Genomic DNA, 51457 nt, shown 5'->3' on the forward strand with positions numbered 1-51457 from the left:
TGTGCAGAGCTGAATGGATAAACAAATTGTGCTTTATTCATATAATAAGATACTACTCAGCAATAGCAATAACGAATGACTGATATACATGAGAACATAGGGGAATCTAAAAAACATGATGAATGAAAGAAACCAGGCACAAAAGAGTAACTACTGTATGATTCCATTGATTTGAAGTCTACAATGGGTAAAGTAAATCTAAGGTGATAGAAATAAGAACATCTATTGCCTCCAGAAGGTGAGTTGACTAGAAAGGCACACATAAAACTTTCTGGGGTAACAGAAATATTCTGTCTACAGATCGTTTTGCAATTATCCTTGTCTTCTCCCTCCATCTGAAGGAAATAGAAAATCAAAAAATAATGATGTATTAAGAGAGTTACATGCAAGAAAAATGACTTAGAATTACAATCTCCAGACATATCCTCATAGGTGAATTAAGGTGAATTAATGCCTATTTGTGTGGTATGCTAAACCTTTTAAAATTGATTTCAATTTGCACCAATTGTATAGTAATATTCTGTGTATAATGTGCACAAAAATTTTGATAGTAAAACTAATTTTATTAATATACTAATAATATTTCCAAATTCTTAATAAAATTATCGTAAAATTTTCTCATAATTATATAACAACAATGTAAATAAAACAATAAGTAAGTAAAACAATAAATCAATAGAGAAATAAAACAAGAAAACTACTTTGATATCTCAGGCAGGAGTGGGCAGGGAGATGGAGGATGCTCTCCGGTTGCTTGAAGTCCTTGGTGCATGTCTAAGTCTAGTCCAATCAGGAAAGAGAAACCATATAATTTCAACAGAAAAAATTTAAGGATTAATAAACAGAGTGTTAGAGTAACAAGAGAATGAATAGTATGAAGAAAAGAAAACTCCTACAGGAGTAGGAATAGCAGACATAAGGTGTAGCCTCTACTCCTAGGGCAGGGTAGGATAACCAGGGAAGTGGCCTGTAGCCCCACCCTCAGGGCTGAGACCCAGATCTTATTGAAAAGACACAGCTGTGGCTCACTGGATGAAAGGGGAGTCGCTGTGGTGCTGTACCAGCAGAACTTGCTAGAAATCCACCCTCTAGAACATGGCAGAAAATCATCCTCTAGGACACTGGGGAAAGCTGTTCACAGGGAGGTGTCTCACTGCAGGATCTCTTCCACAGAATCACCCCAAAATGTGGGGAGTTCTGGAGGAAACTGCTGGGCACTGTGCACTGCAGGTGCCTCCCATGGTGCAGGATCCTGATGAGTGAGCACACGGAAAGCAGAAAGCGAAACCTTTTCTTCCTGACCCTCTACTACCAAGCTTAACATTGTGTCAACTGGCAAAGAAAAATGGTCAAAGGTTCCAGATTCACCTTCAAAGAAGAGGCAAGGGGTGAATTTGGAGCTGAGAGTCAATAAATCGATTCTTTCAACTACTTCAAGCTTCCCTATGCAACACACAAATTCTTCTACACACATTTGAAACATGTACAACAACAAAATAATTCTATACTTCTATCTCCTTCGAAATACAGAACTCCATCTTGCAACTGAAGGACTTTTCATTCTTTCTCCAAAATAAGGAGAAATGCACAATCCCAAAAGTCATTGACTTTATCACTGATTATATTCAATAATTCTTCAAATTCAGTGACAGTCCTTCCTAAGTTTTTTTTAAAAGCAGGATCTTGCTCTGTCATCCAGGCTAGAGGGCAGTGTCATGATCACAGCTCAGTGTAACTTTGAACTGCTGGGCCCACGCAATCCTCTTGAGTAGCTAGGACTACAGGTGGGCACCACCATGCCTGGCTAATTTTTTTAATTGTAGAGATGTGGTCTTGCTATGTTGCCCAGGCCGGTCTTGAAATCCTTGCCTCAAGTGATCCTCCTGCCTAAGCCTCCCACAGTGCTGAAATTACAGGTGTGAGCCACCTCACCCATCCTGAAAATTCTGTTACCTTTACACTAAATTATAAAGTTTATTTCCAACAGCTTGTATGTCAGATAAAAATACGATGTAGGGAGAGAAGAAAATGTTTAGTATATATGCTGTTGTCTCCCAATCAGGGCTCTAGCTTGGTCTTCAGTAAAATGTTCCGCCTTTCAATTAGGGCACCTGCTTCTGGGTGATGGAATATGTAGTAAGATCAGTTAGTTACATGAAACATCAGAATTCTTTCTGAAAAGTCAGAATGATTAATATCATTGATAAAATAACTCAGAATCTCCACTTTCTTAATATAATTCCTTATTTGGGAAAGTTTCTCCTACAAATCACGTACTCATATAAAAGCAACAAATTATTAATAGAAGGAAGGAAGATTACTTTGATTTTTCAGGCAGAGGTGAGGTAGGGGAGATGGGGAATGCTCTCCCAGCTGCTTAGGGTCCTTGGTATGGAATTTGTTTTTCTTTAATATTCAGTTTGAGATCAGAATCAAAAGAAATGGGCAGTTCTTTCTCAAATCGATCTGCATAAAGTGCTCATGATACTATGATGAGTACCTTTGGGCAGTGTGGCTGAGCTGATGACAATGAGTCACTTGAAATTATTTGTCTTATCAGTGGTAGATGAGAGTGTGGTCCAAAAACAGAAAAGAGGGAACAGACTGAGGCAGGAACATTAAATGAGCATACATTTCTTTTTCATAATTTTATATACCTGACACTCCATTCACCTTCCTCACAGCATTCCAGAAATCACTTTAACATATTTATAACATGTAATCATAACATTACATCCTAAAAAATACTGTTGACATCTTGGTTCACTATTTGGCTAAGGAGTGCCATTGGCCACAATTTACGTATTCTATCTATATTTTCAGGGTCCCTATGCACCTACCCTCTTAGACATTATAGTGTGAGCTAAATGGCCGCTAAAGAGCTCTCTCCTTCTCCTTCTCCCTTTCCTCCGAAGCACTGGTTATCCTCCAAGGCAGCAAGCAGACAAGGAGTATAAAACTTCTTATACAGTTCTTTCCATTCTAGACATAAGAAAGTCACATATTTATACTTTCCAGCAGCCTCCTGGAATCCAGTACCATTGTAACTCTTATCAGTATTTCTAGCAGAGCTTGGCATTGCAAAACTTACCACATGACAGATTATCAAAATGTTACTATATAAGAATCAACCTTAGGCCAGGTACAGTGGCTCATGCTTGTAATCCTAGTACTTTGGGGGGCTGAGGTTGCAGGATTGCTTGAGCTCAGGAGTTTGAAACCAGCCTGGGCAACATAGTGAGATCTTGTCTCCACTAAAAATAAAAATTAAAAAAAAAATTAGCCAGGCATGGTGGTGCATGCCTGTAGTCTCAGCTACTCAGGAAGCTGACTGAGGTGGGAGAATTGCTTGAGCCTGGGGGTATGGGTCAAGGCTGCAGTGAGCTATGATCATGCCACTGCACTCCAGCGTAGGTGAAAGAGTAAAACTCTATCTCAAAAAAGAGAATCAATCTTTTATATTTCAATAGTGAAACCATATAACAACAGAGTGAAAGCAACAAGTAAAAGTGCCAGTAGCTAGAAAACATGAATGGAATTACATAGACAAACTTACAATGTAGATTTGCATAATTAATATACCAATAGAATAGAAGCTATTTTTATAACTGAAAAAGTCTTTGGAGAAACACTGATGAATTCTAAATCTTCATTCTCCTTGTGTGCTATTCCTAGTTGCCAGAACTCACATCACTGTGACAATTTTCTAAGTCCCTCATGATTCTAATGAAACTTTCAGTGTTAACTAATAATTTCTCATAATTCTTCCTAAATAGAAGTATGAGACAAAATATCCTGACACCTGAATTGCGCAGTTAGAGCCAGAAAACTAAATTCTAAGAAAATATCCTATGAATGACCAGCTCAAGAATGCAAACTTGCAAGGTAAGAACACGAGAAACTTATGTTTTGTTTTCTGGGTTAGTTGAGAGATTAAATGATAAGTGAAAACCAAGTTTCTCCTAGACCATATCAAAATTCCCATAGTCAACCACTTAATGCAGTCACGGTCAAGGAAAGGTCCTTGAGAACCTGATTGTTAGGTGATAAGAAGTATGTCTCCTCCATCATTCTAGAATACTATTTCCTATTACGCAGTTTCTTCAATTAACAGAAAGCTTCTAAAACAAAGTTTATCTGACATGGGACATAGCAGGAATTGCAGAATTATATAGAAATGGCTGGATGTGCTCAGCTCTCTTTGCCTCACTCACCAGCATAAAAATAAGAGATCTTTGAAAATGCCTCAGGAAGATACATTGAGTCTCTCTGAAAACTTCTCTAGCATAGGCAGTTTGTGTTCAGCTCCCCTGCAGACCCAGGCACTGTGGCACCCACAGCACAGAAGTACTCAGCAGCATCACTCCAATGCACAGAGGGTTTCCTCAGGTTGAAGAAGATTGACTCCTCTTAAATTCAGCCTCAAAGCCTTTAATGCCTTGAACCAGAGTGTCTCTTGAAAAGTACTTCAGGAGCAGCTGGAGGCCTCGGCCAGGGGACTGGACATACCAGAAGAGATAAGGTGTTGCCCTATTGGGGAGCCTGCCCCGATAGTCACGTAGGTTCTTTTCTATTTTCCCTAAGCGTCGGCCGGCTTGAGAAATAAAGGGACAGAGTACAAAAGAGAGAAATTTTAAAGCTGGGCGCCCAGGGGAGACATCACATGTCAGTAGGTTCCGTGATGCCCCACAAGCTGCAAAACCAGCAAGCTTTTATTAGGGACTTTCAAAAGGGGAGGGAGTGTACGAATAGGTGTGGGTCACAGAGATCACGTACTTCACAAGGTAATAGAATATCACAAGGCAAATGGAGGCAGGGCGAGATCACAGGACCACAGGACCGGGGCAAAATTAAAATTGCTAATGAAGTTTCAGGCACCATTGTCATTGATAACATCTTATCAGGAGACAGGGTTTTGAGAGCAACTGGTCTGACCAAAATTTATTAGGTGGGAATTTCCTCTTCCTAATAAGCCCGGGAGCGCTATGGGAGACTGGGATTTATTTCACCCCTACAGTGTCAACCATAGAAGATGGTCACACCCAAGGGGGCCGTCTATAGACCCACCCCCAGGCACGTATTCTCTTCCCCAGGGATGTTCCTTGCTGAGAAAAAGAATTCAGTGATATTTCTCTCATTTGCTTTTGAAAGAAGAGAAATATGGCTCTGTTCTGCCTGGCTCACTGGCAGTCAGAGTTTAAGGTTATCTCTCTTATTCCCTGAACATTGCTGTTATCCTGTTCTTTTTTCAAGGTGCCCAGATTTCATATTGTTTAAACACACATGCTCTACAATTTGTGCAGTTAATGCAATTATCACAGGGTCCTGAGGTGACATACATCCTCCTCAGCTGACAGGATTAAGAGATTAAAGTAAAGATAGGCATAGGAAATCACAAGGGTATTGATTGGGGAAGTGATAAGTGTCCATGAAATCTTTACAATTTATGTTTAGAGATTGCAGTAAAAACAGGCATAAGAAATTATAAAAGTATTAATTTGGGGAACTAATAAATGTCCATGAAATCTTCACAATCCATGTTCTTCTGCCATGGCTTCAGCCAGTCCCTCCATTTGGGGTCCCTGACTTCCTGCAACATCGCCCCATAGGAATAGTTACATCTCAACTCCAGTGAGGCTCCTTCAGAGACAGTGATGTGGATGTCAGGCTGGGTCACTGACTGGGCTCTGGCAGTTCCTGGAAAAAACAATGTATTATCAGTGACAGCAGTGCAGACTCAGTATAAAAAGCAAGCATTTCTAGTCAGAACCTGTGGAACTAGAGACCATAAAGAAATTTTACTCACTCAGGACAAAATGTATCCCCAGCAGTGGGATGAGCACCAGGAGCATGGCTGAGCAAGGGAAACACTGCAGGCTTTCTGCAAGATCTCCAGAGAACAGGAAGGAAAGTGGCTGAAGAGACCAAAAACAAGAAGTATGGGGAAGGTTTGCTGGACAAGCTCTTTGCTTGTATAAAACTACAAAAGCTGCAGAGATGAATCTGGTTGCTTTTAAAACTCTGATTCTTGTCACTTGTCTTTGTCTGGAAAGAACTCAACCAGCTGCAGGAAGAAGAAACTGAGCAGTGGATTGACCTTCAACAGAAACAAAAGCTCCAGTTTGTGCAGCATCGCCCTCTGGAGGCCAAGTGCAGAACCAGAGTTTAGCACAGACTGCTCGTTGGAACAGTGTTCTTCCTGTTTTCTGAGATGTATCAAAACTTCCACAAGACGTGTTTCTTCCTGATCAAATCTATGATGGTGTTTTAGTCCTAGAGTCCATTGGCAATAAGATTTCACGTAAAGATGGAGTAATACGTCAAGAGGAATCGTTATTGAAAAGTATATCAGAATTTAGATATGAGTCCGTGAGAGTTTGGGTTCAGACCAATTGCCCTGGACTGAATTTTAGATGGTTCAGTGTTGCCACAGTGGTGATGGAGGATGGTAGAGATATTTCCCTCGGATGATGCTTGTGCAGCCATAGAGGAAAAGATTTCACATAAGGAGAGTAGTGCCTCCGTGCAACTAATGACATGGCGTAACTCATGATGGGAAGGCTTTGCCTCCAGGGGTAAAGAAAATAAAACTACAGAAACCTCTGGGGCTGAAGGAAATACAACCACACCAAGCGAGAAATAAAAGTTGAAATTTAAAAATAAAAACAAATAATAATAAATGTAGATGGTGCATGGGGAAAAAAATAAAACTCTGAAAACACGAGAATGGAGAAAGTCACTGCTTTCTCTGTGGCTAATGGGACCCTTGACAAAGTCAGAATACTTCTTTCCTTTGATTTGAAAGCATAAGCCAAGTTCTCTCCTTGGGTTCTTGATTCACTTGTTCCTGTTGGAAAAGATTGTCTTGAATGAAGAAAATTGAGTAATGCTGTCATTTTGTAAAAGTGTAGCCTTTGAGTGTGAACTTCTAATCCTAATGCTATATGCTCATTTCTCTTCTCTTGAATATTTCTTCCTAAATTAAAGAATAGAAATAAAATGGAAATAGACTAAAATTCACAAGAGTAAAAAAAAAAATGAAGGTCATCTGGTGAGGAAAGAGTGACATATTTCTAGGAGACAGAAAGTAGGTGGGATCATATTGAAGATTAAAGTCAGAGCAGAAAAAAAATATTCAAAAATAAGCTATAAGGAGCAACTTCTTCTGAATTTCAGAATGGTGGTCATTTTAACTTTTCTCAAAGTTGCTGAGCATTTGCAAAGCCCAGTGTGCTCAAAGTCAAAGGCCATAGAATTGTGTGATGTCTTGGAACATTGCCTTTGCTCTTCACTGGAAGAATGTAAAGGAATTCTTCAATCCTCTATAGCAGTGGAAGCAACACCTCTTAGTTAAATAAGAATAAGATCATAAATAGAATATTCTCACTTAAGAGTGTTGGCAGCATTCTAAGAAATACATGATTTCCTGGAAGATTTAAGGGTCTCCAAACACAGCCCCAAATACCAAAATACATGGTTCATTTAAAAGAAGCAAAAAATCAGAAATGAAAAAAATAGTGATAGAGAAAATTAAAAACTAATCAGCTCTGTTTTACGTACTAAAAAAAATAGTGTTTGAATAGTCCCAGTATGCCTTAACATACTCTTAAATCCAGATATAATTCAGAATACAAAAATTTTTAGACTTTAGGAAAAAATATAGTACTTGAATTATTTACAAAAACAAATATGCATTCTCAATTCTTTTGCACCAAAGAAGGACCTTCATAAATTTGGAAAATAGGAAATGAAATATCAAAAAAATTTAAGACCTTAATTAAATGGTCTTATAATCTTGATGAGAAAAACTTGTAAATATAAAAAATGAATTAGATTAACTAAAAAGGGTAATACAACTAAAGAGAGGGGAAAAAGCACACATCAAATAGCCATTCTTGATGAATATTATGGAGAACCACAAATTAATGCAGGACCACAGTAGAAGAGGAGATAACTTTAAGATACCTACAGCCAATCTCTGCCATGGATTGTAAGTAAAAACTGAACAAAATACAAAAAAAAAAAAAAAAAGAAACTACCTCTGGACTCTAAAATTACCCAAAAGCTAGCAGATTGTGTAGGGAAGTCAAAAATTGGAGAAGCAACCTGCACAAGGGTGAATTTCATATTTTTTCTGTTTCTTTCTCTTGACTTTGCCCTGAGGGAGGCCCCAATGCACAGAGCAATATGATAATGGTGTAGGAAGTCAAAACTCTGCAAGAAACACAATTTTCTGCCTCTGTGGGTCAGGCTAGAAAAGGGAGACCCTAGGGAAGAGATGGAAAATAGTTTGTCTCAGGCTAATCCCAAGGCTCTACATACACGAAGCGGACTCAAACCAGAACAACAAAATTTAGGTTACTTAACTGATATCTGAACCACCATTCCAGTCTCAGACTACCCCCAAGCGGCACCCATGCAGGACAAACTAAAACCAATGTAGCAGAGAGTTCAGGAACTGACCTGAGATTTCAGCCATGCAAACTGGTTTCACTAATCCCTGAGCTACACATGACAGGTATAAACCCAAACCAACATTGCAAATGATTTGAGAACTGAACTGTGATTTTGAGCTACCAAATTCCACAAAAGGGGAGACACAACTAATAGTGTGAACCAAACTAGGTTGATTTTCTGCTCAAATAAAAACATTAACATTCTTTAGATGATTGTTTTTTAAAGAAGAAGAAGGAAGAGAAGGAGAAAACAGAGTGTACACACCTAATATTTGAAATGTTTAAGATGCACTTCAAAATTATTTGACAAAGGGCCAGAAAAATGAACTAATATTTAAGTAGTCCAGGTGCAGTGGCTCACACCTGTAATCCCAGCACTTTGGGAGGCTGAGGTGGGCGGATCACGAGGTCAGGAGATCGAGACCATCCTGGCTAACACGGTGAAACCCCGTCTCTACTAAAAATACAAAAAAACTAGCAGGGTGTAGTGGCGGGCACCTGTAGCCCCAGCTACTCGGGAGGCTGAGGCAGGAGAATGGCGTGAACCTGGGAGGCAGAGCTTGCAATGAGCCGAGATCGCACCACTGCACTCCAGCCTGGGTGACAGAGCCAGACTCCGTCTCAAAAAAAAAAAAAAAAAAAAAAATTTAAGTAAAAGATCAACAAATTCAAATATCAAGATGACTAAGATACTAAAACTCATAGAAAAAGATGTCAAAGTAGCTCTTTTGATTATGTTCCACAAAGTAAAGAAAAAAATAGAAATTGAACGGAAAAATACAATATCAAAAATAAAAATCTTACAGTACAGGCTCAATAGCAAAATGATAGAGAAAAGCATATGCAAAATTGAAAATAGATCAATATAGATTATTTAATCCAACTAATTTTGACTTTGTCTTCCCCCAGGAGACATTTGGCAAATCTGGACACAATTTTGGCTGTCACAACTTGGGATCTGTAGTGCTATAGGCATCTAGTGTGGAGAAGCCAGTGGTGTTGTTAAAAATTCTACAACACACAGGGCAGCCCCACACCCCAATAAAAAATTATAAGGACCAAAATGTCAGTAGTGCCAAGGTCAGGAAACACTGACAAACCTTAAAATCAATTTGAAAATTGAAATAAAAAAAGGCAGAGCCCTGGAGACCTGTGGGAAAATATTCTAAAGTCTAAATTATATCTAACTGGAATCCTAGAGGGAGAGAAGAAAGATATTGGGTCAGAAAACATATTTGAAGAAACAATGGTCAAAAGCTTGCCAAATTCAGTGAAAGACATGCATTTATCAATTCAAGCCCCAAACAAGGTAAAATCAAAGAGAACCACACTTAAACACATTATAATTAAACCACTGACAACAAAAGATTGTATAATTTTTCGTGTGTTTGTGTTTGTGTGTGTGTGTGTGTGTGTGTGTGTGTATACACAGCTTATATATGAAGCAGCTCGAGAAAAACAATATATTACATCATTGGAGGACAATTACTTGAATGGCCATGGATTTCTATTAGAAAGCATGGAGGCCAAAAGACAATGAAATGGCATCTTTAAAGTGGGGGGGGAAGTGTTGACACAGAATTACAGACCCAGTAAAAACTATCTTCCAGAAATAAAAGGCAAGTTAAAATACATTTTCAGATAATGAACAAATGAAAAATATGTTTCCCAGCAAATCTGCTCTAGAAGAAATGCTAAAGGGAGTTTTTAAGTTTGAAGGGAATTTCAGTTATATCCCCTGGTATCAGAGAAAATCCAAATCTTCAGGAACAAAGGAAGGATACCAGAAATGATAAATAGCTGTTAAGTATAAAATAGTTCTTATTCTTCCCCTTAAGTTTTATAAAGTGCATATAATTGTTGAAAGCAAAAATTATAACATTGTATGGTGAAGTTTTCTATATATTGTGATTTTTTTTAAAAAAAATTTTGAGACAAGGATCTCTCTCTATTGCTTAAGCTGGAATACAGTGGCATGATCGTAGCTAACTGCGGCCTCAAACTCCTGGGCTCAAGCTATCATACTGCTTCAACCTGCCGAGTAGTTGAGGCTACAGGTGAGTGCCACCATACCCGGCTAATTTTTTTTATATTTCATAGAGATGGGGTCTCACTTTGTTGCCCAGGCTGGTCTGAAACCCCTGATTTCAAGCAATCCTCCCACCTCTGCCTCCCAAAGTGTTGGGATTACAAACATGAGCCACTGCGCCAGGCCTGGTGAAGTTTTCAATGTATGTGACTAATATATATGAACAACAATAACATAGGTAGATAAAGAGACGTTGTGTAAGATTTCGACATTTCACATAAGGAGGTACAGTATTTGCTCACATAAGACCCTGGATATTTAGGCATGTACGTTGCCATCTCCAGAGCAACTACTCAGAAAGTATAGAGTTATAGCCAAAAAGTTCATAGATAAATTAAAATGTAAATTTAAAAGTATTTAAATAATCCAAAAGGAGTCAGAAAAAAAGAACAAAAAGGGAACATGGGTGAAACACAATAATGAAATATACTTAAATCCAACCTGATTGATATTTATATTCCATTTTAATTATCTAAATATCTAAACTTCACAATGCAAAAACAGAGATTAACAAAGTAGATAAAAAGAAAAGATGCTCTGTTATGCTACCTACAGGAAACACACTTTAAAGTCACAGACAGTTTAAAAATAAATAGATGAAAAAGATACAGCATACATCAATAAGCATCAGAAACTTCGAATGGCTATTTAATATTACAAGACAGACTTCAAGGCTGAGTTCTTGAGTCACAGAAAGTCTCAGCATCTCAGGTTTGTGTTCAGCTCTCCTGCAGTCTCAAGCACTGTGTCACTCACAGCACAGAAGTACTCAGCCGCGTCGCTCACATGGGCTGAGGGTTTTGTCAGGTGGAAGGAGGTCTCACTCTTCTTAAATTCAGCCTCAAAACCGTTGATGCCTTTAACCAGGGTGGTCCCTGATATGTACTTCAGGAGAAGCTGGAGTCCTTGGTTGGGGTATTGCACGTACCAGAAGAGATTTGGTGAAACAGACGATGAGTAGTTACACCTCAGCAGCACCAGGGTTCCTTCAGAGACAGAGACGTGGCTGTCAAGCTGGGTCACCGACTGGGCTCTAGTTCCTCCTGCAACACCAATGCTGTGTAAGTAAAGGCAGCACAGACTTTGCTATGAAGAAAAGATGTCTCTATTCCGAGAAAATTACAACACAGTCACATTTACAAAAGCAAGAAAGGTAATGGAATGTGACTCACCCAGGGTAAAAATCACCTGGAACGCTGGGACGAGCAGCAGGAGCATGGCTGAGCAGAGGCCACGCTGGAGGGCCCTGAGCAGGGAGGACAGAAGCCAAGGGCGCTGAGCCTCAGGAGCTAGGAGCAGTGGGGAGGTCAGGCTGGACAAGTCTCTGCCTTTGAAGCGTTTCAAACACGGTTAAAGAAAGGCTTTCTCTTAAGGAGCCTGGATGTGTTCTGGCCTCTTGTTCTCATCACAGCTCCCTATCTACACAGACATCAGTGAGCTACATCAGCCAGCTGCAGGGAGGAGGCTCAGTGGATGACGATGGTCTGCAATGAACACAGATGCCTCCTTAGTGCAACGTCGCCCCCTGAAGGCCGCAGGTGAAACCACAGATCCAAGGAAGTGAACTGTTTGCTTCTCATTTGAGAAATGTGATATCAAAACCAACAGAAAGTGTTTCTTTCTTCCCAAATCTGTGATGATGTCACTTTCTGTAGAGTACATGGTTTTAATCCTAAATACATGAGAAACGAGAGTAATGTAAAAATAGAAGACTAATTTACTTTACTGAGCAATTAGTCACAGAAGACAACATTCTAGACTTTGGAATACCATTGAGACACTATATTATTTTGTAAAACCATTCATCAAGGAGAGGGGAGGTGATCAGTTGCCTCAATCTGGGCTGAGCTTCATATGGCGCTGAACGTGAGTGTTTCTGAATGTGAGCATTACAGTGGGTGAAAGAGAATATTCCTTATTTGATTCTTTAAAAAATAAGCAAATTAGACCAGAGTCTCATACTTAAAATCAGCATGGATCACGTCATTAATTAATTAATCAAAGAAAACAAATAAAGCAAAATTTTTTTGTTAAACAAAAATGTTAACGAGACCTCTTGGTTTCAGGTCAACAACTTTGATATTTGTAACTCTAGGAAAAAACAACTTAGGTACTTCATGTTTAAAAAGAATCCTGTTCCAATTGTCAAAGCTCCTATAGACTGATATATTATGCCAAATTATATCTCACACTAAAAAGAACATTAACAGAGGCCCATCTATGGAAAAACTTGAGTGGAATGATGAGTGTAAGAAAATATAACAAATAAATAATCCTGGGAAGAGTTAGGAAAAGAAAAGTAAAATAAACCTGTGTTAACTCAGAAAATTGGGAGGAATGCAACCAGCAGACAAGAAATGAGAGGACCTTGTGGGAGGTATAGAAAATTTGGGAGAGATTGAAAGTGACACTCAACAGAGCTAGGCAAGCAGTAGTCCTCTGTGAGTGGGAGACAGGCTGTATTGAACTGGAGTGGTTGACTCTGGCCTAAAAAGATGAAACTCTTGAATAAGAAGCCATCTTCCTCCAACTTATTTTAGCATAGAGATCATTGGACCCTAAAAATTAAAAAACCAAATGAGGAGAGAAATCTCAGGTGAAATGAGAATCTGGCCAACAAGGATTCTTTTCACAAGGTCAGAACAAAGTCCCTCCTTTCTGTGTACTCTGTTCACTCATGCCAGCCTGAAATCAGTTCTCCCTTGCACTTCTGATCTATTCCTTGATTCTGCCTATAGATTTTTTATGTGTAAGACAAAATCATATAGCCAGTTTGAACATTTAAATGTTACTAGGATGTGCTTATGATTCAAAATTCCTAACAAAGCATATGTATTCTCCTCTTATCTTTCCAATATTCCCACTGAAATAAAATTTAGACGTGTAAAAAGAATGACTTGAATCCATAATGGTAAAAGTAATAATGAAAAGATGAAAGCTATCACAATTCCCATGAAATGAAAAGCAGATGTGAGCACACTGATGGATAAAACAGAAAAGTGGGAGAAGTCGAGCCCAGAATGAACTATGAGAAGATTGCAGTGGAAATGCAGGTGAAGGGAACCTACTGGGTGAGACCCTGGAGAGGTTCCGGGTTGAGAAAGAGAGTAGGTGATGGAGAGTGGGAAGAACAGAACACAAGAGAACATAGCGAAGGTCCACACGTGGAATAGCTGCACTAGCCTCCCTCCGTTCTCGCCATCCTGCTTCTGTACTTGTGTGTGATAGGCATAGTAAGCCAACTTTTACTTGGGTACTTAATTTTTCACAAGAGTTTAAATGAACCACTGAGATTACTGCAGTTTTATTATGAGGGGTTGACAGAATTAGGCCATCTTCAACAATATTAGGTGCAAGGAACAAAGAGGAGCAACTTAATTACCACTTCCCTGTTCATTCATCCTAAAAAGAAGCCTGCCAAATCACATGATATGCCCACATACCCACACTGCTGGCCAGGCACCCCATTCAAGAAGAAACCTTATGGGGAACATGGGCACAGTGACATGAGGAGTCCATCCTGCTACCCAGTCCTCCATTCTTAAATACAAATTAATAACAAAATAGCATTAATCATGTATAAGTATAGATGGGATCTCTTTCTGTTGTTCTCTCTATACATGGAAGCCCAGAGTCATGAACTCTGAACCATCAGAGTCATTTCTGCCTCAATACAAAGTGATGAACAGAATGTCATGTAATCATTCCCAAAAGGAAGTAAGATAATATAGTGGTTCCTTAGTCATTATTCTTAAAATATCTTGAGTTTTAGCTTTGAACGATATTTCCTTACCTTTATTTAGATGCTTTCTGTTAAGAAGTGCTTTAACCTGAGGGAATCTAGAGGACCAGTCAATAGGTGCAGGAAACCGCCATGGCACATGTATACCTATGTAACAAACTGCATGTTCTGCACGTGTATCCTGTTGGGTTTTTTTAGAAGAAATAAAGAAAAAAATAAATATATATAAAAAATAAAATCACTACATGTGATTAGTGCAAAAAAAAAAAAACAGAAGAAGAAGTGCTTTAACCTAACATTATTTCAACTCTTCAAGATCGGGAAAGCCAGCTAGATAAACTCCTTCAAATGGAGAATGAAATTAAAATTCAGAATATAATTACAAAGTCTATTATTTCTTGATTGCTGCCCACATGCCAGATGAGTTCCATGTTAATAGTGAACACTGCTTGTGCCCAGCCAAGATCCCCTTTCCCAGGACAGTGTCGCCATCCCCAGCTACTGTCGTGGCTTTTTTCTTCCTGTAGTTCAGAGAGTGGGACGAAATGGCATCCAGAGGCTTTTCCACTCCCGTAGTTCAGAGAGTGGGAGAGGGTGTTACAGCTCTTTTCATTCCCACAGTTCGTTGGGTTCCATATTCTTGTCCCACTGGCCAAGAGGAATGAGGTATGCAGACACCAGAGAGTGAGCAAGGCAGAGGAGAATTTTGCTGAGTGACAGGAAACCTCTGGTAAGCAAGACGGGACCCAAAGTGTGTAGCCCTCTGTGAAGCTAAGGCAGAGTGGTTTTTTTGGGCTTAGAATGGGGGAGTGCATGCTGATTGGTCCATAGGTGGTCTTGGAAAAAGCACCATTTGTTTGGTTAAAAGGCATCATCCAGAAGGAACCAATCAAGTGAGAGTGGGCGAGTGGGGATTCAAGTTCTCACTCTGGCTATGTACTCCTATCCGGAACTGGCAGCTCGGTTTCAAGGCTTTGAACTGTCCTTGGCTTGAAGGCCGGGTTTCACCAGGGATCTGTCCATGTCTGCCTAGGAATTTGTCTGTCTCCTGTAGCTGTTACTGTTGGGAATGTTTGCTACTGTCAGCTCACATTTGCCCCTTTCCCTAGAAAATCGACCTCTGCCAATGAGAGTCATCATTGTCCAGTAGAGTATACCTCTACCCCAAGAAACACCACAGCCAATGACGACTTTATTCTTACATACACTAGGTCAGCATTCTGGCCCCCTTGCCTCATTGTGGAAAGGATCAATCCTGTGATGCAATTCTTGCTCCAGAGCTCCCATGAGGTCAGGCTGGATAAAGACTCCATTAGCTGGCAGGTTTATGCTTAGCCTTTTCCCATCTCAACCTGGTTTTCTCAATCAATTATGTATAAAGAATTTCCAATTCAGGCTCTGCCTTAATGAACTTATCCCAAGACAATATTTCATCTCATTTAATCCTGAATTCAAACCTGAAATATATATAATAGTACAGCTTAATATAAACTGCCTGTTAGCAACATAATTGATATTCAAATGAGCATGGCAGCCCAGGTTCTTTCCAGAGTGCCAGGGTGTCTGAAGGCATATGATAAAAGTGGCACTAAAATTTAAGTATTTTGATTTCAGTACAACTTTCTGATCATCCTCACTGCCTTACAAATCTTACATGACTTGGAAAAATTTCTTAAGTCTTCAGTTCTGTAAATTAACAGTTTGAAGCAAATGTTGATTGGCTTGCATCTTCCATCAGTAACCACATGAACTAACTGAACAGAAATCTTGATTCTTCATTTCCAAAATTTTTCCACCTCCTGTACTACCTAAACAATGTCATGACTAACAGTCCACAAATTCGGTTTTACAATAAATGTCACTTTTCAAGCTTTTTCCTATAACTCGATGTGCTAAATATTAAAAGGCATTATTTTCTTTAGGAAGTAAATATTTTTCCTGGACTTGGCATACATTGCAGGACAAATCTATAATGCCAGGTAGTCAGCAGAGGGAGGCATTTATATGCTGTTCTGCATTTCCAACTCTCCTGACAAAAATTTGCTGAAACATTCTCAATACCATATAGTCTTTGGTAATTGATTCACACAGGTCTTTGCTCATCATACTAAAACCCCTTAGTGTCTGGACCTCTTTTAAATACTTACTCAGAGATCCTTCTCAATAAATTTTAGATTGTTCCATGCTCCCATGCCCTGCCTGGAGATATGGCATGTTATGGCTAGGGCTAATGCTCCCTATCATCTCCAAGCCACACTGAAGTACATAGGTATTAATATATTCTTTTACAAGGCTCAAGCCAGGAGTTTTGAGTTCAGTTCAGACTTTACCCCAAGATGGCAACATGGACCCTTTCTAATATTTAGTCACTGCAACTATCTAGACTTCTAGTTTTAACCAGGTCTTACCCTCTGACTCTAGTTCCTCCATCTATCCATTAAATATACCCTTATATAAATCAGGAGTGGTGCTGTGGCTGAGGCTGGAGATGAGGTGAGGGTTCTATAACTAAAAGAATTGTTGGCCAGGTGTGGTGGCTCACACCTGTAATCACAGCACTTTGGGAGGCTGAGGCGGGCAGATCACGAGGTCAAGAGATCGAGACCATCCTGGCTAACATGGTGAAACCACGTTTCTACTAAAAAAAATACAAAACGTTAGCTGGGCATGATAGCGGCCACGGTGGTGGGTGCCTGTAGTCCCAGCTACTCGGGAGGCTGGGGCAGGAGAATGGCGTGAACCTGGAAAGCGGAGCTTACAGTGAGCCCAGATCGCGCCACTGCGCTCCAACCTGGGCAACAGAGCCAGACTCCGTCTCAAAGAAAAAAAGAATTTTTGACATGTAGAATTTTTGAAGTCATTTGTTTATAACTTTTTCTCTGCTTTGCATTTCTGTTTTGCTGTTGCATTCCCAAATTAATGACTGTCAAACTCTTTGAGTAACTAAAGAAGGAAAGAGGAAGGTGTCCTGGGAACTATTGAGAGAATATCTGTCATTGTGTGAAAATATTTTCTTGTTATATAATTTAAAAACCATAAAACCAATCTCATAGAGGTGGCATAAAACTAGACTGAGCATCGGGATGTATACACTAAATATGTGTGCCTTTCTGTATAGCAATCATACCTCAATTTTTTAAAAAAAGGAGGGAGGAAGTAAACTTTTAGAACTTATGGATATGTTATGGCATAGTTTGTGCTGTATGTATAAAGTAAATATGCATACCTTTTTGTTTATCAGTCAGACCTCGATTAAAAAAATATTTAAAACTATAGTGGAAAAACAGGACTAAAAAATATTTCAACCAGACTAAGATTTTTGTTTTTATTTTTTTCAGGGTTTCAATTATTTTCAGAATTATGAAAATACTTCCCTAATTAAGTAATCCTCCATACTAATTCTTATAATTTCCACTTGAACCTAGAGAGCAAAGGGAACTTCACTACCCTGCAGTCTAAGCTCTACATCAGGCATTCTTGGGGCACAGCAGGTTTGGGTATAGACTGCTGGTATCTGGGGAGCACTGTGTGTTCACGGCACAGAGGTAGGTGGCTGAATCACTGAGCTGGGAGTCTCTGATGAGCAGAGAAACATACTGGCTGGCTTTATTGAGCTGTGCTGTAAACCTTCCATCTTCTTTGTCACCATTGGAGTATATGGACGTTATCAACTCAGGGCTTTTCCCAGAATATTGTCTGTACCAGAAGAAGAACTGGGAATTTCGGTCACTGTAAGTGCAGTTGAGAGAAGCAGTGGCTCCCTCTGGAACACTGAGGGGTCCAGAATTCTGCTCCACCTCCTTCTGTTGGCTCCAAACCCCTGTGAAAAAGACAGTGGTCAGACAGAGAAGACCAGCTGGGTAATAGATGCTTACTCCTCAGAATTTAAATCCTCTTTTCTCTGGTGCCCCTACTCTCCCTTAGTTAGAAAAAAAAAAATTCATGCTTCTACCTATAGACCTAGAATAGACAATAACTTCAGATACTGTACATTATTTTCCTATATAGAGATGCCCCAAACTCACAGCTCAACTGAAGCCACAGGATCATTAGTAAAACTCTCAAGGATTTCATCATTCTTCTCTGCCCTGGTTCACTGAGGATTCAAATTTTAAACCCTTAAAAAAATGTGCCTAGAATGGATATTTCTACTTTAAAAGTCATGAAAAGAATCTGTTTTACCAGTTCGAAAAAATGATACTCTTTTTAACACCCCAATTCACCACTAAGCCCCTCCCCTCATCCTTCCTCCTCCTCTTCCTCCTCCTCCTCCCTCTCTCTTTCTCTTGGACGTGTGTGCGCGCGCGCACACACACACACACACACACACACGAGCACTTGAGAGCTGTCCTCAAGGTCCCTAAGAACACACTGCCATCTTGTGGAATCATGATAGTGATCAAACATGTACTCAAAATGTAGAGCCTTATTATGTAAACAAGTCACTTTAAAAATCTGACACATCAGTTAAAAATTTGAGAAGCAAATGCTCCAAGTTAACGTCTGTGGGGATGTTTATGTGTGTATGTGTATGATATCAAATGGCAATTGTTGTATGAGTAAGAGCAGTTGTTTCTAATAGCCACTTTCTTACACTGAAATAACAGTCATCAAGTATTCTATTATAAAAATTTAGGTGAGATTCTTGCAATTCAAGGAGCATTTCACATTGCATAGCTCTTCTCCATGTCAGGCCACACATTCCTACACCATTCTGTTATCTCCAATTTTTAAATAAGTTTCTTGTAACTCAAAATAATTCTTTCAAAACAGAATGACCTAAAATCGAGCTTAACAAACATGGTTCTATCTCACAGCCTTAGCAACGTTTTTTAACAAGACCAGGGAATAGAGGGGCTTGGAAATAGCCATTGCATCTTGCACCAATGACACATGCATGTCAAAACAGTACTTACATGGGTTGGTATAATAGAGATAAACCTGCCTTCAGTACATAGCCTTTCTCTTTTTTTTTTTTCTTTTCAGAGCAAGGGTGGAAGTTTATTTTTAAAGGCTTTAGAATAGGAAAGAAAGGAAGGTACACTTGAAAGAGAGCCAAGCCGGCACTGAGGTAAAGTGCAGTGTTTAACCTTGACCCTAGGACTTTATAGCCTTTGCCCTTTCCCATGATCCTTCCCTTAGGGTGGGCTGCCTGCATGTGCAGTACCCATCTTACCCTTGGGAAGTGAGCACTCGAAGTATGTTTAGGAAGTAGTACATAGACTTTCAATGGCATCTTGTGTGACTGTTTATTTTTCTAGTTTCTCTCATTGCCTTTGTTGTAAAAAGCTCATATCTTCAAATTAATTTCCAAAAGTTATAAATTTGGCTTCTCTTTCTGCCTTTTCATCTCAACCTAAACAGAAAATCAGATCTATGAACGGTTATCTATGCAAGAAACTTAATTGTGTCTACAGAGAAAGAAGCACAAACAACTACTGTTCCTCCTCTTGTTCATAACATGCTTTGTTTTGTTGCAGAAGCTGGTGGCTGGAGGCCAAGAAGGATGCAGGCTCTTTTCTACTCAAGGGCCATGTAGTCAGTATCCATCAATGATGGCTTGGGCAAGCCTTTTCTATTCCCACCAACAACTTCATAGGAAATAGAATGAAAGAGAATATACTAATATCGAAATCCCTTTCTCTAAGAGTACATTGCAAGTGGCAGAAATCACAAAAGCCATTTCTCAGTAAGTGTAAGAAACAAAGAAGGAGCAACCCAAGATGGCAGCCACCATAGTCTTGGAAAATTTATTTAAAAACAAATATAACTTTTAAAATTGAATGTGGAGTTGAAGCACAGTCCTTGTAGAAAGAAATCACCTTTTGAATATTTGTAACAAAAATAGTATAGGTCAATAGCTCTAATGTTGTACCCAAGAGTGATATCAGTGCTAGCAAAATGACAGAATTTATACACCATCAAAGTTGTACTGCAAAAGTTTCTGTGCCTAATAATGTCTAGATAACGTATAGAACTCTCCTTCATATGCCTTAAGGACAGTGTTATGGCAATCAATTAAAGAGAAATCACACTCCCCTTCTCCACTGGATTAAGTGGTTTTCATTTTCCGCAGCATGAAATTTTCTAGAAATGTCTTGTGGACCTCAAAGTATTGGAAAGCAAGATCTTATTCAAAGGCAATTTAAGATACTACTGCAAATGCTACTAATTTTGTGCCCATTTGAAATACATAAGTTGTACTATGAAAAACAACAAAGGAGATTTTTATACACATGCAAAAACACAAGCATCTTTACCCATTGTGTTCCTATTAATATGTATCTATAATTATTGTTTATCCATTAGTTTGTTAAATAATTTAGGGGAAAATGGGAGTTACGAACAAAAACTACAAAAATATTGGCATTTATTCTTATTTATGTAACTACCTTCATCATTGTTCATTATTTTGTATGGCTCCAAGTGTCTAGTGTCATTTCTTTTCTATCTGAAAGATTCCCTTTAGATTTTCTCATAGAGCAGGTCTGCAAGTGATGAATATGCTCAGTTTTTGTTTATCTGGGGCTGTCTTAATTTCTCCTTTGTTTTACAACAATAGTTTTACCAGATATAAATTGGTGGTTGACAACTTTTTTCTTTAAACACTTTATAGCATCCTACTGCCTTCTGGCTTCCATGGTTTCTGATGAACAATTGACTGCTAATCTTATTAAGGATCTCTTGCATGTGGCTACTCACTTCTCACTTGCAGCTTTCAAGTTCTCAATTTGACTTTTTCTTTAAACAGTTTGATCATAATATGTCTCACTGTGAATTTTTTTGCCTTTATTTTACTTAGTCCTTTTTGAACTTCTTGGATGTGTAGATCCATGTCTTCTATCAAATTTGGGGAGTTTAGGGTCATCATATCACAAATATTTTTCCTGAATCTTTCTGTCACTCCTCACATTCTAGGAATTCTGTTATACTTATGTCTGTGCTATTGTTAATGTCCCACAGGTCATCTAAGCTCTTATATATATATTTTTTTCATTCTTTTTTCCTTCTGCTTCTTAGACTAAATAATTTTATTTGGCTTATCTTCACATTTGTAGATTCTTTCTCCTACCTGCTGTTAAGTCCCTTCAGCAAACTGTTTTTTAGAAAAAAATTTTTCTCTGTAGCCAATTCTCCATCCTGAGGGGATTTTGAGTTGTGTTTTTCAGTGGTATGAAAGCAGTACACAGTAGAAACTGAACTTTATGTACATATACAACTATTCTTTTTTTCCCTTTTGGTACAGTATTCAATAAATTACATGAGATACTCAACACTTCATTATAAAATAGGCTTTGTTAGGGATGATTTTGCCCAATCATAGGCTAATGTAAGTGTTCTGAGCACATCTAAGATAGGCAAGCCTTTTGAATTAGCCCTTCAATGAGCCACTGGAGAGGTCAAAGTAATCAGGCACTACTTTGATATAACAAGGTCCACTCTGCTTCTTCCAGCACCAGGAACCCACACTTGGAATGGAGGATGTAATATAAAGACTGTCTTAAAGCCAGTGATGACAAGATGGAGCAAAGGTGAGTTAAAAATAACACAAATTGTCCTACCAGGTTGCAATTACTTTTTTATTGACTAAATATGTGCTTGGTAGCTGTAAATCTTTCTGTGGTATTTGGCTGGAGTAAACTGGTTATGGTCTTTCAGTTTTGTGTCTTGACAGTCTATTATTCTCCTGGTCTTTTGGCTAAAGAAAGCAAGAGCCTGGTCTTTGGGTTTTTTTGTACATATTCACTAACATTACCAGGTCAGTGGCTACTCCTGATTGTATGAGGCAAAAGGAAACTCATGGAACTCACTGCTTTAGCACTGCTCAGGTCCTAAATTTCTTAACCAGTTGGGCTTTTTCTCCCCACTTTTTAGAATCTTTTAATTTTTTTATTTTATGCACAGATTATGATGGCTTGAATTACAATTTTTCAGTGGTATGAAAGCAGTACACAATCAGTAGAAACTGAAATTTATGTACATATACAACTATTCTGTTTTTCGCTTTTGGTACAGTATTCAATAAATTACATGAGATATTCAACACTTCATTATAAAATAGGCTTTGTTAGGGATGATTTTGCCCAACCATAGGCTAATATAAGCATTCTGAGCACATCTAAGATAGGCTAGGCTAAGTTATGTTGTTCAGCATACTGGGTGTATTAAATGTCCTTTTACTTACAGTATTTTCAACTTATAAAGCATTTATGGGGAAGCAATCCCATCGTAAGTCAAGGAACATCTGTAATATCCAGAATCATTAGCTGTATATAACAAGATGAATGGAAAAAAAGTATACCTTCTCTAACTTTCTAGAAGTGGAAAGCATGATGCTTCTTTTTTTCTCCCAACAGCAACCTTAGAACAGCCTGGTAGATATACTCTTCTGGTAGCAACATGGTCAGAATGGTATTAAAACTGAATTCTGGTTCAGTCACCTGGATTCTTTTGTTGGACAAACATGGTCATATATTATGAGGTTAACTATCACTAATTTGAGTGTTCTGCTCTATGAATTATTGTAAATGGTCCACGAGGGCCCAGGTGATAAACAAAATGGGTATATATAAATGTCATAAAATACCTTTTTCCTCTATTTATTGTTCTAGACAAAAGGTTTGAGTATGACTAGGAACCGACCACAAAAAAGGCAAAGCTTTAGGTACTAGAATGGGATGAACAAATTTTGTGATTGTGGATAAAAAGAGCAACAACACTGGCACCTAGGAAGGGAAAATCTTGGACCATTGGAGGTGAACGGAGTGAGGATTAATGCCCTCTTTGTATGCTAGATGAAGCACACAGCCAAGCAAGGCAACCATATAGTTTGGTTGTCTGTTGGTTTGTCGTCTTCTTCCACATTCCATGAAAACAGAAAAACTCCTGTGAATATGGCCTCTCCTGAACATTTCTGCCACATGAATGGCAGCTTCCCAATACAGATTCCCCATCCTCTTAAGTGTGAAAGCACAGGAATCAGCACAACATTTTCTCAATCTGACTCATACAAATGTGTATTTTTTCACCTGGTGTCTGCACAGTCTTGGGTTATACCATGAATGCCTACAGAGGTTGCAAATACTCACTGACCCTGCTCATACAGCCTAACCAAAGTGAACTAATGCTGAACCAAATAAAGTTTAGCAAAAAATTTCTAACTAGATTAATCTCGGCACCTTCGGTTATGTTTATGTCTAGGGAATAAGGACCATAGGAGACCTCTATATCGGGAATAATAGTTAACTTTTTGGCCATTAAAACAAAGATCAGCATGTCAGTCTAAATTTCCATGTACAGGTCATATTAAGTAATACACTATATCCTAGCTGTCTGTACTTTGGGACTTATTCACAGCTGGGAGAATCTAGGATCCTATGAGACATGACTGAGGTTGCTATTGCAGATTGGTCTTCTCTTCATGCTTAGAGTTCTACTGACAGTAGCCTTAATTAAATCTTGTGGGTGGAGCCAAGATGGCCGAATAGGAACAGCTCCGGTCTCCAGCTCCCAGCCCTAGCGACACAGAAGACGGGTGATTTCTGCATTTCTGCTTGAGGTACCGGTTTCATCTCACTAGGGAGTGCCTAACAGTGGGTGCAAGACAGTCGGTGAAGCGCACTGTGCCCGAGCCGAAGCAGGGCGAGGCACTGCCTCACTCGGGAAGCACAAGGGGTCAGGGAGTTCCCTTTCCTAGTCAAAGAAAGGGGAAACAGACGGCACCTGGAATATCAGGTCAGTCCCATCCTAATACTGCGCTTTTCCAACGGGCCTGGAAAACGGCACACTAGGAGATTGTGTCCCGCACCTGGCTCGGAGGGTCCTATGCCCACGGAGTCTCGCTGATTGCTAGCACAGCAGTCTGAGATCAAGCTGCAAGGCGGCAACAAGGCTGGGGGAGGGGCGCCCGCCATTGCCCAGGCTTGCTTAGGTAAACAAAGCAGCCAGGAAGCTCTAACTGGGTGGAGCCCACCACAGCTCAAGGAGGCCTGCCTGCCTCTGTAGACTCCACCTCTGGGGGCAGGGCACAGACAAACAAAAACTCAGCAAGAACCTCCACAGCCTTAAATGTCCCTGTCTGACTGACAGCTTTGAAGAGAGTAGTGGTTCTCCCAGCACGCAGCTGGAGATCTGAACACGGACAGACTGCCTCCTAAAGTGGGTCCCTCACCCCTGAGCAGCCTAACTGGGAGGCACTCCCCCAGTAGGAACAGACTGACACCTCATTCAGCCGGGTACTCCTCTGAGACAAAACTTTTAGAGGAACTATCAGACAGCTGAATTTGTGGTCTCACGAAAATCCGCTGTTCTGCAGCCACCGCTGCTGACACCCAGCCAAACAGCGTCTGGAGTGGACCTCTAGTAAACTCCAACAGACCTGCAGCTGAGGGTCCTGTCTGGTAGAAGGAAAACTAACAAACAGAAAGGACATCCACACCAAAAACCCATCTGTACATCACCATCATCGAAGACAAAAGGTAGATAAAACCACAAAGATGGGGAAAAAACAGAGCAAAAAAACTGAAACTCTAAAAAACAGAGCACCTCTCCTCCTCCAAAGGAACGCAGTTCCTCACCAGCAACGGAACAAAGCTGGATGGAGGATGACTTTGACGAGTTGAGAGAAGAAGGCTTCAGACGATCAAACTACTCTGAGCTACGAGAGGAAATTCAAAACAATAGCAAAGAAGTTAAAAACTTTGAAAAAAAATTAGAAGAATGGATAACTAGAATAACCAATGGAGAGAAGGGCTTAAAGGAGCTGATGGAGCTGAAAGCCAAGTTTCGAGAACTACGCGAAGATTGCAGAAGCCTCAGTAGCAGATGCGATCAACTGGAAGAAAGGGTATCGCTGATGGAAGATGAAATGAATGAAATGAAGAGAGAAGGGAAGTTTAGAGAAAAAAGAATAAAAAGAAATGAACAAAGCCTCCAAGAAATTTGGGACTATGTGAAAAGACCAAACCTACGTCTGATTGGTGTACCTGAAAATGATGGGGAGAATGGAACCAAGTTGGAAAACACTCTGCAAGATATTATCCAGGAGAACTTCCCCAATCTAGCAAGGCAGGCCAGCATTCAGATTCAGGAAATACAGAGAACGCCACAAAGATACTCCTCGAGAAGAGCAACTCCAAGACACATAATTGTCAGATTCACCAAAGTTGAAATGAAGGAAAAAATGTTAAGGGCAGCCAGAGAGAAAGGTCGGGTTACCCACAAAGGGAAGCCCATCAGACTAACAGCTGATCTCTCAGCAGAAACTCTACAAGCCAGAAGAGAGTGGGGGCCGATATTCAACATTCTTAAAGAAAAGAATTTTCAACCCAGAATTTCCTATCCCGCCAAACTAAGCTTCATAAGTGAAGGAGAAATAAAATACTTTACAGACAAGCAAACGCTGAGTGATTTTGTCACCACCAGGCCTGCCCTAAAAGAGCTCCTGAAGGAAGCACTAAACATGGAAAGGAACAACCGGTACCAGCCACTGCAAAAACACGCCAAATTGTAAAGACCATCGAGGCTAGGAAGAAACTATAGCAACTAACGAGCAAAATAACCAACTAACATCATAATGACAGGATCAGATTCACACATAACGATATTCACGTTAAATGTAAATGGGCTAAATGCTCCAATCAAAAGACACAGACTGGCAAACTGGATAAGGAGCCAGGACCCATCAGCGTGCTGTATTCAGGAAACCCATCTCACGTGCAGAGACACACATAGACTCAAAATAAAGGGATGGAGGAAGATCTATCAAGCAACTGGAAAACAAAAAAAGGCAGGGGTTGCAATCCTAGTCTCTGATAAAATAGCCTTTAAACCAACAAAGATCAAAAGAGACAAAGAAGGCCATTACATAATGGTAAAGGGATCAATTCAACAAGAAGAGCTAACTATCCTAAATATATATGCACCCAACACAGGAGCACCCAGATTCATAAAGCAAGTCCTCAGTGACCTACAAAGGGACTTAAACTCCCACACAATAATAATGGGAGATTTTAACACCCCACTGTCAACATTAGACAGATCAACGAGACAGAAAGTTAACAAGGATATCCAGGAATTGAACTCAGCTCTACATAAAGTGGACCTAATAGACATCTACAGAACTCTCCACCCCAAGTCAACAGAATATACATTTTTTTCAGCACCACACCACACCTATTCCAAAATTGACCACATAGTTGGAAGTAAAGCTCTCCTCAGCAAATGTAAAAGAACAGAAATTATAACAAACTGTCTCTCAGACCACAGTGCAATCAAACTAGAACTCAGGATTAAGAAACTCACTCAAAACCGCTCAACTATATGGAAACTGAACAACCTGCTCCTGAATGACTATTGGGTACATAATGAAATGAAGGCAGAAATAAAGATGTTCTTTGAAACCAATGAGAACAAAGACACAACATACCAGAATCTCTGGGACACGTTCAAAGCAGTGTGTAGAGGGAAATTTATAGCACTAAATGCCCACAAGAGAAAGCAGGAAAGATCCAAAATTGACACCCTAACATCACAATTAAAAGAACTAGAAAAGCAAGAGCAAACACATTCAAAAGCTAGCAGAAGGCTAGAAATAACTAAAATCAGAGCAGAACTGAAGGAAATAGAGACACAAAAAACCCTTCAAAAAATTAATGAATCCAGGAGCTGGTTTTTTGAAAAGATCAACAAAATTGATAGACCACTAGCAAGACTAATAAAGAAGAAAAGAGAGAAGAATCAAATAGATGCAATAAAAAACGAAAAAGGGGATATCACCACCGATCCCACAGAAATACAATCTACCATCAGAGAATACTACAAACACCTCTATGCAAATAAACTAGAAAATCTAGAAGAAATGGATAAATTCCTCGACAAATACACCCTCCCAAGACTAAACCAGGAAGAAGTTGAATCTCTGAATAGACCAATAACAGGTTCTGAAATTGTGGCAATAATCACTAGCTTACCAACCAAAAAGAGTCCAGGACCTGATGGATTCACAGCTGAATTCTACCAGAGGTACAAGGAGGAACTGGTACCATTCCTTCTGAAACTATTCCAATCCATAGAAAAAGAGGGAATCCTCCCTAACACGTTTTACGAAGCCAGCATCGTCCTGATACCAAAGCCTGGCAGAGACATAACCAAAAAAGAGAATTTCAGACCAATATCCTTGATGAACACTGATGCAAAAATCCTCAATAAAATACTGGCAAACCGAATCCAGCAGCACATCAAAAAGCTTATCCACCATGATCAAGTGGGCTTCATCCCTGGGATGCAAGGCTGGTTCAACATACACAAATCAATAAATGTAATCCAGCATACAAACAGAACCAAAGACAAAAACCACATGATTATCTCAATGGATGCAGAAAAGGCCTTTGACAAAATTCAACAACCCTTCATGCTAAAAACTCTCAATAAATTAGGTATTGATGGGACATATCTCAAAAATAATAAGAGCTATCTACGACAAACCCACAGCCAATATCATACTGAATGGGCAAAAACTGGAAGCATTCCCTCTGAAAACTGGCACAAGACAGGGATGCCCTCTCTCACCGCTCCTATTCAACATAGTGCTGGAAGTTCTGGCCAGAACAATCAGGCAGGAGAAGGAAATAAAGGGTATTCAATTAGGAAAAGAGGAAGTCAAATTGTCCCTGTTTGCAGATGACATGATTGTATATCTAGAAAACCCCATTGTCTCAGCCCAAAATCTCCTTAAGCTGATTAGCAACTTCAGCAAAGTCTCAGGATACAAAATTAATGTACAAAAATCACAAGCATTCTTGTACACCAATAACAGACAAACAGAGAGCCAAATCATGAGTGAACTCCCATTCACAATTGCTTCAAAGAGAATAAAATACCTAGGAATCCAACTTACAAGGGATGTGAAGGACCTCTTCAAGGAGAACTACAAACCACTGCCCAATGAAATAAAAGAGGATACAAACAAATGGAAGAACATCCATGCTCATGGGTTGGAAGAATCAATATCGTGAAAATGGCCATACTGCCCAAGGTAATTTATAGATTCAATGCCATCCCCATCAAGCTACCAATGACTTTCTTCACAGAATTGGAAAAAACTACTTTAAAGTTCATATGGAACCAAAAAAGAGCCCGCATCGCCAAGTCAATCCTAGGCCAAAAGAACAAAGCTGGAGGCATCACGCTACCTGACTTTAAACTATACTACAAGGCTACAGTAACCAAAACAGCATGGTACTGGTACCACAACAGAGACATAGATCAATGGAACAGAACAGAGCCCTCAGAAATGATGCCGCATATCTACAACTATCTGATCTTTGACAAACCTGACAAAAACAAGAAATGGGGAAAGGATTCCCTATTTAATAAATGGTGCTGGGAAAACTGGCTAGCCATATGTAGAAAGCTGAAACTGGATCCCTTCCTCACACCTTATACAAAAATTAATTCAAGATGGATTAAAGACTTATATGTTAGACCTAAAACCATTAAAATCCTACAAGAAAACCTAGGCAATACCATTCAGGCCATAGGCGTGGGCAAGGACTTCATGTCTAAAACACCAAAAGCCATGGCAACAAAAGCCAAAATTGACAAATGGGATCTCATTAAACTAAAGAGCTTCTGCACAGCAAAAGAAACTACCATCAGAGTGAACAGGCAACCTACAGAATGGGAGAAAAATTTTGCAACCTACTCATCTAACAAAGGGCTAATATCCAGAATCTACAATGAACTCAAACAAATTTACAAGAAAAAAACAAACAACCCCATCAAAAAGTGGGCAAAGGACATGAACAGACACTTCTCAAAAGAAGACATTTATGCAGCCAAAAAACACATGAAGAAATGCTCATCATCACTGGCCATCAGAGAAATGCAAATCAAAACCACGGTGAGATACCATCTCACACCAGTTAGAATGGCCATCATTAAAAAATCAGGAAACAACAGGTGCTGGAGAGGATGTGGAGAAATAGGAACACTTTTACACTGTTGGTGGGACTGTAAACTAGTTCAACCATTGTGGAAGTCAGTGTGGCGATTCCTCAGGGATCTCGAACTAGAAATACCATTTGACCCAGCCATCCCATTACTGGGTATATACCCAAAGGACTATAAATCATGCTGCTATAAAGACACATGCACACGTATGTTTATTGCGGCTCTATTCACAATAGCAAAGAGTTGGAACCAACCCAAATGTCCAACAACCATAGACTGGATTAAGAAAATGTGGCACATATATACCATGGAATATTATGCAGCCATAAAAAATGATGAGTTCGTGTCCTTTGTAGGGACATGGATGAAACTGGAAAACATCATTCTCAGTAAACTATCGCAAGGACAAAAAACCAAACACCGCATGTTCTCACTCATAGGTGGGAATTGAACAATGAGAACTCATGGACACAGGAAGGGGAACATCACACTCTGGGGACTGTTGTGGGGTGGGGGGAGGGGGGAGGGACAGCATTAGGAGATACACCTAATGCTAAATGACGAGTTAATGGGTGCAGGAAATCAACATGGCACATGGATACATATGTAACAAACCTGCACATTGTGCACATGTACCCTAAAACCCTAAAGTATAATAAAAACAACTCATAAAAAATAAATAAATAAATAAAAATAAATCTTGTGTAAGACAAATTATATGCATTTAGTCTCTACCTCTCTAATCAAATTAATCAGAATGACTGGTGGAGTGGAACACTCATAAGAAAAATTTCTAGCAGCTAACATGGCATAGGACCATGGAGTGGATAATGTTGAAGGACAGTCCACCGTGAGTCTCTTGTACCCCTACATGACCTGCTGGGTATGCCAATAGTGTAAAGCCATGACCACTCTACCAGGACCGCTTTTCAGAGTTAGGCTTGCAGCAAGCAACCTTAAGGGATGAGGTAATGCCTCCCTGTATGACAAAGAGCAAGCTGGCTTACTGTTTACTGTTGCTATAATTTTCCCAAGCTCGGAGTTCCTCAGCTATGACACAGCACCACTGCATGCAAACTACTCTTCAGCACTCACTGTATCATCTTTTGGGGACTTAAGGAAAGAGTAACTGAAGTGAACATACTAATGTTTAGGCTGTTTGCTGTGCCATAAGTAAAAAATCCTTTGTCTCCAACTAAGAAGTCTCATGTCTTTACTGACAACCTCAATGAAACAACACACTTAATAGCTTGCAGGAAGAGGAAAAAAAAATCCAAGAACTGATAACACCCTTCTCTACTATAGTAAAGGCTTGAACTACATGTGAGAAAGGTAAGTTTCTCCCAACTAGTCTGGAAGAGACCTTTTTTGAAGGATGTAATGTATATAGCCCCATAAGTATTAACCATCACTTCCAATAAAATGCTTGAGCAATTTTATAATATATTTTAATGAAATAAAGACTCCTTCTGGGAAATTAGTGTTACCAACTCAAATGACTATCAATCTTGTGAGAAGCCTAATAGCCACTACATAGATGGTCAAAAACAGGGTAATTATGAATCAGTCCTTTGAACATAAATATCTTTAAACCAGATCTTTTTAAAATCTGATCTACAACATGTCTACCAAGGCTATTTATTTGAATTTGTTTCCTGAGGGGCTTTTACTCTTACAGGAATTTGAATTATAACTTTGACTTCAGCTCATAATTATTGGACTTGAGAAGTTACTTTTATACTTTCTAACATGTTTTAAGTAGGTTTTTTTTTCATTTAGATTTTTCATCATGTGTTACTAGCCTTTAGAGTTGACTAAGTGCTTCAGATCACATCTGATAAAGTGAGGTCACTTTAGTGAGGAAAGGCTGAGACCCTGAATGGATCTAACTATTTGGCCAGAGTTCACTGACCACAGAAAGGCTGGGTTTTGAGTCTGGGAGCAAGGGTGAGAAAGAACTGAGCTGCCCCACATAATGAAGCAGAGAACACACAAAAAGGTCAAAGTTGCTAGGGTGAGACTGAGAGGAAGGAAAAAAGGAAAGAGGGGGACCAAATAACATCTATCCATTTATCATTTAGTGAATATTTTTTTGACTGACTATTATAGGCTAGTCATTATTCTAAGAACTAAAAATAAAGCTATCAACTAAACAAACAATACCCCTGACCTCATAAAGCCTGTATCCTGGGTGGAGATATAGACAATAAACACATTGACAATAAACACATAGACCAACAATATAACTGCACATTATGATTATTACCGTAATGAAATATAACAAGGGTGTTGTAACAGAGTTAGGGGAAAGGCCGTGATGGCTACATTAGTCAGGATGATCAGCAGAAGTCAGCAGATTTTCTCTATAGTAGTGGTATTTGAGCTGAGACCTGAGGAATGGAAATGAGTCAGGCTCACCAAGATTTGGGGGAAGAGCATTGCAGATGATTGAGAGAGTTAGACTAAATGTGGAAAGGATATGGCAAGTTCAGAAAACTGAAAGGAGGTCAGTGTTTTTGCTGCATAGAAAGCCAGGAAAAGAGAGTTTAGAACTGAAGGGACAAGGGAGGGTTGAATGATACAGATCTTTGTATGCCACAGCCTAAATTTGCATTTTATTCTAGGAGCAATAGAAAGCCATTGAAGCATGCTTGCCAATTAGAGACATCTCTTAATTTATACTTTAAAAAATCGTTCTGGTAACCCATCAGATAGGTACTTCTCAAACTTTGAAGTGATAGAATCACCTGGGAATGTTAACAAAATGCAGATTCAAATTCAGTCAGCCTTGGATGGAGGCTGAGAATCTGCACAAGTCCAGACAGTGCTGGCCTCGACTCTGAGTAGCAAAAGCATGGAGAATAGATTGCCTTGAGAAAAAAGAGAACAGTTAGTAGGTTGGTGCAAAAATAATCACGGTTTTTGCCATTGAAAGTAATGGCAAAGCCACAATTACATTTGCACCAGCCTAACTGCACCAGCCTAATAGAAGGTAATGTGGGCCAGAACAGTATTCTTCAAACCTTTAAAAAAGTCTTACTGTATGAAAGCATATTTATTCTACGTGATGGACTCTGTTTTTAAATCACATTTTTAATAATAAAATATATAAACACACATTAAAAGAAAATAAAATTAAAACATTGCAAAAGTGTTTACTTAATAAAATGGAGGCTGCTTTAAGATAATAATGGTCATAATTGATAAAGTATTGAAAAATCAGCATCATCATGTGCTGCTGTTGAAATACACTTCGGTGAAATATATCTTCAGGAATATTAGGCATTTAGTGTTATATGTTCTCCCTTATTCAAGCAACTCTATTTCCATTAAAATTACAAATTTAATTATGTTTTTAAGAAGCATTATCTATAACACTGTATAAGAGGAAATAATACCAAAAGTGATAAATTTTTAAAAATATATCTATATAATGGAAACTAGGCAATCACTTAAAATTATGCCCTCTGGCTGCACATCAAAAGTGGATTGGATAAAGAAAATGTGATACATAAACACCATGGAATACTATGCAGCCATAAAAAGAATGAAATCATATCCTTTGCAGTGACATGGGTGCAGCTAGAGATCATTTTCCTGAGCAAATCAATGCGGAAACAGAAAGCCAAATACCATATGTTCTCATTGATATGTGGGAGCTGAACACTGAGGACACATGGACATAAAGACTACATGTAGATACTGAGCATTACTAGAGGGGGAAGGAGAAAAGGGGCAAGGGCTGAGAAAATAACTGTTGGTATTATGCTCAGTAACTGGGTGATGGGATCATTTATACCCCAAACCTCAGCATCATGCAATATGCTCAGGTAGCAAATCTGTGCATGTACTACCCCCTGAATCTAAAATAAAGGTTGAAAATAAAAGAAAATAAAATAAAACTATGCCCTCAATATATGCTTCCTGGGATGAAAACACCTAAACATAATGTTGACAAAAACAAGCATGGTAATAAATACTGTATATATTGCAAACCACTATTATAGAAAAAATAGCTGCATATGTATACCAAAATTTTTTTACAGGATAATAGTTATAATTTCTTGGTTATGAAATTATAGGTGTGTTCTATTTTTCTGGGTGTTTTATGTCTTTATATATCATTTTATATCATCTTTATGTATACGTGTAAGTAATAAAAATGTAATTTAGTTTAAAATTACAACACACAATTCCTTTTTTCAAACACCGAATCCCGCTTTACATCTTTTATGGAAAAAGCAACTGACAAGGGGCCAGAATGCCTGGCTTCTACACCAGGCTTCCATTTCACTGCAGCACATGCTTTGAGTAAAGTGATGCCATGCCTGTGGAGCCGGCTTTTTTTCATCTATCAAATGAGGGGCATGAGTTGGAAATGTATTTTCTAAACTGTGATTGATACAGGAGGTCATATTAGGCAGAACACAGACGGTCTTTCTGAGTATTATATATGTAACATTATTTTAATTTGTATTAGGAAAAAATATCTTGCACATCAAATACACATTTTATAACATATATGTGGTTCCACTGATAGTATCTACTAAAGTAAGGACAATATTTTACATATTTTTGGTGTCTATTTAATAGAGAAGTCAATTTAATGTTAAATTAAGTAAATTATGGAGCAGATGGTACACAGATACAGCAAACATCATTTGGAGATTATGAAAAAATAAGTTAAATGCTGCTAAGTGTACACCCAGGGGAAAATTTGCTCTGTGGACTCAGAGACTGTGACCTCTCAGAGCAAACAATAAAGGAGTGGAAGGACTCTGGGCAAGCAGGCCAAGGATCTGTATGGTCTACATTGAGGAATGAAATTTCAGTAATGACAAAAGGAAACGTAATTCCATATAAATTCAGCTTCTTCACATAAGAGAGATGGTGCATTATTCTTCACTTCTGTTTGGAGACAGAGGTTGTAAAGAAAGTTCTCCCTACACATAAAAAACAAAAAAACAAAACACCTTCACTCCCACCTGCAAGGCTAGGCCTGTGTCAAGGGTCCCGGCTGCAGGTTGTGGTACAGGTTGCAGGTGCTGGGGAGACACTGTGCTGCAAAGCACAGAAGTAGGTGGCTGAATCTCCAGGATGAGAGGTAGGGATATTCCAAACACTATAAAACTTCTCTTTTCCAAGAAATTCTATAAAATGTTTGTCTCTCTGCTCTTTCTGGCTTCATTGAATTAAGGTCAAAGACACAGGTCCTTTCCCAGGATCCTGCTGGAACCAGTGGAAGTTGACGAGCATTCTCTCCTGATAAGTACAATCAAGAATGGCATGCATTCCCTCCTGGATACTCAGGAATGAAGGACTCTGCTCCGGCGTATGTAGTCTGTTCACCCCTGCTTAAACAGAGAAGCACAGACAGATGACATTCATTCATGGCTGACTGCTTTTGGAAGATATGCTCTCTTTTCACAGCCCCCACAGGTGAGCACTTAGTTCCTAACCACCCTTCTATAACTTCCAGACTTTTAAATAAGATACTACTCTCTGCTCTTTTTCATATTTCCAGAGCCCAGCAATTCACAGCACAGCTCCCAAGAGAAAATCAAGAATGAAACTCCCAAAGCCTTCTTCATTTTTATCCCTCAGACTCACAGAGGACTCTGGCTGGGGTCTGGGAGCCCTCAAACACTATCAAGCCAAATCTCTTGTTTCTCTGAGTGAATATTCATAGTTCTTTGTTGCAGGAAGCTGAGAGTCTCCCCATCCAGCCAGAAACAAGATTTACTCCCCGTGCACAGATCACACAGCTCTCTCTGATCTCTGAAGAGGGAACACGGGAAAGGACCCTGGCAGAACCAGGTGCTGATTCTCAGTCAGTTGCATCTAGCATTTGTCCCTTAGATTTTTTTCTTTCCTTTTTTCTTCTGTAATACTTCCTGGGCATCTACCATGTATGTACAAGTTGTAAATTGAATAACTAAAAAGGATTCCTCCCCCAAGGGTGACCTAGAAAAGTTATTTTCTCCCCTTTCCAATGCAGAGCTCTGTTAAATAAGCTCCCAGTTATGGATCTAGTTATTGGCACTGAAGCTCAGTATAAAATGGTGTTATATCTGAGTCCTGCTCCGTAACGCTTATGTGGATCCATCATAGAATTTACACTAAGTTATACCGGAAGCAAGGAAGCTTCATTTTCTACCCATAAGACCTATGAGATAAAGAAATAGTTCAAATAATTGAATGGAATCAGGCCAGTGTGAAATAAAGAGTGACTCTCAGTCCTAAATATAGTAAAATATAATAATATAGCCAATAGCAGGAGAGTAGAGGGTTAAGCCTTATCTATCCTTAAATTTTCTTGTGATTTTATTTCAAATTATCTTTGTTGCAGTATCTCATTTATATCCAAGTATAGCTACCATTGGCGAAAAATTGTATCCTACTACTACAATTCAATCATTTAATTAAATTCATGAAATTTAATTCCATCCTTACAACCATGTGGAGAGGTGATTGTTATTGTTATTACAATTGATGATGTGTAAGTGGCCTGAGTTTAAGTAATTTTGTCAATGGTCAAATAATTTAGTAAATGACAGATATATTAATAGTGCTTCAATGACTATGCCTTGTAATCATCACATGGAACCTGCCAGTCGCTAGAATAGGCAAGACAAATGCCTATATTGGAACAGATATATTGGAAATGCCTATATTGGATATTCCTGTAAAAGAAGGTGAACACTATAGACAATTGTAGATCTAAACCTCATGAGGGAAGGTCTTTGGTGTCTGCATGTGTCTGTTTTGTTCATTATTCTACTCTTCATACCTACAAAAACAATTGTTGCTTATTGTGTGTTTAATAAGTAAGTGTATAATGAATGAATTCAATGTGTGTCTGTCGTTTAATGGCTAAGTTTTCTTCCTCTCCGTGATGCTTTCTTGTGTCTTTCCCGTGCCACACTATTTTCCTAAAAATACCCCTAAAACTTACTTGCCCACATACTTGGAATTTTATCTATTGGTTAAGTTTTCATGCATTTCATCTTATTCCTCAATTAATTTGTAAGATTTTTCTGGTAAGTTCATTCTGCTTAAGAGTAACATTTTATACTGCTATCAGTATAGTCAAAGGTCCTAATACGGTACATTGTAGACACAGGGGATACATATTTATTCTCGGTGAATATGTATTCTTCTTGCTTACTTACTAGATGATTAGCCACCAATTTAACCAAGTCAATGCAGTCTTTTTTACATTATTAACTGAAGAAAAGTGGTGCCCTTTAAAGATGTTCATAAGATTAAGAAACAAAAAGAAGTCAGGAGCCAAATCAGCACTGTGAAGTGGATGCCTAATGATTTCCCACAGAAACTTGTATAAAATTGTCCTCGCTTGATGAGAGGAATAAGTTGGAGTATTGTCGTGGTGGAAAGGGATTCTCTGGTGAAGATTTCCCAGGCATTTTTTTGCTGAAGCTCTGGCTAACTTTCTCAAAACATTCTTATAATAAGCAAATGCTATCATTCTTTGGCCCTCCAGAAATTCAATAAACAAAATGCCTTGAGCATCGCCAAAATCTGTTGCCATGACTTTTGCTCTTGACTGGGCCACTTTTGCTTTGACTGGACCTCCACCTCTTGGTAATCGTTGCTTTGATTGTGCTTTATCTTCAGAATCACAAGGATAAAGCCATGTTTCATCTCTTGTTCCAATTATTTGAAGAAATGGTTCAGGATCATTATCCCACTTACTCAAAATTTCATTGAAAGCTCTGCTCTTATCTGGAGCTGATCTGAGCATAGTGGTTTTGGCACCCATCAAGTACAAAGTTTGTTCAACTTGAATTTTTCAATCAGAATTGTGTGAGCTAAACCAATTGAGACATTTATAGTGTTGGCTGCTGTTTCCACTGTTAATCATCGGTCCTTTTCGATTAGGGCAATATGGTTAATTTTTTTTCTTCACAAATTGTTATGGAATGTCTGCCACTGTGGGCTTCAATGGCATCCTCTTGTCCATTCTTAAACAAATTATCCATTTTGTTTAAGAACGGACAGACAAGAGGATGGCTGATCTTATTGGGGTGTTGAGCCTATAAATTTTTCATAAAGCATCAATGATTTCACTATTCTTCCACCCAAGTTTCACCATAAATTTGATGTTTGTTCTTGCCTCAAGTTTAACAGAATTCATGTTGCTCTGATAGGGGCTCCTTTCAAACTGATGTCTTATCCTTCTTAGTGCCTCAAACTAAATCCTGTTCAGATATGTTATAACAATTTAGTATAAGTTTATTTTGGTGCCAAAAAATTTGAAATCCATGCAGTTTTTCATAATACACAATTTCCTTTTTCTGTAAACTTTTTGAAGACACCTAGCATTTATTGAATAAACTGATCTGAAAATCCAACAATTCACAAAGAGTGTTGAATTTATTTTTATTCATCTTTCAGTCATATGTTTCTGAATTACCTTAGCCAATTCTTCCAACTCAATCTACTGGCCAGATGGCAAATTGCTTATTGTGGCAGTTCTTTCTCTTCAATCGTTGGTCAAAATTTTGGTGTGTCTAACTTCAAACCAAAGACTCAGGGATTAGGATGTTTTTGAAGAATGATAATTCTGGAAATGGTCTATGAGCCTAGAGAGGTTATTTTCTTAGAGTGTTTTCCGCCAATGCTACACCTGTGCTGTCACAACCATAGCCACTTCCTGTCTGTAATGGTGAATCTTTTCTTTGGTCTCTCCAGCAGGCGGATGTTTCAAGCAGACCCGTGGGGATTTTGTGTACCTCCCTCCAACAGTTCTCTCACTGTAGCCTCTTTCAGTGCACAGAAACACATCACTGAGTTCTCCAGTTGTGGAGATGACAAGTTGATGGATTTGCTTGCCTTCTGCAAATTCAGTGAGTAGTGACTTATTGCATATTGCTGATCGTGAGTCCTGATGAATAAGGAAAATCATCTCCCCACTCCTGGGCTACTTGTACCAGAACAGACTTTAACTTCCAGCACTGGTGTCACAATTGCAGTCCAGAGTCACAGCCTCCTTCTCATGCACCAATGCTAATGGTTTAATTTGAGTTACTTCTCAGCAAAACCAGATTCTGAAGAAGAAAACAAAGAACCAAAAGGTTTAGGGATGAGTGATGTTGAACAAAGAAATTCTATTTTTACACCCTGTTACTTCTTCTGTCCCAAAGTTTCAATGAGACATTTCCCAGTCCTTAGGTCTTAGAGGAAGACTATTCCCACCAGCGGCATCCCTACCTAGCCACATTGAAGATGTGACCACACTCAGGCAGCTGGAGAGCAACATGTTTGGTTCTTTCTCTAGATAGAATATATTTTGTTCTTCTTAAAATTCAGGGTTCTGCATTGTGAGGTGAGTCTGATGAAGTAAGAGAAGAATTACTGGACTATGTGCTGCTGCTGCTGCCCTGGAATAGGAAACAGAGGTTTTCTGGTGTAGCAAGCTAGTATGTGTTATCTAACACTTCTCTATGTACTGGCTAAGAACCTCACCCAATGCAAACTTCCTTTGGCACTTACCCACCCTTAATTTGATAATAAATAACTTAAATATGAAAACAAACATGGTCAGGTTGGAAGGGAAATTGATAACTGGACCAATTACTATGTTCAGTCATTGCATCTGTGATGGAACTGAGCAATGAGGTTGAGAGGTTGGCACTTATTTTAAAATACTACATGTAATGAATTATGAAGGCAACAGAAGATGTAATAATTATGTATCCTCACATCTGTGTATGTTGTTGTTTCTTCTAAGGTAGAAATTAATCACATTATGCTAAGAAGGAAAAGCTGTTTGCACTAATCGCTGCAGATCATCGGACCTACCTGTTAATATAGCAATATTTCTCCTATTCCCAAAGTCTGTCCAGTTGCTTATCTTGGGAAAAAATGGCAGAAAAAAACTAATCTCTCTTTCTCTTTTCTACGCAGAAAAAAACTAATCTCTTTTTTCTAAGAGTTTAGAATGAAGCCCTCAGACATTGAGTCCTATCTTAAATGTTTTCTTCTTTTTTCAAGTTAGTTTAGACAGCCTAGCTCTGTTTATACAGACCATATTAGACACCAGACTCTGATCATTAACTTATCAAACCTTTGAATTTGTGTATTTTTATTATGTCATCTGGGACCCCAAATGAGCCACAGCAAGCCACTACATTCTGTACATCCACTTCTGAAAGGTATGAATCCTAGGTGTCTCCATATGTCTCCCCAGGAAAAACTATTATAGGAAAATTGATTGTGATAAGCCTTTCCTTTGTGTGAACATTAGCAGTAAGGCCATGTCCTACGGATATTACTCAATTACATTAAAAACAACAAAGACCCATTGCCTATTATAGCCTATTTCTTAATATAATGATTATAACATATCCTCCTTGTCTTAAAAGGATTTCAGCTTTGTCTAAATTTGTTGAAGGATCTCCAGATCTTTCACTGAAATCACCATTAAATCTTATGATGCCACATACAGCACAAATGATCTACTCTGTAAAAATATCCATTTTTTTACCAGTTGGTGGACTAATATACAATATTATTAATTTCTCCTCATAGTGCTTAACTCCATTACACTTCACAATCAATGAATCTTATGATTGTATTTCTGTCACTCAAGAAGTGTCCATCCCAGAACAAATATTTTGGACAGTCTCATACCTAATTCTGAATTAATTTTGTTTTTAATGTCTTATCTTCAAAATTGAAAAGAAATAACACAAGGCTTATAATGCATTTACTGCTCCAAACTCCATTATAAAATCTAATTCCTAAGAAGAAGCAAAATAAATTAAAGTAACTGAATTTGTGGCTCTCTCTTTGCTATGTCCAATTATGAAAAATATATACAGTGATAGCCTATATGTTTTAACATAGTTCACAACTCTCAAATACTATGGAGATGATGAGATTTCTTAACCTTCTTAACGTTTTCATACATCTCATGTGTCGCTATAAAAATGGATACCAAATACAAAAATTATTTGATGTCTTAATACTACTCAAAGAAAGACAAAGTTCCCAAGTATGAAAGACACTATAGAAGCCAGGAAAAAATACATGAGCAGAGAATCATGCTAAACATGCCTTTCTGACTAACGTCCTCATGCAAGTACCTCTAACTGAATACAGAGAAAAATTTATGGAAAATTTTAGTAACTACATCTTGGATCAATTATTGATTTGTTTGATCAGTGAGGATAAGATATATCAAGGCCAGAAAGGCTGCCTTATGGGACCAAATGATCTCCAATGAATACTTGTTTTAGCAACCTTCCAGAGACAACCCATCACAGTAGGGATGTATTGGCTGCAATATTATACAAATAGTTGGGGGAAAACTTTTCTAGGATAACACAGAAGGTGGCCAGTTCATGCCTTTTTTGAAACCTATAAGATTCCATGAAAAGTGTAAAAATGGAATATGAACTGGAATACTGTCCTAAGGAAACAGTTGAATATGTGACACTTCAAATTATCTATATACAGGGGAACATAATTTTCCAGGAAGTTATATAATGCTTTGCCCTCACTCAGAACTTCCCTTTTCTTATCACCTCCTTATCCTCTATAAATAGAGACGCAACACATGAGAAATATTAAAACTAAAATTAATTACTGTATCAGACATACTTGAACTTCCATGACCTAATATTTTATTACCCTTCACTCTCATGTCCCTGAGTTGTCCACCCTGCCATCATAGGTTGTCAGTATTACTATCAACTGGTGACTTGTAGGTCCATATTACTCCTAGTATCTGGAATTCTATATAGTTCATTCTTTCACAAACTTATCTAGATAAATAAACCCATTATACTCAGTCCTTATACCAACAGGTACAGTTTTCTTTCCTGGCCTTTCATTTAATCAGCCTTTACATGACCTAAGCCTGGATGAGTTGGTATTTAGAAAAAAATTCCAGAGAAAGACTGCCTTTCAACCTTGTGAAAATGACCTTATTAGGTACTGTTTATTACCAGTTCAACAGATAAAGTACAAGGAATTGATCTGTGGTTACTTTGTACCAATTAATTTGACATTATCCGTCCTTAAATGGCAAGAATTGAGAAGGTATTCGTATTACAGATATTGAACTGAATTTCTTCAGAGACTCTTTAGGGGCTTTTCAGAAAATGAGTGCAGACTCGAGTCCTTGAAACACATGTATAAGTGAATAAAATAGACAGCTCCATCCAAGTATAATCGAACAGTGTTATCTAGATGACTGGAACCAGTTGTTGTTATACTATCTTTGCATTCTTTTGTTTTTCATCATTTTGGTGATATTTTTCAACTTTAATGGTACAACGTTGCATATATTTGTAACTTTTTTGTACTTTGTTCTTTTGTTAATAAAGCAATTTGCTTAGGTACAGGCTTTACTTGAGGTAATAATAACCATCCTAACACTTTTCACCTCTACAAAGCCACAGCTAGTGCAAAACATTTAAATAATTGTGAGATATGTCATTCTATACCAACTCCTGGGAAAATTCAAGTATTAACCATACCCAATTAATATGACTAAAATAAATTTCGATCAATACACTTAGCCTTAAAATGTTAGAAAAATGTCTATTGATAAAAATTTAGGGTAGTGTTGGTACAACTATACTTGATGTGTTTAACTCTGATTATAGGAGTTGGTTCAATCCTCAACTGAACCTCTCTATTATCAATTGCCATACTGTTTCTTAAACACTATACCTGCCACAGTGTTTCTTTAAACTGTAAATCAAACCTCCAAAGAAATTCAAACATTTGAAATGTTGAGTTATTCCTATAACATGACAAAAGTTTAAAACATTCAGGTATAGAAAAAACAGAGTGGTAGCAGAGATGATGATCGTGTATGTGCCCAGTGGCGTGTGCTTTCTCTAACCAAGATTCAGACTTTTCAAAAGATTATATATTGTGTAATTCCATCCATGTGACATCCAGAAAAAGATAAAAAATATAAAAGAACAGACCAAGGTTTGCAAGGAGTTTGAGATGGTGAAGGTGTGATTTCACACAGATAGCACAAGGGAGTTTTTGGGGTGAGCAATCTGTTTCGTATCATAATTATGTAATGGTTACATCAAACTATGCAATATATCAAAATTCAAATTTCACACATTGAACTGTATATCAAAATGTGTTCCTTTTTAAGTGGTAATTTTAAAACTGAGAAAATAAAATAAAGCAATTGATGTGGTTTCTATTTTTCTATCTGGAACTCTGATTTTCTTTCCCAACTTCTGAGAAAGATAGCACCAGGCATGCCAACTGTGATAGGCAAAATAAGGGCTCCAAAAAAGTTAGGCCCCAGTCCCTGGAATCCGTGAAACTTATCTTATATAGCCAAGGGAAAAAAGACACTGCAGATATGATTTAGTTAAGGATACTGGGATGAGAAGTTATCCTATGTTATATGGGCCTTAAATATAATCACGTGTGTACTTATAGTAGGGAGGCAGAGGGCGATGACAGAAGAAGAGAAGCAGTGCAACCATAGAGGCAGAGATCAGAGTGATGGAGCTACAAGCCAAGAAATGCAGGCAGCCCTCAGAGCCGGAAGAGACAAGGAACAGCTGACCTTTCTTGCCCAGCTGTTTTAACCCTAATTTAATCTAATTACTTTCCCTATAAGAACAAGCCATAACAGCCATAACTCAGCCAGGAGGAATTATTCTCCACATGCCAACTGCTGATTAGATCCATCCTTAGGAAGAATACTAGAGATCTTGAAATTAGTCTACTCTTGACCACAGGTGGGAGAAATAGGGAATTAATTATTTATGCACCTTCTTTATTTCTGCTGATTTATCTACAACACTAAAAGATATAACTCTTTTAAAAGAAATTGTGGTAGTAATGTTTAATTCAGTCAAAACATGAACATGAGGTAGGGAGATTTGTAGCAAGCTGTCTGTAAATTAACCATTGGTCTAAAGTCTTGTTGTAATCCACTAATAAGAATGTGTAAGATAGGGCTGGTCGCAGTGGCTCGCGCTGTAATCCCAGCACTTTGGGAGGCCGAGGCGGGCAGATCACTTGAGGTCAGGAGTTTGAGACCAGCCTGGCTAACATAGTGAAACCCCGTCTCTACTAAAAATACAAAAATTAGGTTGGGCGCAGTGGCTCAGGCCTGTAATCCCAGCACTTTAGGGGGCCAACGTGGGCGGATCACGAGGTCAGGAGATCAAGACCATCCTAAGCAACATGGTGAAACCCCATCTCTACTAAAAATACAAAAAATTAGCTGAGCATATGAAACCCAGTCTCTACTAAAAATACAAAAACATTGAACCTAACCCTTTTATTATATGCTTTGAATGTCAATATGTTAGTTTCAACTTGCAAACAAACAATATGACAAACGCTATAATTGATGGTCTATGACAAAGGAAAGGGGGTGCAGCTTCAGCTCCAGTCTCAGGTTTGTGTATGGGTAGCAGGTGCTTGGGAAACAATGTGTACTTGCTGCACAGAAGTAGACAGCTGAGTCTCCAGGTTGGATCTCTGTGATGTGCAGGGAGAAATGTTTGGCTGTCTTGTTCAATGTAACAGTAATTCTTTGGTCTTTCTTTTCACCCACATTTGAACGAATGTCTATAATAAGCTTAGGTCCTTTTCCAAGTTCTTGCTTATACCAAGGGAAGTAGTTTGAGGCACTGTCTGAATAAGTACACTTGATAACAGAGCTCTCTCCCTCCTGGACACTCAGAGTTGAAGGATGCTGCTCCACATTCTCTCCATTCACCGCTATGCAGAAAGAAAAAATCAGAGAAAGAAGAGGGATTGTTAGGTCATTACTCTCTAGAATTATTTTTCATAGTAACGAGAGGAAACCTGAATAAAGCAAGTCTCCTCTTTGAACTTCTGAAGAATATTCACTAATACACTCTGTTACCCAAATATCCTCAACTCACAGTCCAGCTGCAGCCACAAGAATATAAATATAGCTTGAATGGATGTCATCATTGTTCTTCCCAATTAAGATCAGTCATTGACCTGCAACCTCCAGTTATAAGAGTTACTTCTATCATCAGGTTGTCTATTCTCTCCTCTGACAGCCATAGGGGTTTCTCACACTGTGTACCCAACCAATAAGAAAAAGGCTCTGCTGCTACCATAAACCTATTCATTCAGGACACACTAAAATGAACCCTCTATTCTGCCTCAGCAGAGGAGCACTACCATCTTGTGGTCACATCCCTAACTACTGAACTTGCTGGTTGAATGTTTTTCTCTAACCTATGAGGCACTCAGGTGCACAAAAGCAGCAATGAGTCAAACAAATTGGGTGTTCAATCAGAGATTAAATGCACAGTAAGAGTGTAGAGATCTAACTCTATAATTATGCACACTACTGAGTCATTATTCATAAATTATAAAGAAATAAATGCTGTTGATGTTTATTCAATGATGGGCTGAGTTTATATGTTTGAAATTAAGAAAATACCATAATTCACTCTCATAAACAAAGAAAAAATAATGCCTTCCTTTCAGGTTAAGTCTACCATCATGACTTGTTTGTTATGGAGAAAAACTCTTCCTTTAAGCAATATGTAAGCCAAAGATCAGAGCAAGAGAGAGAGGAACACTCAATATTTCAAGTGTATATTATCTCAGGTTCTGCTTCTCCAAGCCTGGTCCATGACCTTGCTATTCCCAGAGAACTGACGGTACCAACAATCAAAATGTTGAATATTTCTTCAGTAAAGATGGCTTTAATAAAAAGTAAAAAATTAAAGTACAATGATAAAGGAGGAGGGGGACAAGTTCCATGAGTTATTAATACTCCAACAACAGGAATAGTTTGGCCCATAGACTGGGCTTGTTTGCAAGGAGAAATCTGGCATGTTTTAAGAAGTCTTTTCCTATTGCTATGTGTCTTGCTTTCTGCAAAGTGTTGAAAAAACAAGAAGATATTCTCAGAAAACAGCAGGCTGCAGATTCAAAAAATGTAACCATATCTAACTTTATTATTGAGATAATTTTATTTTTTGATATCAAAGTGGATGATATCAAATATGATATGTCCTTAAATACAGTGACTGACTCATATCTTTAGTGGAATTTCCTCTAAAGTATGAGCCAACTCTTCTGTCATGAACTGCTGTTGTCTCAGCCATTGCTGGCACAGATTCCATATCTATCATTTTTCTCCCAAACTCCACCATAATGTTTTTCTCCAAGATATTGAGAAAGTCCTTCAGTCCTGTATGTTCCAGGTTTATCTGTTTTTCGCAAAAAAAAAAAAAAAAAAAAAAAAAAAAAAAAAAAAAAAAACCTTTTTAATCTACTTTAATTTTTGAAATTTTAAAATTACTTCTGTAAGAATAAATTAATGAAAGGCTAAATATTTCCTGTGTCTGTTAGCAGAATAGTACAAATAGAAAACTGACAGTAAAATACTGATAATGAGAAATGGTACCTGGGAAACCAAGACTGTCTCATTTCCAGGAAGAAAGCCCCTTTCCTGTGATTTGTACTCACTAGTCTCCTGGAGTTATAGAGACTAAATCTAATTATTTATTCACATCTCACACCCTTAAATATTTACAGACAGCTACTATTAAGAATCTCAACTCAATACATAAATATATGTATATATATATAATGTGTGCTTTTACATGTATGAAATTTCTCCATTCTAAGGATCTTCAGTTATCTCACCCACTCCTCATACCATACAATTATCAAATCCTTCATTGAGCAAATTACTTTCTTCTTGGAGACAGATACATAGGTTAATATTTGTCCTTTTGAGTTATGGCATCCAGAACTGAATGTAATGGTCTGAATATGACCACTCGTATGGAGCACAGCGTTCCATATATTAACTGTACCTTGAATATAACCGTGCCCTGGACAAAATTCCCAGCCTGGTGATTATTTCGTTTTTTGCCAGACTCATTATCAAAGTGTTTGCCTGGAAAAGCTTTTCTAGCGCTTTCATGAACGGTCAGCTACATAAGGGCAATGTTCTCCTTAGCTTCCCAATTTCAGTGATCATTTTTAAACAATGTAGAGTGATGCTCCTTATGTTCACATCCTTCTTTCAAGGAATCTCCACCCACCATAAGGTACACACGTTGCTATTTTTAGGAAAATTCTCAGAAATACATCCAGGGGTTGAGGATGGTGGCACCATCACTTTTGGCTCACTCCTACAGAAGCCAGTGAGTTATGGACTGATTTGCTGGTGGAATAACAGTGGCTCAGCCTGAGTATCTTTGTGGTCCAAAGTGGCAAATGTTTACTTACACAAGTTGGAACTCTCCATTCTCATGGTCAAACTGATTGGACCAAGTCTTTCCCAGACCCAAACCGCAGAGGTCAAAGTGGCTGGATTTTCATCAGTTTCTCTTTGCTCAGCAATGTGATCCTGCAGGAACGAGGCAGAGGAAACAATACTAAGGATGAAGGGAGGAAATCCAGTTTCTTTCTACTCCCAGCTCATCTAATGGTTTCATACTGGCATCTTGGATATGGTTTCTCTCTTTCTAAAGTGAAATTGGACTAAAAGATTTCTAAGTGCTTTTCTAGCTGTAAAATTATTTCATTCTATTTAACAGAGCAAATATTTATTAAGGACTAGCTGTGCACAGTGTAAAGTATGGGAATGCAAGGAGAAATTGTCTTGCATCATGGAACCCCAAAACCATTTTCACATCGATATGCAATCTAGTGGGTCTGAGGTTACCCTAACCAATCCTTGGGCCCCTTCAGAAGCAAAGACAAGGTCTTCCAGATGAGTTCCCATATGTGAGTTTTCATTCCTCCTACAACACTGGTGTTAGATGATAGATCAAGGGGAGCCTAAATCCACAGTAAAATGAAATAAAATGAGACTTTACTCGCTAAGTATAAAGGCCATCACAAGCAGTGATATGAGGGTGGACACCATGGCTGGGCTATAGGGAGGCAGGATTCTCCCTTCTGGAGATCTATTTCTTATCTTTATAACGTATCATGTCTGTCTTAAAGGAAACACACACACACACACCTCAGCAACTTGGAGAACATAGAAGAAGTATAGGAGTTTACTAATATGTACAGAAAAAGGCCCTTTCTCAAACATCTTGATTGCTTTCAGACTTCAAAATCCCTCCTTCAAAATTTAGCTTGGGGATTCAAGATTCCCAGCTGGGCTGGCTGTACAATTTGTGGGACTCAGTGCAAAACGAAAATTTAGGATTTCTTATTCAAAAGGCAGGAAAAATGGCCATTAGGTAATAAAATGTAAAGGTTTTCTTCTTAAAATATTTTATTATTTATAAAACATAATAGGGTTTATAATGATACATAAGAGAAAACATAAAATTGGTTTTAAAATTTGGTGTCATAAATTAATATAATACTTTAATATGATATCCTGATTAATAAAATTTTATGGATCACTTTTCTGCAAATTAATTTATGAGGTTAGCAAAATTCATGCCTGGAGCAACTTCATTTTCAAGCATATAAATGAAAGCAATGTCAAGTGCTCTTGTTAAAGGCAAAATCTTAACTAGAATTTTTCATTTCTCTGTGAGAAGGATATTTCTGCTGATGCAACTGATACTGGAGCTCTTAAAAGTATTTTATATACTGTGACAACATTAGCATAATTATCTGATGATTAATTGAAATATAAATTTTAGTAAATCAATGGTTGATGGTCTCTGTGAAACAATTTTTCTAAAACAATTTATTTCTTACCACAAATCAGTTTTATGTACGTCTGAACTCAGTTTTCAATGTAAATTTATACAGTGCTGTTTTAATGTTTCCTCTGAAATTTTTAGTAACTTGTGGAAGCTGTATAAGAAACTAGAAATGGCTTAATGATATAGATATAATTCACAATCCTTGTTTATCCATTTTATCACTGTATCATCAATTATTAAAAAATTAATTTCAGGCCAGGCATGGTGGGTCACGCCTGTAATCCCAGCACTTTGGGAGGCTGAGGCAGGTGGATCACAAGGTCAAGAGTTCGAGACCAGCCTGGCCAACTTGATGAAACCCCATCTCTACTAAAAATACAAAAATTAGCCGGGCATGGTGGCAGGGGCCTGTAATCCCAGCTACTCAGGAGGCTGAGGCAGGAGAATCGCTTGAACCCAGGAGGCGGAGGTTGCAGTCAGCTGAGATCGCACCACTGCGCTCCAGCCTGGGTGACAGAGTGAGACTCCATCTCAAAATAAAATTAATTTCAATATTATCCTCTATGTTAAAACGTGGCTGTTCAAAACTTCACGTGAAAATAATGCTCTTCAGATACTTCTCAAAAAAAAAAAACATACAAGTGGAAACATGAAAAAAAATGCTCATCACTAATCATCAGAGAAATGCAAACCAAAACCACAATGTTTGGCTTTTGTTAAAAAGCCCAAAAAATAGCAGATGTTGATAAAGCTGTGGAGAAAAGGGAGCACTTATACACTGTTGGTGGGAATGTAAATCGGTTCAGCAACTGCAGAGAGCAGTTTGGAGATTTCTCTAAGAACTGAGAGTTCAACTACCATTCCACCCAGCAATCCCACTACTGGCTACATACCCAAAGGAAAATAAACCATCCTACCAAAAGACATGTGTACCCATATGTTCATCACAGCACTATTCACAATAGCAAAGACATGGAATCAACCCAGGTGCCCATCAGCAGTGGATTTGATAAGGAAAAGACGGTACATATACAACATGGACTACTATGTAGCCATGGATGCGGCTAGAAACCATTATCCTAAGTGAACTAGCACTGAAACATAAAGCCAAATATGACATGTCCTCACTTATAAGTAGGGGCTAAACATTAGGTACACAAGGTCATAGAAATGAGAACAGTATACCCTGGAGAATACAAGAGAGGGGACAGAGGGAGGGGGTTAAGGATTGAAAAAAATCACCTTTTCGGTATTATGCTCACTACCTGGGTAATGGATTCATTATAACTCCAAACTCTAGCATCACATAATATACTATTGTAATAAAACTGCAAATGAGCCCCCAATTCTAAAATAAAAGTTGAAAAGCAAAGATGTTAAGGAAAAAAACAAAAGAAGAAAGCACTAAAAAGTGAGAAAATGATGCCCTTTTCCATTAAGCTGCTATCCTTCCATCTAATTTCTATTTCTAAACCTGCAGATATCCAAATTGTAATGTTATATCAACTTTCAAAACCAGTCTCTAAACTTTTTGAAGGATTCTAATAACTCTCCAATATACCTTATGGCCTTGTCCATGTATATGCTTTTATTGTGTAATAATTTACTGAAAAGTTTACTGCCGCTCACTTTGGATAGCCGCAAAACACCAGAGAACCCTGTGTGCTCATGCACTCAAAGTAGCCCATCCAACTGCTCAGCTCACACGCTGCCCACTGTGCCCGTGAACCTGAGCCTGCATGTGATTCTGTCCTGTGTCCTGCTGTCCTGTGTATCTCCCCTGCTCACCTACATGCTCTGTCCTCTCATTGAACTTCACTTACTCACACAAGTTTAAAAACAAAACTATTAAAAATGTCAAGGCAGTGATAGCAGAGCATTAACCAGGGTCCTGTGGGCTGCAACAGGTCACATACCCAGGAAGCTGGTCCTGCTCCCAGCTTCACCGGAGACTGCCAGCTTATCTTCGTCTTGGTTCCCAGGGCCCCAGTCCTTCCTAGTGCATTCTCTTACATTCACATAACAGACCTTTTAAGGTTGAAATTCTACATGTGTTGTAACTGATCGACATTTAGGTTTAAACTTTGGGTTTGCTTCTCAAAAGTCTTGGACTGTGGCTACAGCAGGTAAGTTTTGGGGGGGGCAACCCTAAAAGTTTCTACTCTCTTTTCCAGACCTTGAATGATGTTACCAAATCATGAGTAATGCAAGGAAGACAAATGGATTTTAATGTAACAAAATGAAAAGTTTAATGAACTCTTTCTTACTAGATGCAATTTAGAAATTATCCAGATGGATATATTTGCCAGTGATGTATGTGAGCACATTGCACAAATTTATCAATTGAAATAATTGGTATTTTGTGATTCTAAAGAGTCTTCTATAATCCATTCTATCACTTTTGGACATTTGGGTTGGTTCCAAGTCTTTGCTATTGTGAATAGTGCCACAATAAACATACGTGTGCATGTGTCTTTATAGCAGCATGATTTATAATCCTCTGGGATTTCAGTGATCATTTTTAAACAATGTAGAGTGATGTTCCTTATGTTCACATCCTTCTTTTTTTTTTTTTTTTTGAGACGGAGTCTCGCTCTGTCGCCCAGGCTGGAGTGCATTGTATTTTTAGTAGAGACGGGGTTTCACCGTGGTCTCGATCTCCTGACCTCGTGATCCGCCTGCCTCAGCCTCCCAAAGTGCTGGGATTACAAGCGTGAGCCACCGCGCCCGGCCTCTCATCCTTCTTTCAAGGAATATCCACCCACCAATGGGATGGCTGGGTCAAATGGTATTTCTAGTTCTAGATCCCTGAGGAATTGCCACACTGACTTCCACAATGATTGAACTAGTTTACAGTCCCACCAACAGTGTAAAAGTGTCCCTATTTCTCCACATCCTCTCCAGCACCTGTTGTTTCCTGACTTTTTAATTATCGCCATTCTGACTGGTGTGAGATGGTATCTCATTGTGGTTTTGATTTGCATTTCTCTGATGGCCAGTGATGATGAGCATTTTTTCATGTGTCTTTTGGCTGCATAAATGTCTTCTTTTGAGAAGTGTCCGTGCATATCCTTCACCCACTTTTTGATGGGGCTGTTTGTTTTTTTATTGTAGATCTGTTTGAGTTCACTGTAGATTCTGGATATTAGCCCTTTGTCAGATGAGCAGATTGCAAAAATTGTCTCCCATTCTGTAAGTTGCCTGTTCACATATACACCATGGAATACTATGCAGCCATAAAAAATGATGAGTTCATGTCCTTTGTAGAGACATGGATGAAGCTGGAAACCACCATTCTCAGCAAACTGTCACAAGGACAAAAAACCAAACACCACATGTTCTCACTCATAGGTGGGAATTGAACAATGAGAACACATGGACACAGGAAGGGGAACATCACACACCGGGCCCTGTTGTGGGGTGGGGGGAGGAGGGAGGGACAGCATTAGGAGATATACCTAATGTTAAATGACGAGTTAATGGGTGCAGCAAACCAACATGGCACATGTATACATATGTAACTAACCTGCACGTGTACCCTAAAACTTAAAATATAATAAAAGAAAAAGTCTTCTAT

The 51457-nt window shown here is 38.6% G+C and overlaps 4 gene segments (V, D, J or C); all 4 read right to left on the reverse strand.

Moving 5' to 3' along the window:
• Positions 1 to 4385: 4385 nt before the first annotated feature.
• LOC129489384 (T cell receptor alpha variable 8-3-like) lies at positions 4386 to 6022 on the reverse strand. The segment is given in 3 exon segments: positions 4386 to 4530; positions 5598 to 5697; positions 5807 to 6022. Coding segments are annotated over 3 exon segments (291 nt in total).
• A 5214-nt stretch (positions 6023 to 11236) lies between these two features.
• On the reverse strand, positions 11237 to 11977 carry LOC134731422 (T cell receptor alpha variable 8-4-like). The segment is given in 2 exon segments: positions 11237 to 11588; positions 11718 to 11977. Coding segments are annotated over 2 exon segments (390 nt in total).
• Positions 11978 to 14719: 2742 nt separating this feature from the next.
• Positions 14720 to 18364, reverse strand: LOC129490635 (T cell receptor alpha variable 12-2-like). The segment is given in 3 exon segments: positions 14720 to 14763; positions 17817 to 18107; positions 18313 to 18364. Coding segments are annotated over 3 exon segments (387 nt in total).
• Positions 18365 to 38287: 19923 nt separating this feature from the next.
• LOC129490636 (T cell receptor alpha variable 13-1-like) lies at positions 38288 to 44200 on the reverse strand. The segment is given in 4 exon segments: positions 38288 to 38310; positions 42816 to 42839; positions 43700 to 43984; positions 44152 to 44200. Coding segments are annotated over 4 exon segments (381 nt in total).
• Between the last annotated feature and the right edge of the window lie 7257 nt (positions 44201 to 51457).

Source organism: Symphalangus syndactylus, chromosome 9, assembly GCF_028878055.3.
Source record: "Symphalangus syndactylus isolate Jambi chromosome 9, NHGRI_mSymSyn1-v2.1_pri, whole genome shotgun sequence".
Taxonomy (NCBI): domain Eukaryota; kingdom Metazoa; phylum Chordata; class Mammalia; order Primates; family Hylobatidae; genus Symphalangus; species Symphalangus syndactylus.